At 41.0% G+C, this 72,089-nt stretch overlaps 3 protein-coding genes across 3 annotated transcripts; 1 reads left to right on the top strand and 2 right to left on the bottom strand.

The window, feature by feature from the left end:
* Window positions 1-14,309: 14,309 nt before the first annotated feature.
* foxa3 (forkhead box A3) lies at window positions 14,310-18,976 on the bottom strand. Its single transcript, XM_056375207.1, has 2 exons — window positions 18,528-18,976; window positions 14,310-17,154 (listed from the first exon to the last, which is right to left on the bottom strand). The coding sequence occupies exons 1-2, from the start codon at window positions 18,597-18,599 to the stop codon at window positions 15,826-15,828; spliced, it is 1,401 nt and encodes a 466-aa protein (XP_056231182.1). The 5' UTR covers window positions 18,600-18,976; the 3' UTR covers window positions 14,310-15,825.
* Window positions 18,977-23,978: 5,002 nt separating this feature from the next.
* irf2bp1 (interferon regulatory factor 2 binding protein 1) lies at window positions 23,979-29,090 on the bottom strand. The gene is made up of 3 exons (XM_056374119.1): window positions 27,788-29,090; window positions 27,192-27,532; window positions 23,979-26,770 (listed from the first exon to the last, which is right to left on the bottom strand). The coding sequence occupies exons 1-2, from the start codon at window positions 28,801-28,803 to the stop codon at window positions 27,232-27,234; spliced, it is 1,317 nt and encodes a 438-aa protein (XP_056230094.1). The 5' UTR covers window positions 28,804-29,090; the 3' UTR covers window positions 23,979-26,770; window positions 27,192-27,231.
* A 120-nt stretch (window positions 29,091-29,210) lies between these two features.
* Window positions 29,211-33,200, top strand: polr1g (RNA polymerase I subunit G). Its single transcript, XM_056374120.1, has 3 exons — window positions 29,211-29,420; window positions 29,937-30,081; window positions 31,414-33,200. The coding sequence occupies exons 1-3, from the start codon at window positions 29,336-29,338 to the stop codon at window positions 32,213-32,215; spliced, it is 1,032 nt and encodes a 343-aa protein (XP_056230095.1). The 5' UTR covers window positions 29,211-29,335; the 3' UTR covers window positions 32,216-33,200.
* Window positions 33,201-72,089: the final 38,889 nt, after the last annotated feature.

Below are 72,089 nucleotides of genomic sequence, written 5' to 3'. Positions count from 1 at the left end.
TTTTGTGCGTGTGCTCAGTATCTTACAAATGCTCCAAATTTTCCCCATAAAGCTGCTTCCACTGCTCCCAGTTAGCATAGTTAGCTACCAGATATCAACGTGGCTGAATTTGAAGGCATCAAAGAAGCATTTGAGATGCACTGAAACCTCCTCTGAGATTAATCGTTCCCCCTGTCGCCCTGGACAGAAAAGCAGTTTCACCAATTCAACACATACAGTAGCACAGAAGTCACAGTGCTGTCTTATCTGACCCCTGATCAGCTCGACCACTGATTGATCTGTATGGGTGAGAGATCGGCATGGATTAAAGCCTCGCTCATAATCCATAAATTCATCACATGTGCTTGTGTTAAATTACGGGTAGATGTTAATTAGCCAATGCGACCTTAAGTATTGTTGATGTATCTAAACTGAGAAAGTGCAGAGGTGATTCCTCCTTGGCGTTACTGGCAGTCACCAAACAGCTCCAGGTTCATGACCACCTCCCTCTGAAGGACGGTGATTTGCATGTAGCCCGGGAAAACAATGATTCAGATGAGTTGCAGTAAAAGGGGGGGGGGGGGGGGGGGGAGTTCTTCTCTCTGTCTCTCATGTGTAGGTGTTAACTTTGACCACCTGATTATCATGACAGCACAATAGGTGGGTGGAGGGCCACTAATCTGCCACAGCTGGGTACTGTAGTAGACTGCCTCTTTAAATGTGTGCGTGTTGCTGTTAATTGGCCCCAGCCAGGGGGCCTCTGATTGGAGGCGGTGGAAAAACAAATCAGCTGAAGTAACAGCTCAGTGAAAGTGAGAGGGACCTCGAACAACTACAAACACACACACACCACTGCATTTATTAAGACACTTGTATTACACGGTAACACTGTAGTTTCTTTATAACTCCCTGGGAAAATTCCTGGAAAGTCACTTGGCATTAATTATAGGGAAACTACTCCATACAGTGATTTTTTTTCCCTGTTTTTTTTTGCTCTTCCAATGAATTAATTCATATTATTTTCTAGTGTAAACTAAATTGTTTTAAGTTGGTAGACAGCAGCTGAAGTGTACAATTCAAACATATACCATATGAAGAAAATAAAATCCAATAATACATGATTAAAGAATGAATATCTACATGGGTGTTAAAACAGAACAAGGAGATGTCTCTGAAAATGATTTCTAACTAAAAGAGCATCTCATTTTCCCTATAATTATCACCACTTTGAGTTTTGCAGAGTGATCAGGCAGCAGCAGAAAACCATATCTATACTGTATAGAAGGTAAAAGATTCCTTCAAAGCTTTATTTACAGCTGCGATGCATAAACTTAATCTAACTGCTTAATAAACAGAAACATAATCTGCTTTGTTTGTTGTTGCACGGGACAAAGGCATGACAGCAAGAGAGCATCGTTCACGCTGCTGCTCTGTGGATTGTAACCTGCTCCTTTAACTTCTCAGCTGCTTTTGCCTTCTCAGCACTATAGGTCACAGCCCCAGCTGTTGTATTGTCCCTACTTGTGTGTGTGTGTGTGTGTGTGTGTGTGTGTGTGTGTGTGTGTGTGTGTGCGAGCGTGCGTGTGCTTGTGTGTCCAGCTGTACACACACACAGCTAATGAACTCTAAGTGCCTGGCTGCAGTTGTCACAGTGGTGCGACTGTCTCAGTGCCTTCAGTCAATGGCCACAAACAGCTTGATTTGAGTTCACTCTGGTCTGAAGCAGTGAAGGGAAACAGATGCACAAATCTTTTTTATTAGTAAAGACAAATGAACAAAACATTGATGGAGCCGGCTTCTCATCTGTAACCCCTGCTATCGTAGCTTTTGTTGGTTGAAATGTCAATAAGTGTGTCCAGCCACTCAAGTTGTCCATAAAAAATTTGAAAAAGTAGACGATGTTTCGCTCGGCTGAGGTGGAAAAGTTATTGATAAGTAAAATGCATGCAATGCATTTTGTACAATGGAAACAGATTTAATGAATAAATCACGACGTACATGAAGCATGTGACTTAAATGTCCACTGAAGCTTCTGCTGCTCTGAAGAGACAAACAAATGGCGGCCGGTGAAAACTTTGGATCTCTGCGGAGCGACGAGGAAGCTGTAAAGTTCCTCAAACTAAGACATTAAACAAACAGAAACGCCACATTTCCATCATGTTTTCCACATGGTTTTTGTTCATTTGAGGTTTAACTAGTTTAGTTTTAATTACGTCGTCTCATTGCACCTTCTTCTTTCTTAATGGTTTAATGGCATCCTATTGGAAAATGAGCAAAACCAACTTTCTTTCTTGACACACTCAACTCCTAAAATTTGTATAATTTGCATTTTCTTTTGCAGATTTTTTGGAAAGTTAAATTTGCACAAATTTGAATCGAGACTCATACAATCAGATGCTAGCTGTAGCTAATTAATATTAATTTTGTGAGAAATTTGTCAAAATTCAACTAGGCTGTTATGTAGTTAATGCATGAGCAATTTATACTGATTTAATGAAATTAAATTGGATTTTATCGGCTTGATACTTCAATTAAGATGTAGATAAGCTGTAATTGAATTATGAAATATCCCTGTTATCAAATCAAAAAGGTAGGTTTGATTTTTGTTTTATCAATTATTTCACCTGGTGTATTTGTCTTTGGCCATAAATGTACATTTCCCGGTTTTATCTTTTAATTTTTGGCTTCTAACCTTACTACAGGTGTGTGCTGTATTCTCTGAGCCTGTAAATATGAGCTGATGTTTCTACATGTCGGATCCTCAGCTGCCTGATGATAAAAGACCTGCTTGATAGAATTATATACACATAAACTTACAATGTACAGTCCATATACATGGGTAGGAACTGACATGCTCACAGATGGACAAGCAGCCACATATGCATAAACACACACATGTAGTCAAACACACACACACACACACACACTTACATAAGCATCCATTCTTAGCACAAAACAAGTAATGGGCGGGGTCCTTTAAATGCACACCTGCGATGACTGATAAGATAACTGCAGGGCATAATGTCTGTGTGTGTGTAGTCACATATGTGTATACACTGTCATGCACCTGCATACTGTATAATATACATGTGTGCATGTGTATGTATTTCTACTTCTGTGTGTGTGTGTGTTGTTGTGTCTGTGGCTGAAAAGTCAGTTTTGCTTCCTCTTTGTGAAGACAACCTTATCTATAGGCCTCTGGGCCGTTACACTTGTAGCTTCATCGCTCTGAGACTAAACCGTACACATATAAAAAGTCACAAAGCAAATTTGGTTTTCAAGTGGTAGAATATTAAACAATCAGAGATTGTCTGAGCTGTAAACAAAGATTAATTCTCTGATTCGCAGCAAATATTTGCAGCAAATAATCAGTGTCATGAGGATATTTGCCAAGTCATGGCTGTCTTCCTCACCGTTCTGCTGCTTCCTCGAACAATGATCAAATATAAGCCAAGTTTTATTTATATTTGTTTGACAAAATGAAGTTTGTGTCACAGCAGAGACGACGCTCAAGCTGCTCATCAAACCCGGCTGTCAGTTCCTTTATAGGAGATATATACAGCTTTCAGTTAATGTTATTGGCAAAAGTTATAAATGACTACCTGAGTAGTAACCACGTTTATTATTGTAACCATGACAATGAAAGTCCTCTAATTTTACTGAAGTACTTATTTCAACCCTCACCAAACTGAACCAAGCAGTTTTTGCGCTTTAACTCATCCAAAACGTGACCTTTCCATGAGCTTTACCATGTGTTTATTATTGTAACCATGATGACGAGGGTTCGGTACGCCTGCCGCTGTAGGGGCATATATTACAGCGCGACGTTCCCATGGATGGTATCAGAGGAGAGGGACAAAAGACTTGTTGATTGTTGCGGTTTCAGAGATGAAACTACAGAAACTTTGTTGGGTTTTTACGATCAGATATGAAGCTGTGATTTCCTGCTCGATGGTTCGAGACACAACGTCCTGCATTAGAAAGGTTCAGAACTGCATGAATTAAAAGGAAAATATGTTTTTTTTTTTTTTTTTGTGAGTATTTACTGACTCTTTCTGTCACAGAGAAGTGGCACATTTGCACATCATATGAAGTGTATGTCAGGACTGGAGTCAAGCCTTTACCTTTACTATAGTGAAATAAATCTATCCATATATCCATCTGTTTGTTTAGGAGAAAATTAATCAACACTTTTTTTTTTCGGACTTTTTTTAGGACTGTTGTTTGAACAACATGGTGTCCCCTGGTTTAAGAAATTGTGACTGGGATGTGCCGCTATTTTCAGATTTTCTATAGACCAAAGTGTTTGTTCTAATCCATCAGTCTTTCTCAGTCTCCTTCACTCTGTCCTTTATTTAAACCCTTATTTAAAATAGGTTAGATACACTTTTGAGAAAAGGGCAAAAAAAAGAAAATCGTTGAAGTTTTTCCAAACCTCAAACTTGCACTCCTGCTGCTTGTTTCTTCTTCTCTTCATCTGAATCGGTTTTTATAAACCAGGGCAAACTGGCAAACCCCTAAATGTTTCAGTAGAAGCTGGCAGGAGCCCGGCTGGAATAAATGCACTTTCCTTACCTAAGTCACATTTTTCATGTGCCGTGATACAGGGATTAAAAAAACACAAACATGAAAACTGGACAAACAAAGTGAAACCTGACTCGATGGAGAGATTAGAGCCTGACTCGGCAAAATTCGTTTCACGCAGAGAATCAAAGCTGATTCTCACCCAGTCGGCCCCCGAACATCCAATGTAAAGGCTGTCAGAGCGGAGCCAGGTTCAACAGAGCAGGCTGACACATCGCTCCATCAGATTCTGTCATTTGGCAAAGGATGGACACCCCGTCTCCATCCATCTGTGAGCTGGAGACAAACACAGCCCCTGACATGCTCAGTGCGGGTTTATGTGTGTGTATGTCTTAATGTCTGTGATTTACAAGGCAGCGGACAGTGCTGGTTGTCATGTCAATTCAAGTAGTGTTGTCTTAAAGTCTAGCCAGTAGCTCACACACACACAGACACTTTCAGTGTGTGTTTGACCCAACACATGCTCTCCAGATGTTGCCGAACATTCCTGAGGGTCTCATCACACTTGTGGACATTTTATGTCTCCTCACACCGTCCTGAAACTGTCACAGTCCACTTCTCGGTTTGTTCAAATTTAAAGCAGCTATGAAGAAACAGGTCGTCCAACCTGCTTCAGGCCTACGACTCTTTTGTCATGGCTGAATGTGACATTTTGAGGAGGGGGCGATGATATAACAATCAAGCTGCCAAAAATATAAAAAATATCTGTTGTTTCTGCTCCCAACTGTATCAGTGAAAAGGGAAACGTCTGCACATGACTCATTTCATTAGACTTTTGGATTCGTGATGCACAGATGTTTACAGTGCTCCCCCAGATGTGCAAGAGTGAAAAAAAAGGTGATAATTTGATCATATACAGGAAGTAATATTGCCTGTTTTATGATTTCTTGCTGCTTTTATTGTGTTCTTCTATAACTGTCAGAAATATTGATAGATAATAATAAGATGAAGTAAGATGTAAATAAAAATGTTGTAAGACAAAATGAGAAATTTCCAGACTAAATAATCAGAAAAAACTGCTTCAAGCTTTATTTCCCACTGAGTGTAGGTAAAAATATATGAGGGTTTACTTTTAGTATTTATTGATTAAGAGGTTTACATGTATACCTACATGTTTTTTTGATATTGATTTTTGTTTTTGGGATTTTTTTAGGAGGGTTAAAGTTTTTTATTTTAATATTTTTTTGGTTTAATGTTGAGAGGAAAGACTGCGGGTTGTAACAGTGACCCTGATCGACTTGTGATGGGTGGAGTTTGGTATGCAATATGGCTTAACTCACCAGAAACCGCCTCTTTTTGTTTTTGTCATTTTACTTTGATCTCTCTTTTTATGAAGCAGTGTTGGGATAAGTGTGAATTCTTTTACTTGTCAGTGCCGCCCTGGACAAATATTTAGTCTAATTGCATCTTAAAAAATAAAACAGACGGAGAGACTGTCAGTTAGGATGTCATCCAGACAGACGGACTAAGTGCCGTGATGGGATCACACCAGTCAGGACGCCCGTCAACATGTTTGAAGTTCTGACCCGAGTACAATCAGGAGACACTAATGAGAGGAACAAAAGAGTCCGAGAAATTTGAAGTAAAGTCATATCTATTGTGAACAGAAGGAATAGACTTTGGTGCTTAGACCCCAGCAGGAAGTGGGTCACCATGAGAGGCAGTCCGTAGGTTTAAGGTCTTTCCCATTTGACGAAACTTCTCCCGCAGCCAAGACACTGGTGATGGAGCTCGAGGATGGGAACGTCTTCATGAGAGGGAAACTCCTGATCGGATAGCTTGATTGATAGATGATCAGGCATCCACGGTTGAGGTGGTGAAGGGGTGGAGGTGGGTCATAGATTCTTCAGAGAGAGGAAAACTTTTAAACTTTGACAGCTTATGAGTGATTGGCCAAAGGCGAGCGTGTCAGTTTATGATTGGATGGATATGAGAATGAGCTTGTGGAGCTTGGAGGTAGCGGGCAGCGGTGCTTGTGACTTAGGAGGCATGCGCAGAGAGACAGTCTTCCTGACTGAACTTTCGCTAATCATTATTAGTCATGCGTCCGACCACACCCAGCCTTTCATTTTAATCTCAACTACACACCTGAATGGTTTCGTGACTGTATCTTGTACGATTGTGACAAAATTGCAGACAGACATGTGAACACCTGCCACAGTACTGAAAAACACCTATGCAGTAGTTCCTGGTACAGTAGGTGTCTCTAGGACAACATTTTACCATGATGACACACACACACACACACACACACACACACACACACACACATACACATAGAGAGTGACAATGTGAAAACAATACCATGGTCATCACAATCCTATGATTCCACAAAAACCTGCCGATACTGAACAGATGAGAGGACGGCCATGAAAGTGAAAACGAAGACAACGACTCGAGGATCAGTCGCCACGTTTGAGATGTGTGATTGTTATTTTTACCTCAAGACCCCACAAATAACTCAGAGGAGCTTTTCTTTCACTGGTAGCAGCACTCCATCGGGGGACGTTTCAGCCGTGGCCTCAGCAGCCATGTAAACTTGGTGTCTGGTATCAGTGGCTGAGCTCCATTTGCTTGTTACCTAGCAGCATGGCGGGGAAACGCTCCAATGAAGTGCATATAAAGCAGCGGCTATGATGTTGAATTGCTATCAGCTGATAATCAAACAGCAGCGGGTAGTGGAGATATCGTGGTGAACAAGTCCTCATAACTTACCGACTGACTGAGTGACTGAGGGATCTCCAGGTTTGACAGCTGACCATCTGACTGAATGTCTCTGGCTGTTTCACTCACTGAATTGAATTGTGTTTGTTTGTGTGGTAACACCTGTCTCCAAAATTCACACACAGACATTCTAAACCTTTGTTTCACTCGATGAAGTCAGACAAACATCTCCTCTTCTGTGAATCCACTTCTTGAGATTAGGTGCGTTGCTCAAGGGCACCTCGACAGGTTGTAATTCAACTGATGGTATCAAGGGTATAACAGCAGTATTAGCTCTGCCTGGGGTGAAGTAACACAGTGATCAGAGTTAGTTTGCATGTTTGAGTGGATTTATCATTAAGATAGGCTGCGTGTTATCCCACACGTGTAGGAAGTGAAGGTGATTTTGTTGATCAAGGTTTATTTAAGAGATACAAACAAGCCGCACTGGGGTTTCCCCTGCATCACTGCTCGCCGAGCACCAGCACCCAACATCATAAAACCAAACCTGAGGCTCTTGGAGACACAGGAAGGAGGGGGCGGTACAAAGTCCTGAGGATATTGTGCTTCACACCTCCTGTAATACATATCCAAACATCCTGAAACCATAGAGAAGAAGCAGGAGCCTGGCCAGTGTTTTAACCTCTGATACGACAGAGAGATTCTTATCACAGCTGGATCCACGGCCGGCTCGGCGTAAGCAGACACCACACTAAACAGTGTCGTTTGTTTCAAAACCACATGCCTTTTATTTTGAAATCTGCAGTGTATCATGTTACAGAGTGAACTTGACAACACCAGCAGGTGCTCTGTGTGTAATCATAACAGAGAAATTAAGATAAGATAAGATGAAACTTTAATGATTCCTGAAGAGAAACTGGGTCAGTGCAAACAGACACACACACACCCACACTAATCATGACAATCATAACAGGAAGGACATTACATCTAGAATTTAGACAGTCTAATCTATCATATTAACATCGATGAATCATTCAAACTGCATGAATGAAAAACACATTTATTTGAATATCTGCAGTTTTACTACATTTATAACAAAACAAGAATTATGTTCACATGCAGTCAGCAGTAATCAAGGGGAGAGCATCAACAGAGACTTAGGGATTAGAACCAGCAACTTCTTTTTTTACAAACCTGCGCCCCTGCTGTTGTTGCTGCAGCTTTATTTGACAGCAGAGAAGCAGCTTGCTCTCTTTTTTTTTTTTTTTTTTATTGGCTTGCATCTGTTGTGTCCCTGTGTCGATGCTCCTGACTTGATCGATACTGTTCTCCCTGTCCATCCCTCCCCACGCACACACGCACGCACGCACACACACACACACACGCACACACACACACAACCACCATCAGGTTAAATGTAATCAGCCGCCTCTGTGTTCCTCTCTCAGGCCAGCAGTTTTATCTCAGGCCTCTTTGCAACACCCATGTCTGACAGAGCAAAGTCCAGCCGCTTATCTGTGCCTCCGCTGTCCAGTGGCGCTCAGTCTGTCTGTCTGAATGACACACTAAGTGACTGTCTCTGTCTTTTACTAGCTGCACCTCTACCTGTCTGAATGTCTGTCCTAATAACTTACCGACTGACTGACTGATTGTCTGTCTGTTCAGCTTAACCTCCCTGTTTAATACAGCTCCATCACACTGAATCTTCCCGAGTCTCTCTCTCTCTGAATTGCTACATTTCAGATGTTATTTTGTTTTATTTTAGCAATACTATATTTTTAGTTGGTTTTAGGTCATGTCTTATATAATTATAATTCCATATTCTTGCTGCAATTTACCTTACCTTTACAAAAAATCATTATAATAATTAATGAATCATAATTATTTTTCTTATCAATTAATCTGATGATTATTTTCTCAGTTCATTGTTTTTTTTTCTATTAAATAGCGAAGAATTGTAAAAAAAAAAAAAAAAAAAAAAAAGCCCATTAAAATTTCTCTTAGACCAAGTTTACAAGTTTGAATGTCCCAGAAATAAGAGAAATAATTTTGCTTTTTTGTTAGTTAATGAATTTTCTCTCAGACAGCTGCTCATTACAAACCGCCTGGCCAAGTCTCAGTGTTTCATATTTAACTCCCACATATTTGAAAACCTTTCTTACCATTCTGGACAAATAAGGATAAATTTGCTGTGAAATCAGAGTCAGCTCTTTCTTATGAACTGCCTTTTTTTTTTTTTTTAAATCTTCTTCTGCCCTTGTCCCTGTCTCACTGTCTTTCTGTCTTACTGAACCTCTGTCTATCGCTGTCTTTCCAGCTTTTGTCCACCTGACTGTCTGTCTGCCTCGTTAACTGACAAACTGTCTGTCCGTCACCCTGGCTGACTGTTTACTGACTGTCATACTGACTCAATCTGACTGTGTTTTTTTATTTATTTAATCATTTCTTGATATCGCTGTGTCTCTAGATGTCTTCGTTATAGTCTTAAGATTGCTCTGATTCCATTTTAAGACCTTTTTGACTTGAATATTTCCTCCAGAAATAATTTCTTCATCATAATTATATGTTTGATGTCACAGGTGCTTGGTGTTTTAGCAATGACAGACTTTTGTTCAATTAAGTGAAATGTGCTCTGAGACCAGGCTCAGATCTTGACTGACTGTCTTAACTCCGGACAAACTGTGTGTCTGTCTGTCACTTAATTTATTTTTCAAAAAAGGGAGAGTATCACCTAAGGGCTGAGCTGTAAGTGCCCCCCCCCTTCTCTCTCTCCCTCTCTCTCTCCCTCTCTCTTTCTCTCTCTCCCTCCCTCTCCTCAGGCAATACCAAATGTAAACAGTACATCCACCTAACAGGATCCAGGATGCACTGCCTCATTTGCATTGCACATCTTGAAAACATGCACCACCCTTTTTCTTTCTTTCTTTCTTTCTTTCTTTCGTTCTTTCGTTCTTTCTTTCTTTCTTTTCCTGGAATAAACCACCTGTTAAATGGAAAACTCCTCATCACACTTGTTCACAGTGAAGCACATGAATGCCACTTTGTTAAATCATGAGAACCTGAGTACGTTCTTCGTTCATTTTTCAGTCTAAGTTCATCATCAGTTCCTGTGACATTTGTTTGGAAGTGTAAGTGTGTTTGGCCGACGTGCAGCCTTTCAAAGCATCACAGAGATCCCAGCAGCTAGAATATATTGAAATGAAGTTTAGACGTAAACTCCAGCAGCAGCAGAAAATACGTCTTATTTTTTTGCATGAAGCGCTTTCATTTCAGCACAGACCCTCTTTGTGCAGGTGTCATGCTCGCCGGCCTACACACTGCATTTGCTGTCACCGGCAGTGCAGCCTGAGTTCAGCTGTCATCAAGTGTTCAACTGGGCGAACCGAGTGACTGTTGCACCTCGGGAGACAAATATCCTTTTTACTGAACATGACAACAGCGTCACCCTCACACACGTCTTTGGCTCTTAAAGCTTCTTTCAGAGCTCAAAAAGCTTCTTATCTTCAGGTTTCACACTGTCTTCTGTCATCTCATTAGATTACTGGAAAAACTACCACTGTGAAAAATGTGAATGTTGTTTATAAAAACTAAATAAACAAAAGGGTTTCTTTTAAATCTGGAGAATTACATGAGTAATTCTCACTGAACCTGAGAAAATAATATGAGTAAAATTAAAGGCAAATGAATCATATTGGTATTGATTTTGCTTCCAGTTCAGTTTGATCATGTAGAAGTTCGATGACCAGTTTTTTTATTAAAGCTTATGGAACCTGTGGCAGCTCTGAGGCCCAGTATCCATTTTGGATGATTCTGCACCTCGTGATTTACGTCCAAAGTTCATTGCCACTGCAGGAACTCGTGTCCCCTTCATGTAGTGAGGCAGAAAGTGCCTTTCATGCACAAGGTTGGAGGTTGCATCCCGTCGCAGATCTTCAATTTACTTTTTTAGATTTGGTTTTTATTATCTGTAATCACATTTTAGTTGCGTAACCCCAACCACTTAACCATAGTTTATTAGCTATAACCACAAGCCCTTTCCCCAACCTCATCCAGTATCAGTGTGGCTGCTCCTCTTCAGCCGGTTTATCAATAGCTGCAGCTGAACTGATGTGGACACTGGTTTTGTATTTATTGTTCTCACAGAAAAAACCTGGGACTTATCCACAAGAAGTCAAAAATGCAGAACAAGTGAACAGAGAAAGTCAAACTGGGAGAAACAGGTTGGTCTGGACGTGTAGAGAAGCGACTGTGATCTTTCTTTAACCCCAAAAAGTCATTTTTAACCTGATCAATCTGTAACCGTATCGTTGTTCATATCCTGTGATCAGCTCTCATGTATCCTCCAGTCCGCGCTCTCCTGGACCAGAATCTGCAGATAATGTATTCATTCACCTCTAAATAATCAATGTCAAATCCATTTGTCTCACAACTCAAGCAACAGGTGCCCACGTTTTGCTTTAAACTGTAGTGTAGGACTTTACACCTTTAGTGTTAGTTCATACATGTTTCACTTATGCAGTAAAGTAAGTGATGCTGATGGAAAAAACAGCATCATTAAGTTGTGATTTGGTGAAAAGTGTCTGTATTTTTCCTTCCCATACTGACACAGTGTGTGTTACATCTTCCAAAACATCATTTTAAGTCTTTACATTTATGAAGAACACGACTGATTTCTGCACAAAAATGTGCGGAAAAGAAGCTAATCCCAGAAACTGAGGCTATCATGGCCGTTTGAGAGAGGAGATTATTTTATTGTGACATCCAGACTGTTATCAGTTGCTGGTATCTATTTTCTAAGAGTCTCGCATTTGGAAACTGGGTCAGCCGAGGGTTACAGATTACAACCGAGAGGTTACAAATGTAAGGGTCACACTTGAGTTTCTTTTTTTCTTCCCCCTTTGTGGCTGAAATTGTTCCAGTCTAACTGCTGCATTGTTGCTCCCTGAAAAACCTCAAGCCACAGTGTGTTATCTGTGCTCAGACTAATCTGTTTTCCTTCATGAAGCCTGGATCGAATGGGACCACTATCAGCGTGGTCACATGATTGCTGCGAGGGGACGTATCAGAGTGACATTTTAGAGTCAGCCAGGTTAGTCATACCTGGAGCAGTCAAGTGTGTGCGTGCGTGCGTGCGTGCATGTGTTTGTTTGTGTGTGTGTGTGCATGCGTGCGTGTGTGTGCATGTGCAAAAGTGTGTGTGTGAGACTTTGTCTTTGTAGCTGTGGAGACCATATCAGGCGGGTGCTTGCCTATCTTATCAAGCCAACTGCTGTGAAGGGACTATTGTGTATGCAAGGTGACGAACTGCCTTAGATTCCCACTCACTATAAGCCAGTTACCATTTTTTTTAATGTGTGTGTGTGTGTGTGTGTGTGTGTGTGTGTGTGTGTGTGTGTGTGTGTGTGTGTGTGTGTGTGTGTGTGTGTGTGTGTGTGTGTGTGTTGCCTTTTGAAGCCCATATATTGATCTCATATCATAAAAAGGACAAAATAATCAGAAGAATTAGTTCCTACAGCAACAGGACCATTATGTGTTCTTTAGCATCCTGGGCTCATTGATTGAAACTGAAATTAGGCAAACATGTTTCGTGAGTCTCTGTGTGTGTGTGTGTGTGTGTGTGTGTGTGTGTGTGTGTGTGTGTGTGTGTGTGTGTGTGTGTGTGTGTGTGTGTGTGTGTGTGTGTGTGTGTGTGTGTGTGTGTGTGTGTGTGTGTGTGTGTGTGTGTGTGTGTGTGCATCGCTGCAGTCTATATGTTGCCTCAGGGCTTATGGTTGCTGGGCTTGACGTGACAGAGAAGAAAAGGCAGCGATACATACGTGACAAGTCCGACAACACAGGGTTAAGCCACTGTGAGCAGAGACCTGCAGACAGACAGTTAGACCTGCAGACAGGTAGACAGGAGGCCTGGCGACGGGACACGGAAGCAGGATGGCTGCAGGAACCAAGATCAATAAATGAACTTTTTTTTATGTTCCTGCTGATGTAAAGGCAAAGAAGCATCGATGTGTCACTTGAGTTACTTCATGCGAACTCCACAGCATTTTTCAATCATCAGTTTTTTCATACGTACCAGTGCTCCTTCTTGTTTTCTTGACATTATACCACAGTGATTCAGCAGGTTTCCATACTTCAGCTGCTGCTTAGTTGGGAAAAGTTCTCTGACTTGTAAAGGAATTGATAAATTCCATGTCTATAGTTTGTTAGGGATACACAGAGAAGGATCTGATTGGTCAAGGCCGAGAAGACACAGTGAGGATTAAAGAGAAAAAATATTCTGCTGATACTTTCTCCCTGTTTTTGTTTTGTTGACTTGCTGATCGTTTTTCTAGTTCAGGGTCAGAGGCAGGTCAGTAGATTTTGGAGTGGTCCCGGTCTTGCTGTGGTGTGTGTGTGTGTGTGTGTGTGTGTGTGTGTGTGTGTGTGTGTGTGTGTGTGTGTGTGTGTGTGTGTGTGTGTGTGTGTGTGTGTGTGTGTGTGTGTGTGTGGTGTGTGTGTGTGCGTGTGTGTGTGTGATGCCGCCGGGGCTGATGGCCTGTGCAGAGGTCCGCTTTGAGGCTCTCAGTGTGATCCAGCCGTGTTTAGTCTACCAGTCCTACATGTCACACACCACAGTCATTTGGTCAGGAGCTGTTTCAACAAGGCACTGCTATTCCTGCAGCACCGCCTCACCGTCCGGGGATTGATTGAGCGGGACGAGCCGTCGAGGTCCTGCCAATAACACCGCGTGATCTGGAAACTTCCATCTTCGTGGTTTTAAGTAGAATCACTTGTTGCTGCAGTTTTTGTTTCATTGACTGGTTTTTAAAACTGTTTGTGGACAGGTGAAAAGTAATCCTGTATTTTATTCCTGTATAAAATCCTGACAGTCTTAATGATTTTTTGAAAATTCCAGAAAATTCTTAGAAACAAACTGAGCCTGTGAAACAGATACAACCCGTCCCTTTGAAAAAAGAAGGGATTTTAACTCTGAATGTCGAACATCTTTCAGTGTTTGATTTAGTTTTTACTTTTTACTTGTATCCACGGTGACAACAAACACTTCCTGCATTAACACTGGTGGAAAAAGAAAAACAAATGCACCATTTCTTCCCACATTTTTTGCCTTTTTAATAAGAAAAATGAAACATGAATCATTTTAATCACATTTAAACCAACAACAACAAAAAACAATATATTATATCAGCACACTTTCAAGGTTTTGAAAAGGAACATAGCTTAAATAAAAGACATTTCTCTTTGAAACTATAATATAAGCTCCACAGAGGACGTCATGTGACCTGAAACTTCTGCGTCCTCTGCTGTTCATCAGAATAATCCTTCAAAACATTATTGATACACTGATCTCTTATCAGATCAGCAGTCATTTGAAGAAAAGGAGCGAGGGGTTATTTGACACCCTTTGACATTGATACACTGATCCCATTGAGCTGATGCATTGACAGTGTAGGGGGGGGGTTCCTAAGTATTGTTGTAACACACACACTATCAGCCCACCTGACCAATGGGAGCTCCATAGTGCAAAGTACTGTATGTAAATCCTCCCATAGTGCATCTCTCCTCCCTTTCCACTGTTTTAGTCATTGACTGAACTCCCCTATGCACCGCAGCTGTCTGCCAGTCATGTTACAGTCTGTGGAAAAGCATTTCATTTTAATGCTCTTATTTAGGTAACAACAGGAAATGATTTGGGGCCATGAAAAATAGAAACACAATATGCTTTTTTTCTTTTTAGTTTTTTTTTTTTTTTTTTTTTTACCACAGTTACTTTGTCTCTTTCTTTTTGGCCTCAGAAGATTTTTTTTAATGTCTGTGTCCTCTGTGCTGCAGCGAGGACCAAATGCCTTTTTTTTTTTTTAAACTTCATATCAAACAAAACTACAAATATATTTTTTACAGACCTCATGAGCTACATTTACATTGACGGATGCCTGATCTGACAGAAATGACGGAACGTAATGTGAAATGCTGTAACACACGCAAAAAAAGAAGAAATGTACTAAACTGTCTCCCGCTGCAGTAACACCTGCCTGAAGCAGTAACCTGAAACTCTCCGTCTTTGGTTTAAAAAAAAAAAAAAAACCTCACATTTGGGTTGTAACTGGTCGACAGAGCGCTATACAAGATATATTAAAATTTATTCCCTTCATAAATAAATGCAAATATCCTTTCCCCCCCAACATTAGCTCTATTTACATTTTGTACAAAGCCAATTTTGCCGGCAAAGGACGGGATCTGACATCTGCACTGACTCACACACACAGACGAGTCAAACGTCTTCATCATCACTTAATCATCCAGCTTCACTTTTCTGTCCTCCGTGTAACCAACCCAGCCTCCGTGCTCATCACAGCTGGTAAAAGGAAAGAAAAACTGTCCTTTGGTCCCTCAAACATGGCGGCCATTTTAGATGTGAGTCTCTTCCAAGGCCGCTGGACGTGGGCCAGAGAGGGAGAGAGAGGAAGAAAGAAGAAGATAAAGAGACCTTGGGTGTCCATTTTAGTAAAGGCAGAGAGGAAGAGAAGTCTCCATTTTGGCTCACCATTACAGGCAGGTGTGTGTGTTTGTGTGTGTGTGTGTGTGTGTGGGTGGGTGTCCATATTAAGAGGCGTTGAGCACCGAGCGGCTGTACAGAGTTTGGTAATAAGCACCTGAGTCCATGGCGGCCGGCCCGGGGCTGTCGTAGATCTGCTTGGCTCCCACAGGAGAGCCACTGGCGTAGCTGTTGTAGGCCATCACCTGGTCCTGGTAGGACTTGAGGTCCATCTTCTGCTCGTTGGACATGAGGTTGGTGATGGAGAAGGGGTGGTTGAAGTTGTAGTGGGGGTCCAGGGACTTGAGGGCGTCGCTCTGTAGGTCCATGTGCTGCTGCATGGCGCCGGGCAGGAGGTGGGTGCTACCCACTAAAGACTGGGAGTGGAGGAGCTGGTTGGAGGACGAGGTGGCGGAGAGGGACAAGGACGATGGAGGGATGGAGGATGAGGTGGAGGAGGGGGGAGGCAGGGAGACGGGCGGGCTGTGGAGGTGTGAGGAGGACAGCTGAGGGCAGTCTAGTGGAACCAGGGAGTTTCTAGGAAGCGGCTGGTCGTCTGAAGAGCCCGGGTGGGAGTTGTCTGAGTGGGCGGAGTCGGCTCCCTCTGATCCTCCCGTGGGGCTGCGATCCTCCACCAGGTGATCACTGTGGCCTCCTTTCCCTGAGCCCACCTCCTGGCTCTTGCCTCCTTTCTTTGCCATCTTGTCCTCGATCTTGAAGCGTTTCTGGCGCCGCAGGTAGCAGCCGTTCTCAAACATGTTGCCTGACTGTGGGTGCAGAGTCCAGTAAGAACCTTTACCGGGCTTGTCTGGTGAGCGAGCCACCTTCACAAAGCAGTCGTTGAAGGAGAGCGAGTGGCGGATGGAGTTTTGCCAGCGCTGCTGGTTCTCACGGTAGTAGGGGAACAGGTCCATGATCCACTGGTAGATCTCGTTCAGGGTGAGCATCTTGCTGCCGCTCTGCTGGATCGCCATGGTGATGAGGGAGATGTATGAGTACGGTGGCTTGGCGTGGGTCAGGGAGCGCCGGTAGGGCTTAGGGGGGATCTCCTTGGGCCCAGCCCGGCTCAGGGTCGCAGTGGAGGGGTATCCCAGTTGGCTCATGGACTGGCCCATGTTCTGGTAGTGGGACAAGGAGCCGAGGGCGCCGGGAGCAGCGGGGCCCAGCTGAGTGAGAGAGCTCGAGCTGAGGGACGAGGCCACCGGGGAGAGGGACATGTGGCCGGGCCCGGAGCCCATGGAGGCGAGTGGGGAACTGCTGAGGCTGGAGCTGGGGTACGCCATGTTCATACCTGCAGGGGAGGCGGTGGCCGGGTTCAGGTTGATGTAGCTGTTGATGGTGCCCATGGAGCCCATGGAGCCCAGACCAGAGTTCATAGTGCTGGGAGAGGAATACATCTGGAGAAAAAGAGGAACACAACAACATCTGGTTATTAACAAGCGAAACACAGAGGAAATATCAGTGCACACACACGTTATACATCAAAGATTACAGCTACTTTAGCTAATAAAATATAATCAGTTGACACATTTATTTTTTTACCTTTTGAAAACAAATACCATGAACAGCTCTGTTGTGATGGTTTGCTTTTTAATTTTTCTCCGTTAAATGAATGCAGGGTGTGAGGGGAAAGCGGTTTGACTCTCCGTTTAAAAAAGTGACTCCTTATCAATGCACAATGAAGCTCTCAGTGCGCGCAGAGAGGACATGGATTTCACACAGCGATGTTAACCTGAAAATGCGTAAAAAGCGCGTCATGGTGCCTCTCAGTTCACACGGCCTCCTCCACCGCTCCGTGCAAAAAACAAGCTGCTCAGTATTTAGGCTAAAGTGGAGGAATTTATTTATTCTGGCTGACAAAGATGAATAATTCAATTTCAATTTCTTTTTTTTTCTTTTTTTTTTCGTGAAATCTCAAAAAGTATTTAATATGCGAAATAAAAACTCTACGAGTTCAGAAGGCGTCTGGAGCCGCCGACTGATCCTGTGGTTAAATATTATCAGACCTTTTCTTCTCGGTAATTTCATCAGGTCGAGGTGAGGTGAGAACTGAAGCTGCTGATAGAATTAACTCTAATTCAATTAGTGAGAAAAAAAAAAGCTCTTGTCACATTTACACCTGAATTGTCGCAACACTGGAGGAGACACAAAGGAGGAAGAAGAAGGCCGATTGATGAGCAAACATCTTTCACAAAAAAAGTGTTTAATGCGCAGTTTATGGCCTGAATGTTTATAATTCAACTTGTATCACATTTATTAGTAATTAGATAAAACATTTAAAGTGGACGTCATTGTTTTAGTGGCTTCAGATGTTTGAAAAAGACTGTTACTGAAAATGTTTTGTTTTTCAATATTATTTATTTAGCCTAATATTTATTTTTATTTTTACAGAAGAATTTATTAAGACTTTTTCTACTTTTTTTTGCTGTTTTTTTCTTGTTACCAGAATGTCTCGGCAGTTTCAAAGTGCGCCTGGATACTCAATATTACTCTGTCATACTTTAAAGTTATTTTAATTCTTATGGTACTCCACGATAGGTAGTACATAGAAGCTCATGATTATAATGTAAAGTTTTTCTTATATTTGATCATGTGATCAAATTACAGATTTTTTTTTTCCGGTTCTTACTGAAAATGTGCACAAGTAAAAATCTGTCGTTACGTTCTCACTTGAATCCAAGAACGAGACACGTCCCGCTGTTTACATCAGGAAGAAATAAAAACGGTGTAATTCACATATTGTTATTTTTATTTGTGAATGCGTCTTTACCTCACTGGCCTCGCTGTAGAAAGTATTCCACTCTGGTAGATCATGGGTTTCCATCTTCACAGAGCTCAACATCCCCAACTCAAACCTCTGGAGGAGAATTCTTGTCTATGACCGGAGTTTTTTTGGGGGGGAAAAAATCAAAATAAATATAAAATCCTTCTCAAAATTTGAAGTTTTCGGGGAAAAATCCAAACATAAAATTGTTTCCGTTTGCCAAGAAACAGGCAGAAAATATCTCGAGCCAAAAATGCGTGAGGAAAACGAAGTCAAATAGTGAAGTGACGCTGCGCTCCTGGGAATAGTTGCTAAAGTCAATATTTCTTATTTGTCAGTCATCCATTGTTTCATAACCTTAATCTTGTTATGGCTCAGCAGATGTTGACTTCTTCTTCTTCTACTTCTGGCCCGTTTTCTTCTGTGCACCGGGGCCTCGGGACGCAGGCAGAGGTGAAGCGCGCAAATACAGTAGAGAAACCTGGCCGCCCTCCTCTTATAAGGTGCCGACGGGTCCCGCCCCGATCCTGACATTTGAATACCGTGTTAGGATCCAGGAAGGGCCCTGCAAAAAGGCCGATGTGGCCCCCTGGCGTGCTGTATATTGGGCCGGCGGCTACACGCGGGGCCACCCGGACGAATGACTATCCCACAGTCTCTGTGTCTCAGAGCTGAGTGGATTTATAGAGAGTGAGGTGTTATATGCTCAGAAGGTGATTATCAATCTGCAGCTATGAGACATATATATTTCTTCTATAAATAAATGACAGAATTTGCTCATAATGCAGTCACGTGCTTCTTTTAAACTTAAAACGACTGGTTCAAATTCATTTTTTTCTTAAATTATGTCTTATTTTTCTGCAGTTTTCAGAATTAAAAATCAACACAGGGGGGAAATGGGGTGGCTCTGACACTTTTGACATTTCTGTCTGTGTATCGGAGATCTTTTGTTAAAAAATCTAATACAAACTAGTTACACGTGTCCGCTAATAAATGGTGAAGGCGCTATCTCTGCAACACAAACAAGAATGTCTGGTTTAGCTTCAAACACAAGAATGTTACAATTCACCTCAAAGTCCTGGTTAGTTCTAACACACACTGAGCTGAAATGTAACATGACATAAGGATTATGACAAAAAACTTTTTCATTCAACACTTGACTTTTGAACATAATTGGCGTGTGTGTGTGTGTGTGACAGAGAGAGAGAGAGAGAGAGAGAGAACCATGTATGTTAGTTGTGATAAGACATTTGAACATGATAAAACAAAATCTGCAAATGTTCACCAGCCTCAACATGTATGTATGTCTGTGTGTGTGTGTGTGTGTGTGTGTGTGTGTCTGTGTGTGTGTGTGTGTGTGTGACTCCTGTATCCATGGATTATCTTACTTTACAGCTAACTGTTAAAACATTAGCACTGACGACTAGCATGAAAAATATCTATATAGACTCACAATAAACATGACATAAGATTAAAGAGTTTAGCCAGTGCTATTACAAGAATACATTTTAAGTTTAAAAAAAAAAAAACTTTCTTACTTAAATTTTTTTCCTCCTTAAGTGATCTGTTTCTGTCACAGGGCGCTGCTCTGTGATTCTAAAATCTTTGATTTTGCAAATAAATATTGGAGATTGAAGGAGTGAAATTAGGGTGGGAGTCCGTTTTGTGACGCGCGCGCGTATGTGTGTGTGTGTGTGTGTGTGTGTGTGTGTGTGTGTGTGTGTGTGTGTGTGTGTGTGTGTGTGTGTGTTGCGGGGCGTGAAGGTTGTTAATTCCCTCGGCTATCACTTCTCTGGGGCTGTGGACCTTCTAACACTTCCTCGGGGGGCTTAATTGTAATAACTGCCGAACTTAATTCAGATTCTTGGTTTTGATAGTCAAATATTTCCCGATAGTCATGAAAATAAACCCGCGACCACCAGGAGAATATTTGACTGTCAAAAGGAGAATATCAGATCATCAGAGATCCTAATCAGAAACGGCAAACCTCCTTTGAGACCCCACCACCACACTCGCGGACCTTCCCGGGGTCATTCAAAACGGACTTTAGTCACCTATGGGTGTTACACCGCTGTACCAAAACAATCGGGTGAATAAGATCAATATCAAAACGTACAGGACAAACACACCAAGTGTTTGCTCATGCGTAAATGCAGCGTAAACGAATGCTCTCTGAGCAGCCTATAGCTACAGAGCTAATGTTCATCATCACTTGCTCTGAAGCTCTACATGCTACAAAAAGATCAACAATTTGATCAGTTGTATTTTGCTCAACTGGATCAACTCGTGCTCAGTCTGTGCGTAGATTCGGCTCGGTTAAATGCGTTGTCCTCCTCCCTTCTTCCCATGAGAACTTCTTGGAAAGGCTACTTTCTTTTTTTTTTTAACCTCCAAAGAGGCATTCTCGGCCCGACGCTTTAGAGAAATACAATAAATAATGTAATCCTGGTGTAATGCATAGAGCCGGACTCTTGTGTTGTGGAATACACATCAGGCCTCGGTGCAGACGGAGGCCTGTGAATGTCAATGCCTCAGCCTAATGGCCAGTCAATGGAGATGTAATTGATGCGCAGGCGGGAGGTCGACGGGATTAGACGGTGAGAAAAGATTCCCGAGGAAATAAGAAATAACAGGAAGGAATATCAGCGCAGATGCAGCAGAGACAAGCAGGAACGTATGAGCGTTAAAGAAGAGATTCAGTGTCGGGGAAACATTTTATGTCTGTGGAAGGTTCTTTGGGAAAAATGCTTTGCAGATGTTAACATTTACGAAGGCGTCCACCTGCTAGCTGTGTTGCCTTTAGGGAAACTGCGTCTTCGGGATACTTGACTTTATTTTGACGCCTATTTCTTCATATCCACAACCAAGTCAGTCATGGTGATATTTCAGCTGCAGCTCTGATACAATTTATTGACTATATATCGCCAATCAGACTCACCATCACCTGTAAAGTCTCGGCGATTATCGCCTGTTTGCAAAAGGCTGTCAAGTCGATTAACACGTGGAGTGAACTAACACCTCAGTGTCTGTAATGATGTAATTAAGCCTGAAAGAGATTAGCTCATTTCATCTGCACGGTGATGTAGTTGTAGATAAAAAAAAAAAGGTTGGTAAACTTTGACCTCGAGTCTGTGCTCATATTCAAAGACTTTGCATCTCCACAGAGGGGGAGGTAATTCGGTGCAGGCCTGTATGTGTATATGATTTTATCATCCTAGTTTCTAACACATGGGAATAAACAGATTCTTCGAGGTCTGTATCTCAGGTCATATCTGAACCTCTGCGTCCTTCAGAAGGTTGTAGATCTTCAGATAAATGAAAGAGGACAGATGAAAAGATCCTTGTTTACATCTAAGATCAGTGTATTAGGCTGTTTCTTTTCCACTAGTAACTTTACATATTCTAGCAATCATTTTGCAGCTTTAAGGTGCTGCTGGAAAATCTGATATCCTGAGGTTACACAGCGTCACATTCACGTTGGGTTGACGACAGAAACCCAGACTCAGCTGTTTTGGCTGGAGGTTTGTCCTGAGCTGGTTTCACTGCACGCTCAGGACAATAATCATTACACTGTCATCTCATGGAGGCTGTATTTATCAGATTTTTTAAAATTTTCACACACACTTGTTTGAGGGATGCACTTCAGCCTTGACTCTTAATACGCATCTTTGATTGGTGTAATGCTCCTTTAAGGTTCCTCTCTTTTATTTCCCCAACTCACATTTATCCATATCGTCTCTCTGCGGGCCGTTTTTCATGCCAATAGCTCTTCTATCGTCCATTAACACCTCTATAATTGGTTTAACAATGGCTGTGACGAGCTGACACTAATGTAGGAAACGACAGATCGGCCGGACGCCCCCCGCCATCCTCTTCTTCTTCACAATAAAAATGAGCAGCTTCAGCAAGACTCATTTTACCCAAGTCTATTCCACTTGGAAAAAAAAAAAAAACCGAATAAAAACAGTGATATGGAGTTGGTTTGAGGCTGGTTAGTTTTTCACATTTGAAAAACTAAAGGCGATTGATCTGTGTGTGTGTGTGTGTGTGTGTGTGTGTGTGTGTGTGTGTGTGTGTGTGTGTGTGTGTGTGTGTGTGTGTGTGTGTGTGAGGGTTATAATCATGTTTAAGCTCTTTAAGTTCCATCTGTTTAAATGTCATTATAAGGGCTTCCACGGCTTGTTGGCTCCACAGGTCATAATATCCTTTATCTGATAAAAGATGATACATTTATGAACTTGTCCAGCAGCATCTGCGCCTTCACACACACTGAGGTTAAGAGTGTAAGAGCGCCATCATGTGGCCACTACAAAACAAGCCCCTGTATCATCTGCATTTGTCTGTTATGGAGGGTTTGCTTGGTTGTTGTTTATTTTCTGTTAGCCAAGGTAAAACTAAATGAACAGGCCTCAAAATTCTTGAGTTAACTAAATTCTCCCCAATAAGTCATGAAGCTCAAAGCTGCTGGATCGTAATCTAGACATGAAGGTTAACCTCACACATGAACTCATTTTCAGTTGTGCATGAATGCTCCTGTTCTGTGTTTTTATGGTGGTTTCCAGGGAGCACGGAGGCTGCTAAAAAGAAGAAATCTACTAAATTAGTGTTTAAGCATAAAGATTATTTTAATTGCAAGCTTAAATACCTGTACATGATGAATTCAATTAAATCTGACTGACACACTGAGGACAAACACATTTAGATCTGATTAGAGACAAAGTGTATGATATATTGTTATAAATATAGCCTCCTGTATTTGTATGTAAATAATCAACTAAGTATTTGTAGTATATTTGAATAAATTAATACAATAGATAATTTAGTTAAGATATCTTTAAGATGAATGACTGGCTCAGTCTTAAATGTTATCTTGTCCTCAGCTGTAGGGAGAAGCTGCATTATAGTCATGATTTTACAAATGCTGAGGTCATGAGTCCAAATTCCCAAGACACAACCCGACACCCCTGAAAAATATCTGACTTTCTCTACGTCATGGTCTAAATGTGGCGTTAAAGCCAGGAATATAATTCTGGTGGAGAAATATGCTTTTATTTTTGGTGTCAAATTTAAAAGTATTGACTCTCAAAACGTCTGCATCAGTCATATAGAACCACCATGTGAATTTATGTTTAATTGTAGGATGCAGCGTCAATGTGTTCTCAGTCGTAGTGAGAAACCCGCCGTCTCTGTAGCAGTGATGCTGACTGGTGTGCTGGGATCCTGAGTAATAATACATGTAATAGTACACGATTACAAAATCAGCCCTTCTCTTTGTTAGGAATCAACTGAGCTGGTTGAGAGAGAAGATAATTTTAGTTGGCAAACATTAAGCAACATTCAGTCATAAAAAGTTTATGAGGGGACCTGATTAGTTATATCTGATTAGATTTTCCTCATAAACAAGATATGTAAGGTGATTAAATCTCATTGATAAAAGTCAAGAAACAGAGAAACAAGTACAAGTTTCCATCCCATTTATTCCTGGTTTCTATTTTGTACATGAAGCTGCAATAAAACCAACAGATCTAAACAGAACACATAAATGAAAAGAAACTCAACATAGAGAGGCGAGGAGAGACCATATCCAAACAATGAATGGCCTACCCACTTTACAAAGGCTTCAGATTAAAGCAAAAGACGTCTGATGGCGATTGAAGGGAAACAGATTCAGGTTAATCATTGACTAGACAATAAAAAAGCCATTGCACTCCTACTTCCCCTGAGGTTCCCAGACACACAAACAGGCGGTAAACATTTTAAAAAGGCACTTAACAAGGGATTGCATGATGTATCAGTGCATATTAAACTTAAATTCCACTTCTTCAAAGACATTTCTCTACAACAGACCTGATCTGTGGGATATTCTCTCAATATAGAAGGCCTATATAAGCATCTGCTGAATACAATAGACTTTTATATGTAAAATCCCATGAGTACAGTAGACCACATGGGCCTGTAAACTGTAACGGCTTGATGAAGGAAACAGGTTAACACCTGGCCAAGAAATATAGCAATATATTTATTTTTCCATAAAACATTTACATCCAGAAACATCAGTTTGGGCATAAAATGACCTTTGGTTTGTCTGTGCTTCTGTACTGACAAGTACATACTGCACATAAAGAGAGAATCCACCTAAAACTAATCACTTTCAACATGTGAGTGTGTAACTGCTGGATTGTTCAATTTAGGAACATTTGATCCCTTAACATGTTTATCAAACTAAGTCTGAAAAAGGTGACAAACAGGTGTGCATGGTCATCCACAGTGGTCCATTGACTATGAATGGAAAGCAAGCTCAAAAGACTTGTGTCGTTGTTTGTTTAAATCAAGATGAGATTAATTTCATTGTAACTCTGATCACTTCAAAACCGAAAATGTACTTTTGAAAACTGATTCCATAGAAAAAGATGTCTTGTTTCTAGTTTTCGGAGAAACTCATTCATGAATGATATCGACCCTTTCAGGATCACAGATGAATCATTATGCTTTTAGGTGGGTTCTCACTTTAAAAAACAAAAGGTTTAAGAAATTATATGCAATCATTTTTAATTACATATTCCAAACTGTTGCATATACCATGACTAAGGATTGCACATACATACTATCATAGGTCTATACAGTATATAACATTTAACATTCTAGTATAAAATATAGTCCTAGGTCTATCAATAGATATCTTTTCATATACATTCGGGGTAAAGCGTAGGCTGGGCTGGATCTTATATGAAAGCGACATTTAAATACAGTCATACACAGAGTCTCTGTGGCTGGTCGATGCTCTGACAGATGACTCGTTTTTACACAGCAAACATTCTTCTTTCAGCTTCGCTTAAAGCTGACGAAAAACAAATGCACAGACGTACAGAGAAATGTCACTGCCGGCACTCTGTCCACATCTCACATCGGTTTGCATGTTTAGGTGTTTTAGTGGAGAGTTTTTCTATTTGTTTGAAAATAAACTTTAAAAAAATCTGATTGTGCACCAGGACACAGACTCAGTCATAAAACAATAAAAGACAATAAATCTGTATTTAGAATTTAAGGTACACTTTGTCATCATAACTGTCAATTTTATGTCAGTTGTTATTGTAGTTGTATTTGTAGAAGCACAAATATTTAATTTAGACCCAGCATTGGCAGAGAAAATGGAATTTTGTCTGAGACAGATAATTTCCAACTTGTTTCGGCTCAGAACAGCCTGTATTTTACAGCGAACAGTCTGAGATCTGACCACCTGCTGCACGCTGGCAGTCACCAGTTTGTTCATCAACAAGGAAAAAGATACATAACAACCGTGGCTACTGCATTTCAATGTTTGGGTTGGAACTGGAAGCAAGCTTTTGTGCTTTCCCGTGCAAACAAAATATTCAGTGTACCATTACAATAAACACTGCACCATGGCTAATTTCTGTGAGTTTGAGAGGTCATTAAAACAGTAACCGTCCCTCTGTTAGGTTACCTAACAACCTACCATCAGCAGTTATGCCCTCTACATAGCAAATAAAACCAATGCCAATAGTAGATTAATACACTACTGGCCAAACTCTTGTAGTCCTGTTGGCTATGGTTGTGTCTTAAAGTGCATCTTGAATTTTTTATGCAATGGCAGCATCTTCCAAATGATTCTAATAGTGTGAGATTTTGTTTGTGGAAAAGTTGTTGAAAACTGGTGTTGTCTTATGTGTTGCTTCAGCCCATATATTTCCAGCTGCTAACAGGGGCTAGGTGCCAGTGACATTGTGGGCTTGGTCAGTTGAATCAACAATTACTACTAACTTTACAGAAGTAGCCACTGTTCAGCTGTTGATTAGTTCTGAATATCTGGTTCCAACAATCCATCATGATGGCCAGTTTAATTTAAACACTTGATTATGACTCTAAAGTTGTGGTTTTATTTTACTAAGATCTCTGCTGTTTGCTGAAGTGAACATAGATGAGGATAAGCTCGCAATGCAATGGATGCACTGGGTAATTTAAAATGATTCATGAAATTTTATTTCACATTCTCTGTACATCAGAGCTGTAGAATTTGATAAAAATGAATGACAATTTCTAAAGACAGGCTTTGCAACTTCAGTCAGATATCTGACAAGGTCTGATAATGTTGATAAAACTGGGTGGTGTGAGTAGGTGGAGTTAAGACCTGTGTAATGGAGGTTTTCTGTACTGTGGGTCGCTGTGTTGCCTCTCCTCTGGATCTCTCAACAGTCCAGTGCAGACATCTCCTTTTGGTTTGTGATACGACTCTGGGGTGACGAAAAGCAAACACAAATAAACAGCATTTAATGGGACAGAAACACAGTCACAACACTATCCTGTAAATAACTGAGTGCTTCTTATTGAGAAGATGCTGTCATACAACATCTTTGCGGCCTGATAGATCATTTTGTATCTCTAAATTTCAACCATCTACTTAATATTTATTAATATGATTTGTTATTCCAATAACCGAAACAGCCTGCATGATAAAAATCTGGAGAATTGCAGCACAAAAATACAGATAAAAATATTGATAAAATAATAATGGGAATACCTATTCAATTTAAATGAATAATGTATGTATTTAACAGTGAAGTATTAACAAAAATCCACATTCAGAACCCAGAGCTGCTTTTATAATGCTGCCAAACTTCAGACAATGGTTGGTCAGCTGTCTGTGGGACCTGCCTGTTGCTGTGTTGGGACTTGGTTTCCATGGAAATCACCATCACGTCTCTCTCTCTTTCTTGACAGTGATGTCTCCATTCCCAGATCCGGCTCCGCTGGCAGTTCCGCTTCCGGCACCAGATGCAGCTGCAGCTCCAGGCCCTGACCCAGCTCCAGATGCAGCAGCTGATGCAGCTCCTGCTCCAGCAGTGCCCAGTATGGTGGAGACCTCTCCCTGCATGAAGGCCCAAGGGGGACTGTTGGGAGAGTTATCCAACGGACACCGCTCTCCGCTGGGGCAGTACACCTCCCCGTCTCCCCGCCGGCTCTGGATGTACACTCTGGTGCAGGGGAAGCAGAACCTACATTTGGTGGAGGTAGAAAAGACAGGTTATTACAACTTTCTGTGAGGCATAAAGTGATACCAACAAATGATAGTTATTCCAGTATAAATCAATTATTTGTTGAAGTAGCTACATGCTGATTTAGTCTATAAAATGTAAAAAATCATCAACAAATGACCAGAGCCTGACATGCAGGCTTAAACTGCTTACATGGACTCACTAAAAGCTTAAAAAACAAAGCATTTATTCATGGAAACATGAATCCACACAAACCTATGCCCTGGCACTGATGGGCACTGAACAAAGTGTGTGTCTTCCAGCCTCTCGTGACACAAGGTGCAGGACAGAGGGTTTCCGGTTGAATGGGTGTTGCTGGTGGATGCTGAACCCAACTCAGAGGCACCACTGTGGGGTAATGCTGCAGCTGTGGTGGCCGCTTCTGCTGAGGTACTGGAGCCCAGGGGCTCCCCTCCGGACCTTGCGGCAAGGGGACGTGGCTGCCTGGCTGGAGATGAGGCAGGCTTGGGGCTCGTTTGGCTCACACCTCCCGCCATGGAGGAGGACGAAGAAGGGAGGCCTGTACTTTTGCTGGCACTGCTGCCAGCCACAGCTGTGTGGACCTGCGTCTGTGTCTTGGGCTGGTTCTGGGACGAACTGAGCTCTCGCTCCAGCTCTGGAGTGATAAATGGGGCTATCCCCATACCTATTCCCAGCTGTCTGCGGCTCATCTCGGCCAGCACCGGGGCTGGGAAGATCATAGGGCTGCTCATGGGGGCTGTCCTGGCGGTCAGGCCCGCTGGCATGCCCGCAAGTAGCCCATGGGGAATCCCTGCGATACTTTGAGTTACTAGACTGGGTGGGATAGCAGCTCCAAGCATGGGTCTCCGGCTGCCGCTGGGGCTCTGACGGTTCACCTCTTGAGGCGGCTGCCCGTCACGGTGCAGCCCGTTTGGCGGCACACGAACAGCTGACCCGGTGCTTTCTCCTCTTCCTCCTCTGTCGAAGCGGTCGACGTGGGGCCTGCCTCCGTCAGCCGCTGCCTCTCCTCTGCCAGATGTGCCATGTTTATTGGGCGACGGACCAGGTGACCTGACGTTACCGTCCTGCATCCCGTGAGTTCGTTTCAGCTGTCGGGCGCTCGCTATCAGGAATTCAATCTGATTAGCTCCCTCGTAGTTTACACAGCCACGGCAAACCACCTCGCTGAAGTCCCATACCACAGTCCAGGGCATCTTAGGCAGATCGCACAGGTAGCACCACTGGCGCCTGGAGGAGGAGGGGGACGACATGGCTGGCCAGGGAGCTAACCTGAGCGGGTTCAACGAGCCAGCTAGCTTACTAACGTGCTAGCACACGTTAGCTGTTTTAACCTATTTCGCTTTGACAGGTGCACGCCCTCTCTTTGCTAACGACTTGCTACGTTAACAGGCCTCACGCCGTTTCAGAACAATGTTACACATTCTACAGATATAAAATTAGCTCAAACCTCTGGCTTGTTTTCGCTCCTTTTCGCATATGTTTGTTTTGTTTACCCACTTCGGCCTGCTCCTCGCTGCTGTCAACTGCTTCTCCAACGGACGCTGGGACGTTACGTAACCATACGAGGGGCATTATGGGTGTTTGAGTTTCCTTACCTGTTTTTGTCAATGCAAACACAATAATCGAGCTTGGGCGTAGAACTACAACCAAACTGACACGGAAGTGAAATAATTAAAGGTCAAAGTTCATTTTGTGTCAACACATGTGCGTCCCCCATAGCCATGCGTTTCGAGGTAGAAAACGTTTAATTTCAGTGCTTTCATGTTAATTTAAAACATAAAAATGCCAAGAGACATATCATCTTCATCGAGCGAGGATGAAGCGGACAGTCCAGTTACAAAACCACCGGTAAAGCAAAAAGAACCCGGTAAGTTCACCCTCATTGATTCCACGAAGTTAGTGTTGGCTGGCTGATGTGCTTATTTCAGTGAGACTCAGTTTCACTGAGAAATACAATGCGGTAAAACAATACACAGTGCAGTAGGCTGTGGCTGACTGAGCAACATTTGTTAAGGTTAATGGCTTTTATTTACATAAATAATCATCATCATGTGTTATTAATCTAGATTAGTTTAAGCAAAAATTGTAACCAGTCTAGTTCTGGCTAAAAATGATGTTGTGCTTAGCTGTTTTTCATCCACTGTTCAAACTAAGGATAGACAACATAAAAATCTTATCTGTCATTATTGTTTCTTACAATAACTATTTGGCACCACTTCACTGAGAAACCATACAAGCAAGGTTGTATTGATACTGAAAGTTAAACCAATAAAGAGTGAGCACACACACAGCTTTTATTCCGATTTAATCCTTTGGCCTGTTCTGTGTAATTCTACTGCTCAATGTTATTTTACTGATGAACGTGTGCTGTTTGGATCCACAGATAAGAAGACCACTAGGTACCAGTGTCCTGCTGACTTTGTGTCTTTCTGCCATAAGCCATGCAGCAGCACTCTAACAGAGAGTCTGAAGAACAACAAGAATGAGTTATGGCTCATTAAAGCTCCTGCCAGCTTTAATCCGGAATGGTGGGTGCAGTCCTCACTCTGTCATCTGTCTCCTTGTCTCTGTCTCTAATGTGCAGCCAAACTTTCACACGTCATTTCAGCAACAACAGTAAAAACCAGTAGACTGGTTTTAATGGTATGCACGCACACACACATGAACGCACATATGCAAGCACACGCACACACACACACACAATGTCTAAACACTTGCATTCAAGTGGTCAGACCCCTTCAATTTAAAAAAAATTAATTCTGCAGCATTATGCTAGAATTTATATATATATATATATATATATATATGTATATATATATGTATATGTATATATATATATATATGTATATATATATATATATATATATATATATATATATATATTAAGTCTGGAAGTTTGACACAGGATCTCCGGAGCTCAGCCAGAGTGACAAATCCGGTTACAGGTTACCTCTCTTATCACGGCCCCTCTTCCCCAATTATTCATGTTTGATCAGGCAGCCAACTCTAGGAAGGGTCATGGTTTTTCCACACTTCCTCCATTTAAGATTGACGGAGGCCACTGAGCTCTTGGCAACTTTCAATGCAGCAGAATTTTCTTTTTCCCCGAATCTGTGCCTCAACATAGTCCTGTCTCTGAGCTCTGCAGGCAGTTCCTTCCTCTTTGTGGCTTGGTTTTTGTGCTGATATACATTGTCAGCAGTGAGACCTTATATAGACAGGTGTGTGCCTTTCCAAATCAGATCCAATCAGCTGAATTTACTGCAGGTAGAAACATCTCAAAGATGATCAAGAGAAATGGGAGACATCTGAAGCTACATGTCAAGTGTTAGGACAAAGTGTCTGAAAACTTCTGTCAATATTTTCAATATTTCAGCTTTTCATTATTGATAATTTTGCAGAAATTTCAAAAATTCTGTTTTCATTTTGTCATTATGGGGTACTGAGTGTAGATGGGTGAGAGTAGCATCAGGCTGCAACATAGCAAAATGTGAAAAACTGAAGGGGTCTGAACTCTTTCTTAATGCACTGTATATGTATGAATGTGTGTGTCTGTGTGTGAGTCAAAGCGGGGGAGTGTGTCATTTCTTCTTTCTTTATTTACATTCTTTAAACAATCTCTGCAGTGATTGTGTGTGGCAGCATAAGAGGTAAGACAGACTCAACATGAAGTAACTGACAGTTTGTGTCGGTTGCGTCCAGCAGGTGGAGCTGGAGATGGGCTTCATGCTGAGGCTTCAGAAAGTTTTCTCTAAATTCAACAGCAGTCTGAGAAAATGATGTAGTTGGTGTAGAGTTGAATAAACTTTTCCCACTTGGTTTGAATGGTACCCAACGTTGCCTCTCCTCCCTCCATCCAGTTTCAGTGGCATCAAGGTGCCGCTCTCCGGTCTCCAGACCCTGAAGGTTCCCACTGCTGCAGGCGGAGCCAAGTCTGGGAGTGGCCAGCAGATCTACAGCATCCTGGCATCCTCCCACAGTCCCTCAGAGCTCCGCTTGCTCACCAGTGACGAGCAGTCATCAGGTGGCGTCGTTTTTGGTCCTACGTTCTCAGGCCTGCTAAATGTGTGTGAGAACTATGGAGGCAGCAGTGCGACCTATGCCCCTCAGGTGATCCCCGCTGCTCCAGCACCCGCCATACCACCGGGGCTGAAACAGCGATTCCACCCCTTCGGCTGTAAGACCCCCACGCTGACCTGTGTGGCCGAGAATGAGGTGGACGGAGCCGCCTTCGGGCCCTCATCTACAACCCTCCGCCCTCTGGTAGTCAAAAGATTCATAGAAGAAACAGGGCATGAGGAAGAGGACGAGGAAGGGAGGAAAAAGAAGAAGAAGAAAAAGAAAGAAAAGCGCATAAAGACAGAGCGAGAGGAGGGGGTGAGCGTGAAAGAGGAACCTGCAGCTGAGATTCAGGACGAAGTGATGATGGAACAGCCCCTCCAAGAGGAAGATGTTTCAGAGGAGAAGAGGAAGAAGAAGAAGAAAAAGAAGGACAGGGAGCGAGAGGAGGTGGAGGAGGGACTGGAGCCCAGTGTAAGAGTGAAGGTGGAAGATGCAACAGTGAAATGTGAACCAATAGACACTTCATATGGTGATGTAGTGGAAGGCTCGGGAAAGAAGAAGAAGAAAAAGAAGAAGAAAAGCAAAACTGATGAGGACTAGTCTGTTTTTTTCTGTGTTCAGTTTTCTTTATTTGTTTAAGTTTTGACTTTATGAACTCACCTGGGAGCCAATTTACTACTAATCCACTCCGTTGCATTGATAGATCGCATAATGCAAGACCTGTTTTGGCAGGATGTTGTATTTTGAAAACAAGAGCACATCCTGAATCGATTGAACAGTGACACAAATTATAAAGTGGGTTCATCCCAGCGTCTTTAAGGCCAATGTTCCTTTCACTCTGAGCTTAGAAAGTGACAGTTTTATACACAGACTGTGTGCGGCCGCAGGCAACTATGAGCACATGGGTAATAAGAGTGTACATGGGGGGAGTTTCTGCTTTTTATGCCAGTGTCTGTCAGGCTGTGGTAGATTTTATGGGATTATGCTCAAACTGTGTTGCTGTGTCTGTGTACATATTTACAAAACTGGGCTGGTAACGTCACTGGTTTGGCAGCAGGTTCAGAAAACCAGAGCTGATATAAAGACAGAATAATGGTTCAGTGTCACGTAAGGTTGTTGGTTTTTTTTTTTTTTTTTTTTAAATGAGCTGAGTCATAGAAATGATGTGAGTGCAAGAAAACACATGTTAGAAAATAAACCCCAAAAGTGATAAATGAAATAAAAAATGAAAAAAAGGTGGTGTTTTTGTCCTGCAGTCGCCTCTTGCAAGTGTTTGAGTACAGCACATTTTCCTCTCGTGCCTTGTAAGCACAGTGACTTCATCCAGAAGGAATGAAACTTGAACCCGTGTTGTAACTCAGACTGTGGTTTTTATATTGTGCAACAACAAGAAAGTGCCCAATTTACAGATCAGTAGTTTTCTAATTATCTGAAAAGAAATGTTTTGTGAAGGAGTTGTTTCATCAGGAAAGGCAAACGTTTGTCTGAGATAAACTACAGTCTGTTCTATACTAAAACATGCACGTTTGCAAAATGATTTTACGAATGAACAGCGATGAGAGTTGTATGTTTCACAGTGCAATGTCCTTGTGCTACTGCATGTCTCAAAAAGTAAAATGAAATCAAATTCATGAAAGGCTCAGATTTCTGTTGGCACGAAAGTGTCATTCAGGTAAATCGGTCATATTGTTCACTTCTGATGCGATGAAGGTTTCTCCTTGAACAGTTATAGAAAGGGTTTAAGAAAATCTGATGAAATGACAACTGTGCTTTCTTTGCACAATAAAATCAGTGAGGTATTTTGGCCTTCAATTAAATAGGTCCATTGCAACGTATCATGATGATCTTTATGGTCTCTTCAATGGTTTTTGGACTCGGCCGTGACTCAAGCTGCAGGAAACCCTTCATGGCTATAATCTGTTGGCATGTTACAAGTCATATTTAAAGAAAACTGCATGTCTGCACAAAATATTGGCATCAGAAACTTATATTGGTGGATCCCAAGTCTATAAATCTGCATTTCCACCGCCAGCAGAAATTCCATTCAATTAGCTGCAACAGAGAAATAAGATGCTCTGGCAGGGAGATGGCGCCACAGTCCAGCCTGTTTCCTGCGTGGAGCAGCAGCCTGCAGCCTCTGAACAACCCCCGAGCTTATTATTTACATGCTACCATGTCTTTTCACTAATGTAACACAGATCTTCTGTTGCCATCAAAACGCACAAAGAAAGGATATAAAAATTTTTTCCATTTTCCGGCGGCAACGAATCATCAGATCTCAGTGACACCCAGGTGAAAAATCTCCGTCCAGTCTCTGCGTCGTCCCCTCCTCCCTCCCCTCACTGCTCCCCTCTCTCTGCTCTGCACCGGAGTATGGTCCTGTTTCTTAATGAGCTCAGGCACCTCTGGTGCTATCACACTCTCACCATCTGTAATAACCCTCTGCACATGCTGCAAGGCTTTATTGATCCAGACTCACTTGTGCATTCGCAATTTTTTTTACAAGCTTTACTCCCTCCAAGGGGTCAACTGGACCCAAAATGATTAAAACCATGTTAGAGTTTTAAAAATTCAACCTTAACATACCAAAGAGAATTTTTAAAATAGTTTTCTACTCACTGAATAGGACCTGGCTTACCATCATGATGTGTAGTTTTTTGGTTTAGCAGGCAGCCATTAAAGCCGCAGATGTCAGATGTTGGATCAAGCGTTTCCAAGTGAGTCACATCTAATGCCAGATTTCTGTGTATCCTCACAGGTATGTTGAATGTGTGTGAGCGTCTGCGCTTCACAGCCAGAGTCTGCAGGCTTGAGTGCATGGGTGCATATGCCTGTGTAACTGAAAGTGTGTGTGTGTGTGGGTGCAGCTGCCTGAGCTTAAAGTCAGTGAAGTGCAAAATGATTTTCACTGTGTTGACTAAATCTCCTTAACATACTTCATTTTAACAGAAAATTCATTTTTATTTTAATTATAACACAACATTTCTTTTCCTTCTTTGAAAACTGCATCTATGTCAGTTACATCATCTAAAACCAGTAGGAACAATTAAAAACTATAGGTTTGATGTTTTGAATGATTGAATAGAAATCCTCCCTCTGCACGATGTGGATCCAGTTCTGTCTTCTGTCCAGCAGTCTGTATAAAAAACAATGCCACCTTCATTTTGGCTCCAGAAAATCATAATTTAGGCAAAAGGGTGGAACTGAGATGCAGCAAGTCAGTGCCAACTGCCACACCTAACTCTAATAGGTGGAGACACCTGTCAATCAAACCAATACTACCTACACATTGAACATTGATTCTCATAGCTTTCACCTGTGATGGCCATTAGACGAGCTGTGGCCACGAGGTGTGTCCTGACTGTTTGCACAGCTTATGTTCGGCTTGTTTTGCTTGCATGAATTTGACCACTGTGGTAGTTTTGCAGTCTTTGTTTAAGTGGCCAAAAGGGCAGCGTACTGACTGACATTAGCTGTAGCTAGTGTGTGGAATGTGTCTGTGACCTGTCAACAACTCAGCTGTTGGTTGATCTCTAAAGTTTCTAAGAACTCGTCCAGATTCCTTTTCCCTGTCTTGTGTCTTTATGAATTTGTTGTTTTGTTTTTTGTTTTTTCGCTGTAGTTGAAGCATTTTCATTGGATGCATCTTTGCTTCAATTTTTCCCACACAGGTGGAATCTGCATCCACTTGAGTCTGTGCATTGACTTGAATTCAAATACACTGTCTCTAAATTTTACTGTAGGTTCAGTCTCAACACACCTTCAGTCACTTGGCTTCACCTCTCAGCCAGTTGTAGTTGCTGCTTGGTCCCACACCAGTACCCAGGTTCATTAGGGAAATCCATTCAATAGATAGGTGAATAGATACTTTATTGTCATTACATATCATACAAAGACACTTTGTATATTTGTAAGTATGTATAAAAAATATGTGTGAAAATATAATATTAAAGTAGACAGATCATTGAAGAAAAAAAAATCACATTTCATTAGAGCTTTCTTCGTCAGCCTCTACAGACTGTCAGAATTGTCAGAACTGAAAAAAAACACTTTTCCTTTCACAGTTGGTTTTTAAAAGTTATACTGGCGAGAAAAAATTTCACTTGCCTTTCAGGGCTTGCGAAGTTTCAAGACAGATTTTAGTAAATTAACCAATTGGAGCAAAGATTCCACAGGAATGTGTGTAGGGAAATACTAATATGGTATTATGGCACTCATCAATCATTTGAATTCAGTCTTGACAATGAGAGCGTTTAAGCTTTAAAGCTGAAATATTTTCAGAGTACTGTCAACGTGGAAATCGACTTTGCGTTTCAAATCCCTCTTTGTCTGTTTTCTGAAATGACCCATAGGCCAGAAAGTGAAAGCTCAATTACAAATACATGCTATAACAAAAATTAAGTGTGTCTGTTCTTGTTTTTTTTTTTAAATTGATGGATAAAGTTAATCTGGGTAGATACATGTAATTTCCCAGTTTGCCTCATCCAGAGTTCAGTAAGATTGGGGGAGGGTGGGATTAGTCTCCAGGTCTGGTATTAGTGATTATTGCCTTTTCTTGGTGGTTTACCTGCATAGTTGAAGAAAACAAGCAGCTGAATTTCAGGCAGAAAAGCAATAAAATGGAGTTTTAATGTTAGCCTGGCTAAACCACCTCCAGCAGCTTGTGCTTGCAGCCTCCATTAGTTACTGTCTGGCCATAGAAAATAGAAGGTGTTTAATTTGCTTTTGTTTTGGACCCTGAACCCTCAGCTACTTTATCAAAGTGTGTCATAGTCTTTGTGTGGTTGAGGGTTATTGGACCTGACCTGTGTTTGTTGCCTTCAATGCAGCAAAAACATCCATGCAAAACGTATGGTGAGAGGAGGCAGAGTAGAGAGGACGAGTGATAAGTGTCTGGAATCAGACTGAAACGACCAAAACATTCTGTGCTCTTCACCTGCGTTTGATTTTTAACACAGAGCTGTCAGTTTTATTTATGCACTCATAAAACCTGATATTAATCCTAAGCAACACTAACATATCAGTGAACGCGGTGATGTTTACGACCCTGTAAAATAAAATATGTGTCTTCATGAATCATTAAGTGAAACGTGAAATGTTCCACTCTGCCCCTGTTGGAGCATCATTACTCTGGATGCATCCTCTGTGGAGGAGCTCTACAGGTGCAGTTATGATGTTTCTCCCAGGGGAAGTTTATGACTGATCCATTACTCTGATCATTGAACAACTGTGAGAATAGATATTGTATAATGTATTTGAAAAGAGCAGCCTCCTGCAGCTAGTGTTCATTTTGTCGGCATGTTGGTTTTAGTCACATTGACTGAACCTCATTATGTAGATTCTTTTGTTTTTGTTGATTAAAACTCTGGATGTGTTTGGTCAAAAGGAAAAAGAAAACCACAAACATTTTTAGTCCAATTTTAGTTGACAGAAACATTTTAGAATTCTTTTTTTAGCTATCAGAAAATCAATTGACAAAAATGTTGTGATTGAACGTTTTAGTTTAGTCAAGACCAAGAATGAGCACTTTAGTCAAACTTCAGCAAACTGCTTTAATAAGATTTCATCCAACTGATTTTAGGCTAAAAGAAAAAGAAAAAGAAAATAAGCCACAAAATGACAGGTTGTATGCTTTAAGAAGGCTGCTCTGAAGTTATTAATCCAAGTGAACATCAAGACGTGAAAGAGAATAAAATAATGAATCTGGAAAGATGCAACAACATGACACAAACCTTGAGTATCCAGAAATAAGAAAACCCTCCTCAATCAAAGGGAACCTCTACTAACAGGCCTGCAGTAAATCCCTTACCCTTATACTGTTCAGGTTTGTCAGGACTGTGCCACAAAGGAGTTTTCATTCCGCTTATTCTGCTTCTTATTCTTATTATGTAGTCCTTACTAGTAGTGTTGTCCAAGTTTGTGTTATACTCATACAGTTAGTGTTCAAAACAGGTTGAACTCTACGAACCTCTTTGCACGCATGCACTGGACAGCTGGCTACAGACTTATTCAAACCCCAAACCAAGTTCCTACATATGCTGTGGATTTAGCTGTCACAGACCCATTACAATTTGACAAGACTTGACTGGACAAGACTTTGGCATGGACAGCGTGTCTACTACTCCAAAATAAACAAACTTGTCTTCAGCAAAATTTTGGACAACTTATCTGGCTGAGTTACTGACTTCTCAGTGATGCTAAACCCGACTCTACAAGCAATGTAGTGATGTCCGGTGGTTGTGAGACACTAATACACGTTACACCGCTGCCTTCAGTATTTGGCTTAATATGGCTTTTAATGTAACGTGACGTTATTTAACATCTTAAAGTTAGTTCAGTTTCTGTCAGGCGTAGTTTGAGGTGTCTCTTCATGTCTGTGGTCTTTATAGCTGCAGGGCTTGTCTCCCAACATTACAGCATACTCACTTTTTCTCTCAGCAGCTACAAATTAGAAATCAGTCCAAATGTCAACCCATTTTTTTGGAGCCATAATGATCTCGTCCGGTCTTGGACTGCATGTTGGTTGGTGCAGTAGTTACTCCTCCAAAACTCCCGGGGGCATTGTACTAATTGGTGCCACCTTAGCTATAATGCTAATATTGTTAGCAATAGCTGCTACGTTTCAGAGACTCAAACAGTGTTTTAGTAACAATCTTGGCAGCTGCATTTCAGGGTGATATTTCAGTCTGTTTGTCTTTGTCTGGTAATTTGTTACTGTGCACTTTGAGAAATTTCAAAACACAAGTAGGCTCATTAGTTTTTCATGTGTCCAGGCAGTGATGAACAGTGGTTTGCTGCATCCAAAAAAGGTCAGTGCAGAGCGCAGCTGAGGTCAAAGTTCAATAAATTTGAACATCCACACAGAGCCATCAAAACGCACCACGTAAACACCAATAAGGAGGCACATGCAAAAGCTGTTTTTTCTGCAATAATATTAAAGTATATACAGTAGTGAAGTCCAGGCTGTTTGAAAATCACTTGATTTTGTCTCCTCATTTTTGTCAGTGACAATATCCAGATTTTTAAATCATATTAATTAATATTAATTATATAATAGAACATTTTCAAACTTTGATTTTACTTGATTTGATAATTGAGACAGTTGTCAATAGAAAAAGGAAAGAAAAGCAGTGGACGCTGTGAGGTTCCCGGTGCGATCCAGACCTTGTCAGCCGAACTGTATCTTAGCAACCTCCCAACTGAGTGTGTTAGTCCCCTTGAATGAAGCACTGTCACTCCTCGGCATAGCCGCTGAGAGGTGAGGAGGTCAGATCGGAGCTCCGGCAGTGAGGCAGGTTCATGTTTGAGGAGCACAGAATGACATTTGACTGAAGGAGCTGCAGCTGTGAGAACAATGAGGACCAGCCAGGGTTTAATGGAGAAGTAGGGTTCAGTATAAAAAAATCTGTAATATTCTGCCTAAAAATCCGATCAGAAAATACCACTCTTTGGCTTCATTGAAAATTACCATGACAGACTTTGAATAATCAGCAGCTTTTTTGATTTTTCTTCCCATTTTTCAGCCTCTTTGTGCCAGATGTTTATTCAGAGTTGTCACTGACCAAAGGAGCCTCTTGCTGCAAACTTCAGTGATTATTGTGCTGTTGCAGCAGGAAGCACAACAACTTTTAGAAGCATGAGGATACAAAATCTAGGTTTAAAGATCTTCCTTTTAAAAATATTTTAGGTGAAAATCTGTAAAACCTGTAAAGCCTTTTAAAAACTGCACTTGCTTCTTCTATGAAGGTAACACACTCTGTGGGACTCTGTGATCTTAACAATATTTTAGCAGAACTTGGATCATCACCTCAGTCTGTTCTCGTCAGTCCTCAGCTGGAAGGTCACAGGGGTCAGATGTGAGCTGAGGCAGTGAAGCGTCTTCAGTTCCTGTCAGTGGCTGTAACCTCCATCTACAGACAGTAATCTTACACCTGCCTGTGTCTCCACTGTAATGCATTATACCATCCAAAGGAGTAGAATGATGCAATATACCGCTCTGTGTAATACTGGGTGTTAGCTTCTTGCTGTCTGGGCTCAGCGCAGGTTCTGTGTGTGTGTGTGTGTGTGTGTGTGTGTGTGTGTGTGTGTGTGTGTGTGTGTGTGTGTGTGTGTGTGTGTGTGTATGTTGCTGGGCGTTAGGCTGCGGTGCTGTCTGCTCAGGAGGAGGAGGAGGATGAATAATAAATGCAGTCTGAAGTTTGGATCCAACGTGTTCAGACTACTGAGCAGAGCAGAGGCCTTTCTACAGCCCAGCTGAGCTGATGCCAATGATAAGATTTGGGGGGATGGGGGTTAGTGATGGGGGAGGGTTTGTATGTGGAGGTGGGGCGGGGGGAGGGGGGTTTGTAGGGGTAATGAATTGGAGAACCAATTCTGGCCTGCCCTCCCCTCCCTCTGCAATGATCTCTCTCTCACTCTCTCTCTTCCCTCTCTTGCTTTCTTTTTCAACCAGCGCGCCTCGCTCCAGCCAGCCTGCGGCAATGTGAGCGTTGCCATGGCAACGTGGACCTGCCAAGGACTACGGAGATGGAGAGAGAGAGAGAGAGGAGGGGTGCAGCTCATCAATGTCTTAGAGTCCCCCCTTCCCTCCCCCAACCAAAATCACACACACACATACGCACACACGCACGCACGCACACACACACAGACACACACTCTTCAGGCATGCTGTTGAAAGAACAAACATCACAAAGGGCTCGAGCCTAAATTCTGCCGCAGAGAAACTGAAGCTGCTGTGGCTCCTCAGTTTCCTCCTCTGCTCATTTTCACTTTTTACTTTACTTCTACTTTTTACTTCAGAAACAACAGTACAGACGTCTCAGCAGCGTCTGTTTTTGCACAACACTGAGGGGAAAACCAAATAAACAAACAAATAGATAAATTCCCTCCAATCTCTCACACTCTCTCTCTCGTACGCTTCCACTGAGCCAGAGGCCACGTTAGAGGAAAAGTCTGTTCGTTTGTTTTTTCCCCCTATAATTATAGTTTTAGACAGATTTGTTTTCATTTCGAAACCAGATAAAACTATCTGTCTGTCTGTCTGTCTGTCTGTCTGTCTGTCTGTCTGTCTGTCTGTCTGTCTGTCTGTGTGCGTGTGTGTGTGTGTGTGTGTGTGTCTGTCTGTGTGTGCAGCCCTGGCTCATCTCCAGCTCCAGCCCTCTAATAAGCCCCTCTGCTGAAACTGAAAATGTGACATGGATCAATAACTGGATATATGAAGCTCTTCTGCACAAACTGACATGGAAATACTAATTCTTTTCTTTTCCTCTATTTTCTCACAGACAATAGAGGGAGTAGAAGTGCTGTTGTTTGTGTGGTGTCACTGAGCAAGTGTTTGTATGTGTGTGAGTGCGTGTGTGACATTGCAGTGTAGATTTGAAAGGCTGCGGCAGCCGTCGACAGACAACGACAATCCGTACCGCACCAGCAACTTGATTGCATACTAATGTTTTGGTATGACGCATCTCTCCCCCCATTTTCCTCCCCCCCAATCAGCCTTCCTCCCTGTTTTCCAAATCCTCCCTCTTCCCATACCTCTCCTCTCTCCTTCCCCCTCTTATGTATTTTCATATCTCTCTTTTTTTTCTTTCTTCCTACCCTCCCTCCCACCTTGCTCTTCACATTGTGTGGCAGTGATATGGCACCGAGCTGCTGCTCGTACAAACCACCCACCACCTCTGCAACGATAAACAGGAATTCAACCACATGGGACAGAGAGAAAAAAAGAAGCCATTACACAGGTGCCGTACACAGCAGTCAAGTGAATTTCACAGGCAGATCTTAATTAACTTTAACATTATTTAAAAATTAGGGCTGGAACTAATGATTGTTTTCATTATTGATCATTTTTTAATCATTCAATTAATTGATGAGTCTATAAAATGTCAGGAAATAATGAGAAATGCCCATCATGTGATTCTTTAAACCACAGTTCCTCCGCCGTAAACAGAACAGATAATTTGTCCCTTCAACAGCAAGACTCAAATTTTTGTCAGTTTCTTCTAAAATGAAAACAACCGATAAAATATTATTCTCATGAGCATTTTCTGATGGTTAAAGTGTGTTTAAGTGTGGGCAACTAGCACTAACCAATTTTTCTGGCCACTTGGGGGCAGCAGAAACGAGCTGTGAACACAACATTAAAGCAGCTATTTGTAAGTTTTTCTTTCGCTACTTAGCTAACATTAGCATTAAGAGCTGTTAATATACCAGTCAAGGAGAAATAGTTCAGCTTCAAACTTCATTCCTTAACTCTCCAACAGCCGTGTCCAGTGGTAGAAAGTAACGCCAACTATCTCAACTTGTCTTCTACTTCTACATAAGTTAGCACACTAACCAATTAGCCCCAGGCTGTCGTCACTTTCTGATAATGACTCACTGCAGCCTGCAGTCTGCCCTGAAGAAGTTGCTGCTCAGAGGACGTATTACAACCTCTTGTCTTGTCAACACAACAATAGCTGAAGCTCTTGTCAAACGACAATCACCACCGCTTACCCAGACAGAAACCATGTTTGCACATATCACAATAGTTTAGGTTGAATCTGTTAACAACAGCTCCCTACTTTACACATCCAGCAGATAGCTAGCAACATTAGCATTAGCAATTTGAGTCATGTTGATGTCAAGTTCGGTGTTCAGTCTCCTTTTAGCTGTTAGAAAAAATCTCTGTCTGGGTGAAGCTGCCAAGTGCTCCACGAATCTTAGTGAATCGCTTTGTTTTTCTGCCGGTGTTCAGCCGGAAGTGATGCTGATGAGAGCGGTGAGAGTGAACCAAAGCAGTGAGCTGAAACGAGGGAAACTGCAGAGTCAGGTGATAATTCTCCATGGATTTTGACTGTGAGTGACCGCTGTCAATAGTTGTGTGATCCATTGTTGATACAAAAATAATTATAGCTGCTTTAAGGAAACCAACATTGACGATTTGTAGGAGACAGGATGCGGTGTCAAAGTCATGTACTTTATCTGCCCGGCCATCCGCCCCAATGCTCTACTGTAGCGGTTTTGCAGCTTTATATCAACTGTCACCTTTGATTTAAGAGAGGGCCTTTATCGTTTGCACAGACACAGACGCGAGAGGGTACATGTCAGGAAAATGGGTCAGTTTAAGTGTTTGCTGGTGTTTTTCCATGCCTTTTCATTTTTTGTCCAAAAGCCAAATAAATTTACAGTGACCTCCTAAAAAAGAAAAACTTGAGAAGCTGAAACAGGTGAATGATTAATTAGTGATTAAAATTGGTGCTAACTAATGAATTGACTAATCATCTCAGCACTGTATGAACAGTCTGTGCTTGTGCAGCTGAGTCCAGGTGAAAGCTCTCCGGCTCAGCGCTTGTTAAATCCTCTGTTATGAAAGACAGAGGGGAAGAGACAGGTGAGAGATGGACTGTTAAGCCTTGAGGGAAGTAAGACACTCGCTACTCTATATAATGGAAGTTAGAGATAATGTTTAGCACTCAGTGAGTGTTGAACGTTTGCTTTTCTGAGGCAGAGATTAGATATTGTCGATTTTGGGATTTGCGGCTCCGTTGCTCTTTCTTTCTTTCTGTCTTTTTTGTTGCAATAAAAGCTTTAAAAGGACAAGCTTGAAAGAAGGAAAACATGATTTTTTTCAGTGAATTATTTGGCCACACAAACATGTCTTCTTTTCAGTCAGGAAGCCTACAGTCGTCTTTCTTTTTTGTCAGATATGGGAGCAGTTCTCTTTGCCTGATTCATTTCAGACCGCTGACAGACAGCAAGTCAAATGTTAGAACAGTGAATGCTGTGCGAGGCAGTGTGATAGGCTGCACAGAGAATCTGTTGCTAGGCTCACTGTGAACAGACCAGTCAAGTCTGACATATGTTTTCAAAGCAGCCCTCTTAGCAGCTTGCAGCAGTTTCCATGGAAACCCCAATGCCATTTCCCCCCATTGTTTGGACCGCTCGATATCCCGAAAGCTTATTCGGAGTCCTGGTTTATTAAGAAGACCGACTGTGCGGTTTGATAGTGTGTGCATATATTCATATATGTGTGTACATCTTTGCAGAAATATGTGTGTATTTCAGTGTGTGCATGTGTAAATGCAGGATATTTGTGTGTATAAGAATCTGGATTTGTGGTTGTGTGTGTGCACATAGTTGAAGATGTCTGCCTGTGTGCGTGTGTGCATGTGACTGTGAGCTTGGTCAGTCTCAGTCAGAGGTGGTGACAAAGGAAGATGTCCTTCACTTGACCTTCACAGCAGATGCAGACATGGACTGAGTCTGTGTGGAGCTGTTACCAGAGCTTAGGTGTAACCAGAGCAGCATTTATGAAATTTAAAAAATGAGAAAATTATTTCTTCTACTTTTCATTAGATTATGTAAATGTATTCTTTTTTTACTATAGGTAAAATACTTTTTTATGGCATCAGGTGTCTCAGATACACCTGATGCCATAAAAGCCCATTTCCCTTGTGATTTGACTCATTTAAATTTCAAAGACGTAAACTTCTGATGTTTTACTGTTATACACTGCTCTGTATTTAGATTTGGTGGTTAATGTGTGAAATCTCTTGGCCATAGCACTGCGCCTTAGTCATCATATTAAAGTTATGATAAAATACCCCAATTTGATGCTGGCATGTGAGTAGCTTTGTAATGATGAAAAAGGTTGTGATTGGCAAGAATGCAACTAAATAAAAAGTGAAAAGAAATTGTAATATTTAGTTTGTTTTACTTTTGGTCCATCTCATCATTCTTGCGACTGTGCTACTGTTTGCACAAGCCAAATTGAGTTTTAAAGTTTCTTCCCCGACACATTGTAAACTATGCTGCTATGATTAATAATTTGTTAAACACATTCCCTCCTCATTGAGAAATTCTGGATCAGTGCCCTGCCCACCACATGCTCAGAGGGAGACTCAGCCACATGTTTGAGTCTCAGTCCGACCCAGATTCAGATGAGGAGTCTGTTGAGCTCAGAACCAGAGACTAGCAGACGTATCAGAGCGGTTAGCATGGTTAGCATCTTGTATTTGTTTATGTTGTTTGTTAGCTTGTAACCGGCAGTGGCTGACACAGTGTTTGTGGTTGTGCCAGTACTCTCGCTCTCTGTTCTGACAAGGTTTCAGTGTTATTTAGCCCCGCCCCCCAGAAGTTGACAGGATTGGCTCCTTGGTTATGTGACTTATGAAACCCTGGCTGTCTGAATCTGTTGTAATGAGACTGTCATTGTTTCACTGCAGTTCAAGGTGGACACACTTAGTCATGGTGTTGACTGATTATTTTGCTCATCATATGTCTTGTATTATATAAAAGCCTCATATTCTTGAAAAGTAGATAGTTCCTTGGAAAGAACTGTGTGATCTGGTACTAATTATAAGGAAACAGGAATTTCCTTAAAAGGAAAAGCTACATTTAGACTTAATTACATATTCACTCATTATTCACTGAATATCAGAATCATGACTCCCCTTATATGTTGAGCTGTTTGCTGCCCATAGACAAAATTAAACACCTCTGCATGTTCAGCTGCCCTCAATAATGTGATATCATGGTGTAGTAAACAGTTGAATCTCATCTTAACATTGTCTGGCACAAAATGACCCTGTTGTAAAAGCACTGCTTCTTCATCTAGGCTGATACGATATTACATGTTTTATAAACTGTTAACTCACAGTTCACATTCTAACATTGCAGCTTGACATAAGTGTATTTGTATCCATCATCCATCCATCCATCTCTGGCTGTTTATCCATGAACTGGTCAGACTTCTCCACAGCCACGTCCATGTCTGACCTCCTCACCCTGTCTCCAAGTTTGAGCCCATTTTGGCCACTTTTGTTTGTCATTCCTTTGGTCACTCTCTGAAGCACATAACCTCGGCGAGGATTGGAATATAGCTTGACCATTAAATCGAGGGTTTCACCTTCATTCTCTGCTACGTCTTCAACCCAACAGTCTGGTGCAGCAGCCACATTTTAACTCTTCAATTAGAGCAGCAATTCATTCCCAGCCCAGTGAACAGTCCATCATTTTCCAGTCAATTACCATGACCTCAGACGTGATGCAAACTGTCCCAGTCAATGAAGCCAGAAGAACCACATCAGAGATGTAATCCTAAAGGCCACCATACCAGACGCATCCCATCCCTCAGAGACTATCCTTCCCATTTTAAGCCTGTTTCTCTGATTTCATGAACAATTGCCTGAACGCTACATAAAATATTAAAAGATAAATCAATGTACAGTGATAACCTATCATTTGCCATCCATCCATTTTCTACTGCTCACCTGCGGCAGTGCCTCTCTGTTAGGACAGACAGTGAGCTGCTAGCTGCTGTGCAGACTGGTCACGTCTCATCCACAGGTTGGTGCTGCTGTCAGTGTCGGAGGCTTCATGTGAGATGCTTCGGTCGTTAAATGTGTTTTTAAAACGTCACAGCAGAAAGCAGCTAGTTAGCATGGCAGCTATGCTACAACCTCTTTCATATTTGACTGGCAAGCGCAGCAGCATGATTAAGCAATATCACACGTTAATATAACGCTGATTAACGGTTAATAGAACACCTGTGAAGCGGAGTGATACATGTTAAAAGTCCCAGTGCTGTTGTACTCTATATCAGCGCTCATGGAATGACTCTAGTCCAATCAATTAACTTGGTTGGAACCAACTGTTGTATAATGTAATATTAAATGGGCGTAACTGTAAATGGGTGTCACTGTAACACTAAGTGGGCGTAACTGTAAGGAATGCAGGCTGCAAACAGATCCTTATGGAAAGTGAGGGTGTTAATGCAGGAGACAGGAGTTTGTCTCCTGTGCAGATATTGTAGAAAGTGGCAAATTGTTGGCATTGAACCTAATTCGGAATTTTGCAGACTCGTCCAATATTGACATTATTGTCTGGTGACTGGTTTGGAATCAGCAACAAGGCAAAACCTTGGCAGAGCCTTACACCCGCTGAGACACAGGGATGTGTGTTTGTATTAAGTGTATGTTCCAGTGGCTCACTGCAGTAAATATACCATGTGTTTTCATCTCCAGGCATTTCCTCTCTCATGTCCTGATGACTTGCAGGGCTGCCTTCCCTGAGTGTCTTCTGTGTGTGAGCCCTCATTTACACTCGGGTCAGAGTTCAGGTTGCTGTATGAGAGACGAATTGGCCGTCGGAGGAGGGCTGTCGCTCGCCCTGAAGTCCTGCTGGGCAGCCATCTGCCTGCGGGTTGAGGCAGACAAGCCCTTCTGCCCAGAGTCCTCAAGACTGGGAGTTTGGCAAAGTAGGATTGTTCATTGGAAACTGTGATGGCAGGCAGAGTGGATTAATAACACTTTCCCCTCCTTAAGGCTCGATCGGGCCATTAGTTCCGTTTGAGAGAAACCTTAACACAGGCTCTTTAGGATTTGAAGTGTAGAATCCAAAAAAACACATTTTTGAAATAAATAAATAAATAGGATAAATATGTTTGATTTCTCCCAAAAAAATGTTTAATATTAACTAAAACATAATTCCTATCCGTCAGTGGCTCCCCTCTTATGGAAACAACATGCAAATCCACTGGGGGAGAGAAATTATTTCTGCTTTAAGTGTTTGCTCTTCTGATTGGTCTTGTGTCCACCATTATGTTATGATTTATTATTAAACTCAATTATTTAATATGTTATGATTGTGATATTGGACATGCAATAGGCCTGCATGAAGACGTGTTTACTGTTATTAAGTGTGCACCAATCAATATGTTTATATTAATGGATCTAATGACTATGTATGATCTGATAGGTGCTGTAAAGCTGCAGCACCACACCCAAGCACAATCATCTCATTAGACAGTGAGTTTGAACATAATATTGTGCTGCAGGACTCTTAAAGCATAGCAGTGATTCTTGACTACAGTGGTGTTTCATGACTCTTTAAAATACTGGTCTGTCATTTAAAAAGTGTATCTAATCAGAAAGACAAGTCTTTATTTTAAGTAGTTGGGGTCTCAACCCTCAAGCCAAAAAAAAAGGTTTGGACCTGTGGTGGACCTGTGATCTAAACTACCAGATATTTTTCTCAGGGGTTAGTGAAGATCAAAACAGAGCTACAGTGCATCCGGAAAGTCTTCACACCCCTTCACTTTCCCCACATTTTGTTGTTACAGCCTTATTCCAAAATGGATTAAATTCCTTTTTTTTTCCTCATCAATCTACACACAATAACCCATAATATAAAAGCGAAAAAGGTTTTTTAGAAATTTTTGCAAATTTATTAAAAATTAAATATCGCACGTGCATAAGTACTCACACCCTTTACTCAGTACTTTGTTGAGGCACCCTTGGCAGCGATTACAGTCTCAAGTCTTCTTGGGTATGAAGCTACAAGCTTGGCACACCTGTATTTGGGGTATTTCTCCCAGTCTTCTCTGCAGATCCTCTCAAGCTCTGTCAGGTTAGATGGGGAGCATCGCTGCACAGCTTTTTTCAGGTCGTTGCAGAGATGTACAATCGGGTTCAAGTCTGGGTTCTGGCCGGGCCACTCACGGACATTCACAAATTTGTCCTGAAGCCACTCCTTCGTTGTCTTGGCTGTGTGCTTAGGGTCGTTGTCCTGTTGGAAGGTAAACCTTTGCCCCAGTCTGAGGTCCTGAGCGCTCTGGAACAGCTTTTCATCAAGGATATCTCTGTACTGTACTGTATCTCTGTACCTCGATCCTGACTAGTCTCCCAGTTTCTGCCACTGAAAAACATCCCCACAGCATGATGTTGCCATCACCATGCTTCACTGTAGGGATGGTATTAGCCAGGTGATGAGAGGTGCCTAGTTTCCTGGTTTCCTTTGACTTCATGGCTTGGTTTCTGCTCTGACATGCACTGTCAACAGTGGGACCTTATATAGACAGGTGTGTGCCTTTCCAATTCATGTCCAATCAATTGAATTTACTACAGGTGGACTACAATCAAGTTGTAGAAACATCTCAACGATGATTAGTGGAAACAGGATGCACCTGAGCTCACTTATGAGTGTCATAGCAAAGGGTGTGAACACTTATGTACATGCAATATTTCAGGTTTTTATTTTTAATAAATTTGCAAGAATTTCTAAAAAACCTTTTTTGCTTTGTCATTATGGGCTATTGTGTGTCGATTGATTAGAAAAAAATTTTAATCCATTTTGGAATAAGGCTGTAACATAACAAAATGTGGGGAAAGTGAAAGTGTGTGAATACTTTCCGGATGCACTGTATAAGGAGAGTGACTGATTGACTTACAAGCCAACATTCTTATAACAACTTTACAAGGTGATAATACATCAGGGTTGTGTTTGCAGATTCTTCTGTTGATGCCAGTTCAACAGAAAGAAAGACCAGACCAGGTCAAATCCTAGTATATAGCTGGACCATGTATGTGTGAAACTGAGGACGCAGTTGAAAACTGTTGTACTACATTAAATGTTAAAATAATTTTCATGTTGCATAACGTATATGAAAAAAATATATATTTGCATCAACTTTTTTTTTTTGAACGAGGAAACAATATTTAGATAATAAAAGGTGTGATTTACAGTAACCATCATCCTCCAACCTCACCTGTCTTTACACATCAAAACCCTGCTGTTCACAGCGATCCAAAAAGGGACTATATGTTATGTAACTCACAGAAATGGTTCGGCAAAACAGTAATAGTGTCGCTCCCTTTCATACGTAAGTGTTATCTCCCCCCTCCTTTTATTTTAAAAGACTATAGAGTATGGAACAATTTTATGATGTGTGTCTGTAAATGTAATATGGTGGTAAAATAAAATGGATTTAAGGTTCTTGTTTTTTTTTAGCAGCAGAGTCAGTTGCCAAAGGAGACGCAGAGTACTTTATTCTTCTCTTTCTCTCCCTGTGCAATAGAGGAAGCATATTCCAGTGATATTTGTCAGCTGAACCTCTCCTGGTTTGGGAAAGTCTGTTGCTCTATAAGCTGATTTATGTAAAGGGGGATTAGCCGAGTCTGAGTGCGTTGCATAAATAGTCCCTTTGTATTTCAACTGTCTGTCCAGAAAACCCCACCACTCCTCCAGGCCTACATTTTCATGGAGCAAAGCACATTCACTTGACCCCTGACCTTGACAACAAGTGGCTCCATCTGAACTGACATGATTTCATTTTCCTCGAGCACTGCCCGGCCAGCTGTCCATGTCCCAGGACTCTGCACAGCAGTTTAAACAGGCAGTTTCCCAAAACTGGACAAAGAGGGTCAGTGGACGTCTTGAGATGAAAGAAGTGGGCTGTAACCATGACGATCAGGAGTTAAAATCGCTGAACAAGATGCTGAGTTCATACAAGGGTTTACAACCACAAAACATGTCGTACTGGCTTCAGTTGCTACAGTTGATCATTCATTTTTAATGAGACTACTGTGTGGTCACAGTGGGGGTCTGGATGCCCAGGGCTCTGGCAAAGTAACACAGGGTTGTCTGGCAAAAAATCTGAAGCAGGCTCACCATTTACTGCAACTCAATGCGACGTCACCAGCAACATCTACGTCACAGTCATTGAGTCAAAGAGTAAATGATTGCCACCATAAAAATGTGTAAAAACCCTTATATGGGTTAAAGAAAGTTCAAACTTCTGCCAGTAAAATATAAAATTATTGGCACAGTTTGACAATGTGTCATATGTATGCTTCCTGTGGACACAGCCAGGCTAGCTTTTTCCCCCTGTCTCCAAGCTAACTGAATGCTAACAATATCTCTGTATTTACTGTATAGACATGAGAGTGGTATCAATCTTCTTATCTAACTCTCAGAAAGAAAAAAACTGTATTCCCCATCCTGTCTGATGTAGAAGATTTAACTCATCTGAGTCTCAGCTACTAAAATGGTTAAAAAGTTTGTTTTTTCATACCTTTATCATATTCAGATTCAGCCCTAACTACGGTTCAAGGTGTCAGTTTTATGTAATATTGCTGGTATGATGTCAATGCGACATCAACAGGTCTTATCATTGTCTATTTTTGCTGGGAGACACGCACGTCACGTGTGGAAAATAGGCGAGACACACAGGCAGTGTGTCCGCTCTAACCCATTAACATGGCAGCCAAAATGAAAACCAAGACGTTCCACCACGCACACGCATCCGGTGTGTTCCTGGCCCTACGATAAAGGCCACAAGTGTTTTTGCAGAACAGTATGCAGTATGATGTCACATTGACATTATTATCTCAGGCTGAGATTCGAGGAGGTATACCCATGATGATTTTGTTGCTCTGTGAGCACTGAGCAACACCTCACCTTGGCTTTTGCTTATACACTACACAAAGATCAAGTGTGTGCAGGTGACTGCCTGTCAAGTGTATCGCCTGGGTATGACGTCACGGTGGCAGGGCTGGTCAAAGGGGGTTCAATTACAGTAGAGAAGCAATGGTAAAATAAATCATTCCTCTCTGTTGATGACCCAAAACTGTTCGTAGTTTCAGTGGTTAACTACACAAAAATGGCAAAAAGTAATTTGACTCCTTCAATGACTTTGCACATATGAATGTAGTTGAACTACCAGCAAACACTGCAAAGTGTCGACTGGAAATTTGCTTGGTTGCATTTAGGATTGAAACCCTTAAATCTGGTCTGTCTGGCCTGAAGGAATAAAGAAAGCTTCATTTCATCCTCTTTATTTCCAAGCACTTAGCCTGATCAGATTATCATTCAGTTATTAAATGACCCAGGACTGTAATAACTTAAAAGCGGAGCGGAGGAATGCAAGGATTCAAGGTTTGTTCAAGTTCACCAAACCACTAAATCTGTCTTGAATCCCACTTAGTCCTGACATTTATTCTCTTCCTACTGTCGTCTTCCATTGTCCATTGTTACAGTAAAGAGGGAGGGAAGCCGGGAGAAACAGAGGAGAGACGAGGACAGGGAGAGAGAGGGAGAGAAGAAGAGAGGGAAAATAGCAAAGCAAGGGAAAGGGGTAAGGAAAGGATGGTAGTAAGAAGAAAAAGAAGGTTGGAAAGATGGACTGTGCCACATTGTCTTGGTTTATGTCTCTGTAAATCACTTCTACTCTGTACACTGTAAACCTTTGATGTAAATTTACAGTAAAATTTGAACAGTATTCTGCTGTCAGTATTTTGCCTCAGTTTACATTAACATTAAAAAAACAGTGTTGCTGCTGAAAAATAATTTAACTATACTAGTGTAGTGAGGCGGTAGACATGAAATGATATAGAAAATTAATATCACAATTATAGTGACCAAAATGATCACGGTCATCAGTATTATCATGGTATTGTAATAGATAAAGAGATATTAAAAGTAATAAAACACAAGCTGAGATCATTTCACCAAGTGAATGTTTGCATTTAAACATTAAGATAATAATGTCCAACACATAAGGGACCAGCAGCTGTAGGCTACTCGGTTTGAAAAGGACCTGTGAATGTTGCCTATTTTCATTCATTTTCATTTATTTGTTATTATTATTATTATTAGTAGTAGTACTAGTAATAGTACTATAGTAACATTCTATACAAAATACATACTGTAGTTTCAAATACAGTTACATACTGTAAATATACAGTAATTTACTTACAAAACTGTGAGCAGTACTGTTCTGTAAATTTACAAGAATACAGTAAAGAACTGCAAAACTTCAAACGACTGGATACTACTGGAGCTTATTGGGCAAAATCCTGAAGTCACGCTTTACCATCACATGGCTCATTCATCAGCTGCTTGGCTACTAATTTTGACCAAAAGATCTTAATTTTCAAATGTGACGATTCACGATTGTATTAGTATGATGAAGATATCACCCTGGTCTCTATGAAATAGTGACACTGTGTCATATTTTATTTTCAAGCTTTTTTTTAGACTTAGGAATTATTACCCACTTAGCAAATAAAAAGGGCATTAATTCATAATGAAAATAATCTTTAGTTGCAGTCGGCTCAGCCATCATAACCTGACACTCACTCTGATATACTTATGCCAACCTCCTACATAATGACTTTTAACTAGGATTTATGTGTTTCTGTATAAGAGGGGATTCGTTCTGCCAGCAGAACAGAGCTGAGGTTTCTCTGTCAGAAAACTCTATAACTTTCGCCTGAGTTCATTGCCTGAAGTGCTTCGGTTCAATGTCGTCACTCCCCAGTCTTGTGCTCTGCAGAGGAAATGTCTCGTTTTTTAGGGGGAAAACTGCAACACAAGTTTTGACAGGATGTCAGCTTTGGCTGCTGGTGTCACCATGACACCGACAACACGATCGCTGGGTGAAAAATGTATGAAAGGTGGGATCACCTGTATGTAGATGTTCCTCACATATCTCCTTTTTTGCTTATCAGTACATCCATGGGCGTCAAGTTAGGCCCCTGGACCGTCTGACTGCTCCTATTCTGTCGACTTTCTGATAGAACAAGTCACCGTCCATGACTGATGATGTCTCCCTCTGAGCTGACAAATGTGTCACCTTGTTTTGATCTTTTATTCTACCACTGGAAATGCATTCCCCGGAGTTCTGTCAAAATCCAATTGGAGGCCGGAGATTTTGCACAAGACACAATGTGCAGCAGCAGACAACAGCTCAGTGTAACGTCAGTGTTTGTCGTCTGAGATACCACCTGTGTCGGATGGACACACAAATGATCAAATCTCTTTTACCTGATCATTAAAAGAAAAAAAGTAAGTGTGTGAGAAAGAACTTACTTGTGTGTTTTTGTTCCACTGCGACTGTGATGTAAAGCAGCCTTAGGCAGTCAGCATGGCCCTCTGTGGTTTCTCTGTTCCCTGGCTGACTTCCATACATCACGGAAAGTCTGATGTCTCCTGACAGGGTTCGCGTGATGTTTTGGGGGTCTCAAAGACAGGTGGAGAGTCCACCCCGCTGGGCAGAGCTGAACGTGTTGAGAGGCTGCTACACTGTGATTAAAAACAACTCTGTGAGCTACCTGCAGGAGGTTCCTCTGGTTCCTGCAGAGAAAGCCTTTGAATTAAAACAAATATATATATATATATAGTTTCTTGCTTTTCTCAAAGATAATATCATATATATTAGGAAAATTACATCTTCAAGTTTTTTATTTTAATCTTTCACAGGGTGGAAGTGGTTAGGATAGTTTTGTGTTGCTAGTTCTCCTAAACATCCAAACAACATATCATCAAATGGACTGGAAAACTAGTTTTTGCTGTTGCTGCTAGAATGAACATTAACACCATTAATTAAGCTTTTACCACCAGCAAGGCTCTTAATTTGTACAAGCCACCACCATAAATGTAAATCTACCTGAGTTAGCCAAAAGGCTAGTTTTCATTGTCATCCAAAAAAAAAAAAAAATAGTACAATATGTAAAATTGTTAAAAATACTACATTGTAAGAAAAGCATATACAATACAGATAAAAAAAAATCATATGCATGTGTATATATTTATACTTGTGTTTGAAGACGATAGAAAAATGATCAATGCAGAATATATGATGCTTTTAGCATGTAGCGTCTATTTTCTTCATTTTGATACGACCACTGGAGGAGCACAAAGCTGGACATTTTTTAAATACTACACACAGAGACTTTATTTTAATAATAGAGAATTGGTAGGAGTTTTAGGACCTGCATCTCAATACGAAAAGGGAAAGACAGTTGTTGTTTAAATCTAATCAGTTGTTACCTTTAAGCCCAAGTTTTCCACTAAATTTCATTGTTATGTGCAATGTTTTTAAGGTTCTGCTAACTAACAAACAGGAGTAAGTAACAGGCTGGAAAACATAATCTTGGTGGATATAATCTTGCCATCATAAGACTGTTTCTATATGATCCTGCAGGTGGATTTTCCTGTACATTTCCATCACATACATGGAGAAATGTATTTTATTCATCATATAGTTTAATATGGAGATGGTAAATTAGCAGCTTCCAGTCACAGCGGGACTTAAGAGCCACCAGATTGTCATAGCAGTACATTAAACTTTATGGTTTTTTAAACATGAGTGACGAGTAAGCACCATTTTGGACCTGTGAAGAACCGTGTAGTTCTCAGAGTGCGGGATATGTGAGTGTGGAGAGCTGTTGGCTCCTCGTAAACCGTGGAAAGACTAATGTGTCCTGGTGGGGTTGTGTGATCTGAAGGACCAGGGGGGTGAAGAAAGGTTGTTACTGTAAAAACAGAACACCAACTGAAATAATAAATGGTTTTTCTAAGCATTTTTTCAAAGTAGAACTACGCTTCATGTCAGATATGAATTAAAATAAATTCAGTGGCTTAATACAGCAATGTGTAAAGCAAACTGTATATATACTGTATATATATGCTGTCCATCCTGGAGCAATCTGGAAGGAGGCACAGCAGCATGTTGACTGCTCTCCTCCTTACAGGAGCGATACAGCACAGCAGCTGTTGTGCATTACACAAAAAAAAAAGAATATCCAGTCTTTGGACAGTAGATGACACAAATACTGTACACGCTGTGTCTTTTAATGTACTTTAAATACAACCTGCCAACCTTTTAATATAATGTGCAACACTGATGCAGTGTTTTATAATAATGATCAGTGAGTTTTACAGATATACACATATATTGCACAGATGCAGAGCAGACTTTGTTTGTGTCAGTGTTTTCGCCTTTTTAAAGACGAGTTTCGCAGTAATGTCACTAGACTGACTGGGGCCGATGGGAAGATCAACATAAGAAGCGAATTCTGTGCAATAAACTGCAGAAAAGTTGAGAAAATGTTCAATATTTCACAAAGGAAACATCCTTTCAAATAGAGTTTATTAACATTTCATTTCATTTTGTTTTGATGATATTCAGCATTTCCTTATTGTAAACAAATCCCATGAAAAGACCACAACCATCAATAAATAAGTAGTGTAGTGTGTGTATCTGCAGCCTGATATATCTTACCCCTATGAGCTCCATTGTTTCCGAAAATGATTAACAACACATGAGTGAGCTACACTCTTGCTGTGGGTGACACGTTCCTTCATTACCATGAACACACACGCACTGCAGTCGATTTTGACTCAATCCTACACACACTGTCCTGCTGTTGGAAACACTCACAAGAGTCCTTGCTGATCCACAGCTGGAAACAGTCTCAGTCCTGACCAGTAATCTTTGCTAATAGAGCGCCTTGTTTAAGGAAATGAGCCATTTCACAAATGAAACTATTGGAAACCTGTTGTTAAAGATTTATATAATCAGTAGGAACAAATGGGCTCAGGGCTGAGGGAGGGAAGGTTTGAAAGTTGGAGAATCGGACTGATGCATTTTCTGCTTTTTGGTCATTTCAGAGGTTTGTTGACAAAAACAAAAACATTGAGTATTAACCTTTTAATGCTGTACTGACACAGTTTGAGTGAAGCTCCTGCTGTATACATTTCACACATTTAAAATTATGATGAGGTCTCTCACTACCCGCAAGCCACAAGCTTTCTGTAGCAGCATTAGCATTACTGTGCTTGTTTCTGCCTGGAATTCTGTGTCCTCTTAGCACGCTATCAACACGTGGTGTGTCCTAAAAATGTTTTAAAAAACATGATGAGTCTAGACAGAGACTCTCCCACCTCAGCTGAAACATTATTAATTCTGAAAACTGACAAAGCTGAAGTTAATTGTCTCAAAATTAAGAATGTGTTTAATATTTTTCATTTTATATGCTATATAAGAATAAAGTGAGCTCTTAACAATGACATAATAATGTAATAATATGAGATAATGCTGTGAAAATCTAATATAAGCTCTAAGACCACTAAGGCTGTTTGATTCCTTGTCCTGTACATACCTGCGCTCTGATTCTACTCATCCTGTCGAGTCAATACAGTTTTTGTTTCATATTGGTACAAACCTCGACCCCCACTCCCTTCAGTAACTAACTACTTTAAATGAATTTAACGTCGCTGTGGAGGAGTGTGTCTCCTAAATGAGCAGTATGTAAATGTAAAACACACAGAGGATCAGTTTCTGCGAGGAAATCACTGCATCATTAGCATGAAGTTCATTTGCTGGAGATGAATCAGCTCGTGTAATGTGTAAAACTCACAGATTAGGTTGAGCCTCCATCGTTCCCAACTCATGAATAGTATTTAAGTGAAAAACATTTCTCCTGCAGAATATACATTTGTCCTCTCTATCGTCACAAAATAAGCCGATGCTTTGTTGGAAAAGCAGTTGGAATTAATGAACTCTGCTGTTATTACAAGGAGATTATTTTCCAGCAAACAAATGATCCTGAATGACCTTGTACTGATGTTGGAGCTTCAGTCCTTTGTAATTAATGGATTTAATTTACCTTCAGGTTGGATAATAAGGGAAAGGTATCACATTCACAGTGTTTACACGGAATACCTCAAAGGCCTAGACCATAAAAACACTGTGGAGCACAGGTGATCAGTCTGTCACACAGGTGCACACTGGTAGTCTCTGTTGGTCTGTCACATAAACACACACATGCAAATTCAGAACGCGTTACTAATTTTTCTCGTCTTCTCACACAATCTCCTTCACACACACACACACACACACACACACACACACACACACACAGCTCTCGCAGTTCATATTTTTATGTTTATGAGATTACCCACAGAAGCTGCCTACAGTATATCCTCATTATGCTAATCTGTCCTCGTCGGCCCACACAACAGCTCTGGATGTTGCGCTTTGCTTCAGCTGCAGTGCAACACGATTTCTGACTCCCATTCGAATCAAAGTTCATCCTGTGCCGCAGCTCAGGAGGGTTCGCTTGACATCACAACCGAGAAAAAACAAAAAAAAAACCTGTTTGAAAGGCTGCGTTGCTGAAAACAGTCAGTGCGCCTGTGTTGCGCAGAAGCAGTGAGGTAAAGTGCTCATCTCACGACATTAGAATATTAAAAATGATACGTGGTCACACGTGAAGGTGGTTTTATTATTGAGCTGTAGAGGATCCTTCCTCACAGGAGTCTCCTGGATTATTTAATGACACCGCAGGGTTACGTAATGGCCATCAATTTGAATTATTTAACTTTATTTTTACTTTATTTTTCTGTCAGCTTGACAAGGTTGTTATTGAGACGCCAGTCAGTCAGAGGTGCAAAGCAGAGCTGTAGCAATTTCAAAACGGACCCAGAATCCAAACAAGACGTTTTTTGTTTTGTTTTGTTTCTTTTTTTTTTAATAACAAATGATAACTGATTTAAAGCGCTAAAAGTTTTATCAGGTTCCTGTGAAATGTGACATTTCGCTTGGTGACTTCCTCGGGAGCTGTAGTTAACTTTTCTCCTCAAACCTGCGTCAATATTTCAGCAGAAAGGTTTGTTGGCCACACGGAGGCAGCAGAAACAAGCTGTAAACACAAACTCACCTGTTATCATGCTGATCATGTCGAACCTGTTTCCAAATAATGATCCAGCAGTCGTGGTGCAACATTATCATTCATTTAGATAAAAAAAAAAAAGTCCAATATTAACTCTTGAGAAAGATCCCATAGGTCGTCCGTGCAAGCAGCTTATTACGACCCATAGTTACATTTTATTGTCAGGTGACCTCTGGTGGCCGCAGTGATTATGACGCGAGCAAAGGAGGAAGTCAGGTGACGTAGTATCAATTATAAAACCCAGGAGGCCATGACGTTTATTATCGTAACCATGACAACAAAGGTCCTCTAACATTAAAGAAGTTAAAGAAGTTTTTAACCCAAACACAATCTTCACCTAAATCTAACCTAGGTATTCTGCATGCCTAAACCTAAGCAAGCCGTTTCCACAACCTTTACTACATGTTTATTATTGTTACCATGACGACAAATGTCTGGTACACATGGCGCTGGTACACTTTTATGGGTCGTATCTGAGGGTAGGGACTGGTGGTCTATATGGTTGTTTAGGTTGGAGGACTTGTAACTCCTTTTTAGTTCTGTTCCTGATCCCTACCAAAGCCTGAGGGAAACATCTGTCTCTCCAGCAGCTACATCATGTTCCAGGAGTTATGTTACACGGTGTTCACCCGCTAGATGCTAACTGTCCGTCTAATGGTGCAGGGAAAATAGTCAGTGGTTTTCACTGTGTGTCTCTGTGTGTGTGTGTGTGTGTGTGTGATCATGGCAAAATGTCCTGCAGACACCTACTGTAGCAGGAACGACCACAGAGGCAGTAACCTGGGCAGATGTGTATATGTCTGTGGGCAGACTTTGTCAGAGCCACAGCGTCACAACTCAGTACTCATGTAATAATGTAGCATAAACCACTGTGTACTTGCAACATAAACATGTTGACGGGCGTCATGGCTGGTGTGATCCCTCGGGATCTTTTTTTCTTTTGTTTTGTGATTGGTAACAGCGCTGATGAGCTGATGAGAGCAGTGAGAGTGAACCGGTGTCGACCATAAATCCAAAACATGAACTGAAAAATGCTGCAGAGTTGGATGATAATTCTTTGTGGGTTCTTCACTACAAGCAACTGTTTTCACATTACACACAGTCATTTAATCCACTGCTAATATAAAAATGTTGATTACGGCAGCTTTAATTGCTGTGGTCCAGATGTGTCTTACCTTCAGTGCACCGAGCTCCATGTTCTTTCCTGAAAACATTAGAAGAAGACACACGGTAGAAATCTGAGGCCGAGATAGAGCAGGAAAGAGTTTTATATACTGAAATAAGAGGCAGAGAGAATATGTAGATAAATCGTATTTTTATGTCGTTCGTAAATAAAAAAGACAGCAGAGGAGAGAGGAGCAGGACTTCTTTGCGTTCTGGTTTTGTTGCCACCCACAGCAACACCAGTTAGACACATCAAGCACTGCGTAGGCTCCCTTTTGTACCGTAGAAAATGTATTTATTAAAGCATAGGCTCTAGAACAAAAACAAAAGAAAACAAACAACAGCTGCAAGATTGCAGAACATATTATGTACCATAAAATTGATAAAGAAATCACTGTACACGCTACAGTGCTTTTTAAAATAACAGCTTTCGCAATGCAGTTTATAGAACTTATGGTTTATATATTATATATATATTTTACACATAATAAACATTCAGTAAATCTCAAATATGTCTTCTTTTAGGAACATTAAGGAATTAGGTTAATGTCAAATAAATGTATCTCTGTAAGTTTGAGTTAGAAATGTTATCACAGCAGAACAAACACATACAAAAAAGTACAATCATTGTTCAGTGTTGAGCTCAGCTGATGTTCGGGCGGTCTGTAAATTAGAGGAGAGTTATGGATGAAGGACGAGGATGAGCAGTTTAAAATAAATTAGGATTAGGATTCAAAGATGCTGTGGGACTAAAGATTTCTACTGCCTCTAATGTAATACTACACATACACAATTACTCCAATCTCATTAGTGCAACCAGCTCAGTAATGTGTGTTACGTACATATTAACGCGTGTGTATTTCATGTTTGAGGTCAGTTAAAACGCTTTGAGGTGTCACTGCAGGAAAATGCGTCGAGTGAAATGAAGCTGAAAACTGCTGTAAGATCTGATCGTCTTAGGTTAAAGATCGGAGGGAATTTTAATTCAGTTTTTAAAACATCAATTTAAAAATCTGTGGACACACATGCAGTCACAATAACATGTCCCCCTTTGTTACGATAAAATTATTTTAAAATACTGGAATTTGATCTTTCTATCAACTACAAATTGTTTTGAGTTGCCAAAAATATTCGTTTTAATTTAAAACTGCTTTAAGTTACAAATGATATATATATATATATATATTTTTTTTTTTTTCTTTCTAAAAGCCAATATCATATTAAACTCTGAGAGAATCAATTTTGAAATTTCATATAAAATATATTGCATTAAAAAACTGCTTTCTGTTACTCTTAGGGAGTTTGGCTCTTCAAGTCTAAAAGATCACAAATCATCTTTAGATGATTTAGTGTTTTCATGTGTCTTTTCATAAAGGGAAACGTCAGAAAAAAGCTTTGAATTGTTTTTCACGTGACAGATTTAAAGTGAAGCTCTACCGGTTAGGAAATACATTTTGTGAGCAGACTGAGAAGATTTCAGAGTATTTCGAGAGCGATGACAAATCGTGAATTGTCTTGTTAATCTGTCTCTCTGGTCCAGTTCTAAAAAGACCTGCGGGCCCCAAATAAAGAAATTTATTTCCAGATTGTGGCCTGATTAGATTTAAAATTAAATTATAAAAGATAATGCCATCTGCAGTTTTACTTACAGAGCTACATGTTTCAGATTTGTTGTTTTAATTAGTTTTTTTTTTTTTTTTTACTCAAATTTAAATAAAGCCCCTTTGGAATGAAACCCTTCGGGCTGAACCTCCCTCCTCACCGTGGATTCAATTAGACTGCGTTGCTCAGCATGTGTATTGCCAAGGATTAAGTGATTGTGTATCTTTTAGATTCAAAACATCTGCTGTTTATGCTGGCAAAAGCTCCTCCACCCTCGTACCGGGATGTAAGGCAAGCTGTCGGAGAGAGGAGCGATGGCAGGGACGGGGAGGGAGAGAAGGGGCGACAGATATAAGAAGACTGAGCGGTGGGCTTTATTTGGTCGATTGCTGTGAACGAATTCATGACAGAGGTTCGTCAGTAAAGTCAAATACCACTGCGAATATCGAAGTGGAAAAAATTTCACAGCTGTTGTTGTGTTGATGTTGTGTTCAGTCACACACGTCCGCTGTTAGGGTTTTATATGCACAAGCACACTAACAACACAGATATAAGTGCAGGGTTTTTACCTGTTGTGTGCCATTTATTCAGTGTTTTTGCAGCATAACTCGTTTAGAGTGAAGCTATACGTTACCAACGGTTACGCTGAATAATTTACCCCCAAATGAAACAAATAAAATCAACTGTGGAAAATGTTTGACACAAAGTGGTAATGTTGTAACTGCAAAATAATTAGCTTTGAGAGCTTCTTCTTGGGGAGTATATATCTACATCTGTCATAAATAAAACATATGAATTCACACACACGCACACACACACACACACACAGCACAGGTTATGTGCTATGTAAAACTTTACTATTGGTTTTTGACTGTTCACCTTTCCTCATCTTACTTTTTTTTCCCTCTCTGTCCCTCTGTGGATGACACTTGATTGACACTTGATTATTACCTCTGTCGTCCCGATGGTACAACTCTCTCTCTTCTTTGTTGCCATTCTATCATCTACCTACTTCTATTCTCTCCAGGTTGGTGCCATTTTCTATATACATATATATATATATATATATATATATATATGTATATGTGTATGTATTTCTTGTTTTCTGTTTGTTTTGGAGGGAGGCTTTGTTTCCCTTCCCCCCTTTCTTCCACCTAAAGTATATTTTCCAGTTTTCCTTTGAAGAGCATCTGTTCAGACTTTTCTTAGCATCTTTTCTCAAGTCTCCAGTCTCCCAGCTTTCTTTACTACAACATGTGCATGTCTGTAATTGCCTTTTATTCTTTTTGATCTAGCTTTTTGTCTCATGTTTTTATGCTTTTGTTGTAAATCCTGCGTAATTGTTGCCGTTCATATCTTACCAGATTCTTCTTTTCATTATCTTCTGTCCATCTTCTTTTTTTCTTGATTTTAGTTGTAATTCTATTAGTCTACAGTTAACTATACAGTTAGTATTTCAATAAGTGCTAATTAGCTTGGATTGCTATAATTTTGCCAGGAAACAGAATTTATTTCTGTAACATAGCTTCACTTACTGGGAATCAACATAGTCCCACACATTATTTTACATGCATGCTTAATTATTTACCTTCATTTTTCATACTGAAATAGTCAAGAAGACTCGATAGATTTTTTTTTCCAACATACTTTTCATGCCTGTGTACCTGCCTCTACGACGGTTACCCTGGAAAAGCCTTTTATGCACCATCCTCCATCACGTGCAGCCCCTCCCCCTTCCCTCAGACGCTGCACACAAAGCCGTGTTCTGCTACAACTCCTGGCTTTGTTACATTAAAATGCCTCCTTTTCCAGCACCAGAAATATTCAAGGCTAGATCCGAAATTTTCTGGGCTGAACCCCCCGAACGAGCCGACATTAACAACGCCACCGCTTCAGCGTTTCATGATATAGCTATTTGCTGATATTGACCTTCCAGTGCTTGGACTGATTGCCATTTAATCTATTGATTAGTTACCACATGGCCTCATCTCATTTACTGGAGTGCGGTGGTTAAAGTGCTCCCTTCATGATAAAACCCCACAGCATGAACTGGATTCTGACCAGCTCGATGCACTGAAGAGTGGTTGTGCTAGAAGTTCGGGATGCCGTCATCCCTCCCCCCACTGTGAGTGAAGAGAAGCGCACAGGCTCGCTGAAAAAGCTTGTTGTATTTTTGTACCTCCTTTAGGAACCATGAATACTCTTTGGGACTCATTACATTACTAATTTATAACGATTACTAATAAATGTTAACAGTTTAGAGGAGATGCTGACATTTCACTTGTTAATGTTGCAGTGCCCTCTGAAACCTTGCATGCTGGTTGTAAACAGGGTCTTCCCCAGGGAGGCGAGGGCGTTCATGGAGGCAGGGCAGAGAGACATCCAGTATTCTTGGTCCGACAACATAAATAATTCGCTCTAATGCTCTCTAGGTTCAGCTTGTTCCTTTATGCCTGCCTGCATTGTGGAATTACAATGCATCAGTGTTTTTTAACGCCAAGGACATGCACTACGGTTGTATACAGTTACAAGCCTGCACACTGTTACAGTACGATATGATTATTTTTTTGCTTGTTGCAGGCTGTGGTTTGGTTCAGATACGCTCTAAACCTGCAGGTGCACAACTCACACATTTGGTACTGGCCTATTTACAATAGGTGCCACCATGAATATCCATATTAAACCTCAGAAACAAGGCCACAGTTTTATATTCCTATAGGAAAACTGGAAAATACAGCACAGTGACCATAAAGCATGGTTATAGAGATATAGGCTACATGTACACTGTTCCTCTGCAAGAAGCAAGCCTATCCAATTTATCTTCATTCCTACTTGCAGCAGACTTCACAGGAACGATCTGGGGAATTCCTGTGAACATCTCCTCTGGGGTTTACTGGAATCTATTCTTAGGGTTTAGATGAACGAGGGAACATGTAAAAATGTGAGAAGAGCAGATGAAGAGGGAGGGAAATCAATATACAGCCTCGAAGAGGAGAGGTGCGATATTAGCAGTAGCAGGTGCTTTGTTAGCGCTGACAAAGACAAATAGCTAGAGAGCACAAGCTAACATGAATTAAAAAGCTACGTTTAGGATCAGAGACATTTCCTGGGCAAAATGTTTTGATTTAATGATCAATTAATTGACTTTTACTGTTTTTGTGGTGGCTGTTCAACTTGGGAAGATTGTAACGGTTGCAATTGCTGAGCGACAACAGTCAGAGAATGAACAACACCCAAGCTCCCTCGTTTAAGAGAAGTCCGGGAGTCATAATGTGTGTTGGTGCGACGGCAACAAGAGCACCACTAGTTTATCATGGAAGCTGTCGCACATGGGCTCCTCTGTGGCTCACAGCTGCTGCATCTGTACAGGCTTTAGTTGTAAACTGAAATGGGGGACTAAGGGATTATAGTATAGTATTCACAAGTTACTCTAAAGGGGAAATTAAAAATTAATACATCTCCAATTACATTTTGGATTAGCATATGTCCAAAAAATATACATAATACAAGATGGCTGATGTGGCCTGTGGTCGATAAAAGTAAAACTATTCAAAATACTGAATTGTTTAGTCGATATAAATGTGAAAAAACTGTTAAATTTGTATTATTTTTTCACATATACTGAACTTTAGCCAATATTTGAACACAGGAACATGATCGGATATGTAAGAATAGTTTGTTTCCTGATGGACCAAAGTGTGTCGTAGCTCTGGTGCGAAGGGTTTCTTGTTTTCCTTGACTTTAATCTGCTACAGTGTTCATTGCTCCGATTACCTGATCTGCTTCCTGAGAGCTTTTAAATCTAAATTTACTGCACTTGCAAAGACACAGCAAAGCTCCAATCACTCCCTGCATAATGCACAGGACACTGGAAAAGGCATAATGCAAACAACAGCATCTTTTGTCTGCTCTTACAGACACCATGTGTTCCTAGCTGTACACAGATAGATTGAGGTCTTGCAGTCATGTTCTTACACAAAAATACAATTTAACCTCTGTTAAGTTATGAAACCACTCTGAGCAACTTACCTCCCGTATCCTCAGAGGGCTCTGTGGTTCTCACTCAACCTAACACCTTTGGGAGCTGATCTAAGGCACATTACCATTCCTCATAACACTGCAGTACATCTCAGTGCCCAATTTTGGAACCAGCGTTCAGATGAGGAGAGAAGGCAGAGTCTTCCACTGCATTTTATCCTTTAAAAAGGTGTTTGGAAGCAAAAATACACAGGGTTTTGAGAGAACAGCATATCTTGAAGGAAGAGGCTCTAGAGGCAGAAATAATCTTATTGACTAAGTTTGTCAGACATAGAGAGGCAGATTGTAATAAGATTATGTGTTTATAATAAGCTAATTGAGCTGGAAAGCTGCAGTTGCTTTTTTATATGGAAACACCAAAAAGCAAATCTCACTAATGGTGTAAATTACATATCGCTGTGCTGATTTGAATTGTTTTGCACAATTCAAGTGTCGGAGTGGGAGGAGAAAGGGGAGGATTTGTAAATAAATCTAGTATTTTAATAATGTATATTCCACGCTCCTATTTAATCTATTTCTCCTAGGACGCATGTGAAAAATAGGCAAGGGGCTGAATCTTTAGGTGACGTGACGCAAGAGACGTGTAACCCGCGAACATGTTGCCGAAATGAAAATCAACACGTTCTGCAGCTGCCATGCTCATGCCGTGCACCTAGTGTGTTCCTGGCCTCAGGCCTTAGGACACACTTCCTGTGTGACAGGCGCATCTCCCACGTTGCATGATCTAGAGATTTGGCCTGAGAAAAGACCTGATGATGTCATATTCACATCATACCAGCAACATTACACATAGCCTCCACTATAGGTCTCCATGTCAAGGCTGAATCTAAATATGCTACAGACATAAAGGAATATAAATATATATATTTTTTTACCATTTTAGCAGCTGCATGTGGAGACAGTGGCACTTTGACATTTACTGTCAAAATAAATAAGAAATGAATATATAATGAAGAGAAATCCAACATTCCAGTAACCTGCAAACTCTGTACAGAGATAGAGCTGCAGTAGCAGCAAGGCATCAGACCAGAAGAGATGTAGTCCTGCTCCACTCACTTTTCACTGGTGAAGTTCAATGGTGAATGAAACGTGTCAGGGAACACAACTTCCACATCCAGCATATGCAGAGCAACGTTAGCATTCATTTGGGGTCATGTTTGTGATCACCTGATTAAAGATTTTTAAGTTAGTTTCAGAGTTGGGTCATTATTCACTGTGGTTTTATTACCACAGTACATGTCATTTCATCCAGATACTACATAATGTGAATGGGGCTGTCACTTTTTCCAAAAATCTGATTAAAAGTTTGAATATTATGCGATGCATTCAAATGAATTACATGTAAATCTTGCAATCTCATGGCATTGTGGTGGCATTTTTTCCAGTTTGTGATAAGGGGCCGGTTTAAGCTGAGTGTGCAGTAGGCTGTCAGAAAAAGTTGTACACTTGACGTTGCACTGTGCGTATGTGGTACCTTTGCTGCCTCACTTGGGTGGCAAACTAGCAGGTGAGTCCGCAGATTTATTGTCACTGCAGTGTAACACCTGGAACGCTCTGCCTGCGTTTCCTGAGTGTGGCAGCTGACGTTGCTGAACTGCTGCAGAGAAGCACGTGTGTGTGTTCATGATGGCTGCATCTATGCTGCTGCTGCAGTTCTATCTCTACAAAGAGTTTGCATTAATTTCTGATTTATTTTTGGCAGAAAATGTCACTGTCTCCACATGCAGCTGCTAAAATGTTTTAAAATATATAAATATTATATTATATTGAGAGTCTGCCTAGACAGAGACAACTATAGTGGAAAGTGTCAGTTTTGTGTGATATTGCTGCTCTGATGTCAGTATGACAATCAACAGGTCTCTTTGTGCTGGGACATGCGCGAGGGCACGTGTGAAAAACAGGTGAGGGGTGGAATCTCTAGATCACGCGACGTGAGAAAAGCGCTTGGACATCTGCTTTGCACAAAGTCCTCAAACTTTGTTAGTTACTCTGCCTTCTACAGTGTAGGACCCAATATATCTCCACACACTGCTTCTCAGATGCTTTGGTGGTGTTTAAATTGCCCGTTCAGGACGGCCTTTCTAATTCTGCAAACATAATATTATTAGTTGCTGAGTTTACTGATGTTCAATAGGATATACAATAGGTAAAACTGATAGTGAAGTTCAGCGCCCTGCGGTGGATTACAAAGAAAACTACTTCCAAAGACCTATTAGGGTTATAGGCTGAAATTTTGAATTCGAACAGGTCATTACAGTCCGAATATTGAATTTTTACCCCATGTTCGAATGAATGTTTGAATTTCGCATTAGAAGTGACAGCCCTAATAGAAGGTGTTGCCCAAAGTGACAATGCGACAGAAAAAATCTAGGAAACTCTGCTTTCAGCAAACCTGTTTTCAGAAGACAAGCTTTGATAAACCCACTGTAGACGACATGCCCATCAGCAAACAGCAGGCAGACAAAATTAGAAACTAGATGCTGTAAAGTTAGCAGTTAAAGAGACAGATGTTTTTCTCTGGAGTTGATGGAAACCAAACCAAAAGTAGAGGGAATATCAAACTGATGTTCAAACACCACTCCAAGTAAATGCCAATGTTGCTGTGTCTGTTTGACGTGGAAGTGGGTAGCGGCAATGTGTTAGCCTTCTTTATAGGTAATGATGTAGGACGTGTTTTTAAGCTGCTGCCACCAAGAAGCCAAAATGTGACATCAGTTCAGCTTTACTTTTAATATCCTGAATTTGTTAATTAGTATTACAGTTTAATGCTGGGTAGGTTGATTGGTAAAAATGGGTTTTTGCTCTCGGCTGTGTAAACAGGACTCAGAGTTTGGCAAGCCTACGGGCGGAAACACAGACCTCTTTTTACGATGATGGGAGGCCATCATCTTTCCCAAGCTCAAATTAGTGGCTGCTGTGGAAACAAGTCTCCTCACTGTTGAAAGGTTTTGCCGAGAAGAGTGCAGTTATTTGTCTGTAAATCTAAATCCCTCCAATTCAGGAAAGGATTATTAAGTCTGGAGTGTGCCACTAGAAAGTAAAAAGAAAGCTCTTTTTTTGTATGTTTCCTTATCTTACTGAAAATTGTTAGATGCCCCCTCTGAATAATGGGTTGAAATATTACAATGATTATTTATGATGGTGCAGAATGAATTTTAAGTTTGTCTTTTGGCAGCCAGCTTGGCTTTTTTTCTTTTCAATATTTCTCCAGCTTCGTCTGTTAAGGAATTATTTCTCACATAGCAGCCAAATTAGGTAACTTAAGTCTCTACTTTTATGATTTCAAACATCCACATTCAACATGGCTGAACATGACATTGAAAATAGAGACAATAAAAGTAATTCTATTGGTACACACCATAATGTATTGCATGATACAGGATATTATGGTAGGTTATGGTTGCATGTACAGACATTATGTCTATGAAACGTCACCCTGACATCTAAAATGATTTAGACAAAATATTGAACAGTGCAGTGTGCAAAAACATTGTCCAACTGAGTCATTCCTGGGTTTTTATTTTATTTTATTTTAAATTGCACTGCAGAAATGAACCCACAAAGGAAGAGAAAAAGTTTTCTGCTTAAGATAACTCGGAGATTGTGAGGGTATTTCGAGAGGCTGATGTTGATGGCTCTGGAGGGCGGGTCATGGAGGAATTTAGTGTTGCAATGCAGCAGTTTTACAGTTCTGTTCCGCCTCCACATGCAGATTGATGTGAACTGTGACAAAACTGTGGACATTGGTGAGCTGCTGAAAGACAGGAACAGAATATTTGGATTGTAAAACTCAACCCTCTCCCACACCTTTCAAAATTATACCAGAGGGTCACTATAAAGTAATCATTCGTTGGTTATTCTGCCCCTTCGAGAAAGACAGGGAACCTGATCATGATTTAAGAGTTTTAATATGACAAACCAGAACTTACCACAAAGGTCACTGACAGCTTTGACATCTCAAATGCACTTCCATTGTAAAATAAAACATAAAAGTCAATTCCTTTTTCGCACGACAGGAAAATGCGCACTTCTGACATGCTGTACCTCTCAAAACTCAAACTAATGTGGCTATCTCCACTACTGACAGGGAACTGTCACTCTATAATTGTAGCAAGTTCCCTGAGCTGTTTGCAATCCGTCACTCTTTAATAGTAGAGGACGTCATAGTGAATGCCATGAACTTCTGGTCCTGTGGCACTAAAGCAGTTTTCCTTTGGTGATATGTAAGGTTTTTTGTGTGTAATTACCTCCTATAATTTACATGCCTCTTTGCAGAAGTATCCAACTGTTTATGTTTTAAGTCAAGAAGACCAAGTTAAAGGTCAAAGCCTCAAAACTCTTGAGTTTTTCACATGCGTTGAACTCTCCCCTTTAGCTCAGCGTCTCGTTACTTGCGGTACACACGGTCTTACTGTGGGTGTGGTTTCCCCACAAAACCACGTGCTGCAAACATGCATTAACAGGACATGTCAAACCCATAACCCACATTATGTTTAATCAGAAGGACAAAATATTTGTGAGATTATCTGAGGACATGAATGTACGCCTGTGGTTTGAGGACAGCTGGTATGTAGGCAAAGCTTCCAGGATCATAGTATGGTATGGGTCCCAATCTCCAGTATGTGTTTTACATAACAATGAGTTAGTTCTGGCTATTTCAGATATAGGAAAATGTCCTGGAAGATAATAAGCCCCTATGCTCTGTACTCTATCATAGAATTCTCAAACAAGTCATCTGTTAGACTCTAGTGACAGTGTGGAATATCTTTACAGGAAAGGCCATTTTGCAGTTTATGGTCACTTTAGTTCAGCATGTGGGGCTCACTGCCATGTCACTGATGGACTGCAGCACAAACTAATCACAGTTTCCCAGGGTGGGAAAGTGAGACTGTGGAACCTGAACAGTGGAGCAGAGTTTGCCATCAAAAGAGGTGACAGGTATTGTCTGCATAAATACTAGGATGCTAGGAACGCAAAGATCATATTTATTATATGTGTGAGGACCAGGGTGGTCACTGTTGACACTGCCACACCGCTGACTTCTGCAGATGGCTACATCTACACTTCATTAGGAAAGTTCAGGGCTGTGAATGATGAAGGTGCAGTCATTAGCACAATGTCAACTGATGTCAATCAACAGATACTATTGACAGGGGACAGTGCCAGAAGGATTAGTCTGTGGGACATTCAGGGATTTAGGTTTAAAAACAAGTGGACAAAGGGCCATTTGAGGATATTAATGAGTGGCGTGTGTGTCACTGTGTCCACTCCTGGCAAGCTCATCTTACAGAGATGGTGAGAGTTGTATGTGATCTCACCTGAAAAATTATAATCACTACAGCTTTGGAGTGCAATGTTCAGCTACGGAGATAAGAAACATTCAAATGCCACTCCCTGAATCTCCCACATCACTAATACCTGACTTCACAGACCTCTATGAGAGAATTTAAAATCAAACGCAACACCTAAGATCACGCCAATACATCTAGATCTTTGAAACGAACAATGTGATGTGGACACGCAGGGGTCTGAACACACAAAAAAAGCATGTACCTTACCACCCTTCTCTGATTAGGTTCAGCTCACACAAAGCCAGACTCAATTCAAGCCACACTCATCTCGGCCCCGCTGATCAGCACTGACCTTAAACAGATCTCCTACAACAGCATCTTCATATTTGAAACAAGGTCCAAATATGGACAACCTGTGCTCTCAGTGTCCTCACACCATGTCCACCAAATACCCTGCCAAACAAAGAGGGGTCTCTGCAAACATGACAGCATGTATTCTAGCCACTCCTCTCTGATTAGGTTCAGCTCACACATAGCCAGACTCAGTTTAAGCCATAACTTTAGGCTACATCCACACTGTTAAGTTTTCATTTTAAAATGCCGTTTTCAAACGAAAAACGATCTCCGTTCAAGCTCCGTATCAGAAACCGTCTCCATTCATACTTTCACACCTGAAAACACGTACATACCTGAGCAATCACGTACACTGGGCGTGTGTGAGCTGGTGTAAACAGGAAGCAGATTGTCTACTCTGAAGTTGATTAGTTGCAAAAATACTACGAACGAGGAACAGTGAAGATAACTGCAGTGTTAAATGCAGGATTTAACTGAACGGCTGCTAGCACAAACAACAAGGTCAATAACACTAGTTAAACTAATTAAACTAACTAATTAAATAGTTATTCATTATCCATATTGCTTTTACCACTTGTAGTCAAGGCTGATAAGACCCAATCAGGGAGCGACCATGAGTGTCTATGTCATTGATTTCAAAGGTCTCAGTTTTCGCCTGTACAGACTACAAGGCAGCTCTGGAGTTTTCAAACTAAAAGGGGACAGCGGTGTTTCCAAAACCCACAGTTTTTGTTGCTCAAAAACTCTGGAGTAGTGTGGACAGGAGACTCCTACCTCACCAATATTCAGCCAAGAAAGATGTTAATACACTGTGCACAGGCAACACCCCTTCATTAACACCCTGCCCCAAACACCTGGGGCGGTGGTGGATTCCTCCCACAGTCCAAATACATGCAGGTTGGGTTAACTGGCAACTTTAAATTGTCTGTATGTTTATGTGGGTTTATTCCAGGTGCTTTAGATTACCCCACAATACTTGATAAGTAAAAAGAAAGAAAGAAAAAACAATATTTTCTGAAAGTATTTGATTCATTAAACAGTTTCATTAAAATGAATGACTCAGTTGGCTAATGGCCGATATTTTGTCTAAATCAGCGTTTCCTAACCTTTTCCCAACTCATGGCCCACTTGAATTATGTTGGTGGTCCACATCCAACCCCATAACAATACGGAGGCCACGTAATGTGTTCTAAGAGCACTTTTTATATTAATGATAACAACCGAACACTCAGGGCTGAACTGAAAGCACTTGTTGATTCATCATCGGTCTCTTGACTCTTTCCTTTTAATTCTTCCTGTTGCTAACCAGCTCTCCAATTGATATTCCAGTTTTTACCATGGATGTATTAGCGCACAATCAGACTCAGATAGTAAACAAGTATACGATGTGGTCCGGCTGCGACAATATGAAAGTTCCTATTATTGACTTATCACAGTGACAGGCCTTAATACGAGAAAAAAGGTAACTAGGTGTTTTTAAACATTTTTTATGTTTTTAAACAAAATTTTGTAAAAATAAATAATAAATAAAGATTTTTTTTCATATAATTACATTTCTTCACCAACGTTGTACTGTTTTGCAAATGATTTGTCGGCCCACTTGCAGTACCTTAGCAGCCCACAGGTTAGGAACCACTGGTCTAAATAATTTTAAACATGAAGGTGACATTCTTTTTTTAGAAATAGTGTCCTGCCTCAATCAGGGTTTATGATATGCACGCACACACACACACGCTCCAGTGAGACAGA

The sequence above is a fragment of the Seriola aureovittata genome, chromosome 4 (genome assembly GCF_021018895.1).
Source record: "Seriola aureovittata isolate HTS-2021-v1 ecotype China chromosome 4, ASM2101889v1, whole genome shotgun sequence".
NCBI classification, from domain to species: domain Eukaryota; kingdom Metazoa; phylum Chordata; class Actinopteri; order Carangiformes; family Carangidae; genus Seriola; species Seriola aureovittata.
Note: the sequence above shows the minus strand (reverse complement) of the source record. Positions and strands in the feature narration are given on the sequence as shown.

What these genes read in the sequence shown, in the direction of transcription:
- polr1g (XM_056374120.1), top strand. Translation starts at nt 29,336, where the DNA reads ATGCCAAGAGACATATCATCTTCATCGAGCGAGGATGAAGCGGACAGT. An exon ending in GGTAAAGCAAAAAGAACCCG is followed by an intron (nt 29,421 to 29,936) that starts GTAAGTTCACCC and finishes TTGGATCCACAG; the next exon opens with ATAAGAAGACCACTAGGTAC. An exon ending in GCCAGCTTTAATCCGGAATG is followed by an intron (nt 30,082 to 31,413) that starts GTGGGTGCAGTC and finishes CCCTCCATCCAG; the next exon opens with TTTCAGTGGCATCAAGGTGC.
- irf2bp1 (XM_056374119.1), bottom strand. Translation starts at nt 28,803, where the DNA reads ATGTCGTCCCCCTCCTCCTCCAGGCGCCAGTGGTGCTACCTGTGCGAT. An exon ending in CCATCAGTGCCAGGGCATAG is followed by an intron (nt 27,533 to 27,787) that starts GTTTGTGTGGAT and finishes CACCAAATGTAG; the next exon opens with GTTCTGCTTCCCCTGCACCA.
- foxa3 (XM_056375207.1), bottom strand. Translation starts at nt 18,599, where the DNA reads ATGTTGAGCTCTGTGAAGATGGAAACCCATGATCTACCAGAGTGGAAT. An exon ending in TCTACAGCGAGGCCAGTGAG is followed by an intron (nt 17,155 to 18,527) that starts GTAAAGACGCAT and finishes CTTTTTCTCCAG; the next exon opens with ATGTATTCCTCTCCCAGCAC.